At 49.8% G+C, this 68850-nt stretch overlaps 2 protein-coding genes across 5 annotated transcripts in view; both read left to right on the forward strand.

The window, feature by feature from the left end:
• Window positions 1–6690: 6690 nt before the first annotated feature.
• LOC139605088 (serine/threonine-protein kinase PAK 2-like) lies at window positions 6691–35443 on the forward strand. 4 transcript variants are annotated; one of them, XR_011684228.1, is made up of 8 exons: window positions 6691–9390; window positions 10152–10244; window positions 13103–13232; window positions 15834–16001; window positions 18025–18529; window positions 20159–20296; window positions 33929–33966; window positions 35316–35443. XR_011684228.1 is itself a non-coding variant. In XM_071456472.1 (5 exons), exons 3-5 carry the CDS (start codon window positions 18461–18463, stop codon window positions 21758–21760), a joined length of 300 nt encoding a protein of 99 aa, XP_071312573.1. In that variant the 5' UTR covers window positions 6733–9390; window positions 15834–16001; window positions 18025–18460; the 3' UTR covers window positions 21761–21895. The 4 variants fall into 4 exon arrangements, 1 of the variants encoding a protein (XP_071312573.1); XR_011684227.1 differs by lacking the exon at window positions 13103–13232 and having other exon boundaries at window positions 6706–9390; XR_011684226.1 differs by lacking the exons at window positions 10152–10244; window positions 13103–13232 and having other exon boundaries at window positions 6761–9390.
• Window positions 35444–64647: 29204 nt separating this feature from the next.
• The window catches only part of LOC139605090 (serine/threonine-protein kinase PAK 3-like), a 14012-nt gene continuing 9809 nt past the window's right edge, over window positions 64648–68850 (forward strand). Inside the window, exons 1-2 of the mRNA XM_071456477.1 lie at window positions 64648–64769; window positions 66369–66494. Of these exons, the coding sequence (XP_071312578.1) occupies window positions 66369–66494 (126 nt within the window). The 5' untranslated portion in view covers window positions 64648–64769. The remainder of the gene's footprint in view (window positions 64770–66368; window positions 66495–68850) is intronic.

Below are 68850 nucleotides of genomic sequence, written 5' to 3' on the forward strand. Positions count from 1 at the left end.
GTGGGGACCATCTTATTTTATTCTACTGAGGGTTTCATATTTCTTAAGTTTTTAAAGTAATTCAATTTCTACAAAGAAGAAAATCCTTTTCAGAATAGTGGAAAATTAAATTATTTGGTCTATGGGAGTAATTGTCTCTCAAAACATCTGAAGTTTTAGCAATTAAAATCATGACAAAAATGAACTTTTGTCCCCATGTCCCCATCCCCATCATTTTCCCAAATGCACCATGTTTCTAACATTGCCACTGAGCTGGGACACAGAAGAGATTGGAAAAGCTGCACTCTTTCAGGGAAAGATTTCCTGTGGAGATCTGGATCTGATTTTAGTGTTACCACAGAAGGTCATGTTCACAGTGATTTTTGGGCCAACAGAGATTTCTTGGTGGTCAATTAGAAGCATGCCTGCATTGGGTAAACACTTCTGTTAACATGTGCTGGCATCTGAGATTTTAAAATTCTAACATCATCATCTGATGTGTGTTGTGTTGTGTTATTATGCTCCCCCGGTTTAAGCTGGAATGTTCTGTTACCCCCTTTTTCTGTATAATGGTTCTGTCTGGAATTTCCCCTCTTTCCCAGTTAATTTTCCATCACCAGTTACCCTGGAAACCCGCACCCTTTCTGTCACCCCCAAATGCCCCCCTTTTATCCAGAATCTTCGGTGCTATACATGGAATTATTGGGCCAGGGACCGGGGTCCCACCTTTGAGCTCTCTCGGTTGGCTACCCGTCCTGTCACTCTAATAAAGCCCGTGCTCACCGTGGGCCCCCATTCGCTGCCTGTCTGAGCTCTCCCCCTCCCGTTTCTCCTATATAACACGTGTATTCCCTCCCCCCAGGGCCCTTCGGTATGGCAGCTTCCCCTGGGTGTTACTCCACTTTCTGGAATAAAACCTGGACTGGTCCCGGTCAGGGGACACTCTCCCATCCCTGTCTGTGGTCCCGTGCCTTTCTGTCCGCCTCTGGCAGAGCTGACCGCCGAGCCGGCACGCCCCTGTCAGCGGAGCGGCTCCCGCGCGCCGTGCCGAGAAACCGCGCACTCCTACCGCTCCTTCTGCTGGCTGGCGGGGACGGCGGCTCAGGCGGACCTTTAAAGTCATGGCCGCTACAGATTTGGCGCCTAACGTTGGGCAGGTTTGTGTTCTCTCGGCACTCACGGCGCCAGTAAGCGCCTCGCCAAAGAGGACCACGGGACCCGCGTACCGAGACAAACAGTCTCAATTGGCCATGAAATCCCCCTGGGGGTGAATTCGGCGGCGTTTTAGCACGCTGTACTCCCCAGGGACGGGACAGCAGCTCCGAAGCACCTCAGGAGTTGTCTCGGGACAGGACACCACTTCAGACTGTTTTTTTTTCGCCCTCGCTGGATTCCATGAGTCTTTTTCTCCCCCTTGTCCTTTTAACCCTTTTATTCCTCATTGGCCTGGGCGGGCAGAGGCAATTTTCCTCTTTCCTTGATTTCTTTTTCCTTTTCCTGAAGTGGTGGGTGGTTTGAGCTGCTCTTAACATCTCTGCAATGGGTGCAAAGCAGCCAGCAGCTCAAGAGAGAGCCTTTATCCAAGTTGGGGATATCCTTGCTGGGGGGGCGGGGGGGGGGGTTCATATTCCAAAAAAGGAGTAGAAAAAATTAATAAAGTGGCTGTTTTCTCAGTTTCCTGAAGTTTCCACTGACCAATTAGATAATTATCGTTTTTGGGATCTCATAACTAAGAAATTACACGACTCCAAGAAATGGAGAGACAAAACTGGCAAAAATCAGCTTTTGGTCCTCCCAAGTTAAAGAGTTGTTAAAATCAGGTTCTAAATTGAGAAAACAGTCCTGTTCTTCGAGTTTGCAACCCAGTTCTCCCTCTAACCCTGATCCTAGCCCTTTTCCCTCCCTTGCCTGTCCTAATACTGGGATTCTGAGAAGAGCAGCTCACTCCAGCAGGGCGCAGCGTGGTCATCTTTCCCCTGGCTCTTCTCAGAAATCCCAATCCCCCCGCCCTAGGAGTCCTGGCCAGACTCTTAGGGGATCTTTTCCTTCTCCCTTTCTCCTGGTTCCCAAATCCCCAGTTAAAACCTCTCAAGTTCATTTTCAGCTCCCCTCCCAAGATGGCTCCTGTGGAGCACAAAATGGAGGGGACCACATGGCTTTTCCCACCCTTTTTCCATCTTCTCCCCACAATCCTTTTCGGTCAAAAAAACCCCATTTTGTCTCTCCACACTCCTCCTAACTTCCCTCCCCCCACCGCCATCAGCACCTCCCCTTTCTCCTCCCCCCTCTACAAACCACGCCCACCAACTCCTCCCTTGGGGTGGCACCTTCGTCATCTGATGCCCCCGCCCAGTCCTCCAACAAGTCCTCCAGCCACTCCCCCTCCCCTCCCCCTTCCGGTTCCCAAGCTTTGGCATCTGGGGGGAGGGGGGAAGGGACCCAGGATCCGGAGCCGGTTTCCATCCCATCAGTGGCTCCGGTCTCATACCACCCTGAGGGGGCGGGGGGAACCCAATCCCAGTGAACTCCCTTTCCCTACCACCAAATTAAAGATCTCTGCAAGGCCCAAAAGGATTTCTCCCGGGAGAGTGAACACTCCCAGGGGATTCTAAGGGCCACTTTAGGAGGAATGGAAGTCGCTCCTTATGACCTCTGGAACCTTTTCTCGTGCCTCCTCAACCCCACTGAATATGTGATGTGGGAGGCGGCATAGAGATGGGAGGTGGTGGGGATCCTTCCCTCTTTGTGGGTGAACCCCCACACAGGGCTCGATCGTAATGGTGAAGGCATCTCGGTCGAACACCTGTGTGGGGAGAGAGTTTTTGCTGACAGGCCGTTCCAGGCCAGAATCATCCCGCCTGAAGTATTACGGGAGAGCTGGAGAGCAGCAGAGAGGGCTTTTTTAAGGTTGCCATCAGGGGTGCCCCAAATTTCCTATTCAAAGATCATGCAGCAAGCTGACGAGCCATTCATTCTTTTTGTTGAGCGTCTCTGGAAAGCCACTGAATTGCAGGTGCAGGGGAAGGAGACCAGGAAACAACTCCCAAAGGAAGTGGCCTCCACCAATGCCAATCCAGCCTGCAGGGATGCTATCTTGAGCCTGCCACTGGACCTTCCTCCAACCCTGCAGCGGATGCTGGAGATCTGCGCCCACAAAGTCTCCTTGGCTTCCAGGGACCTTGACCCAAGGGCCCAACCACCGCCCAGACGCGTCGCTGCTGCTGATACCTGGGATGCCACTACAGTTGACCCTGCTCCTGCTTCCCAGATGAGCCTGCCACCGCCATCCAGTACCCCTGGGCCGGTCCACAGGGGTACTTCCCCCTGCCATCTGTGTGGACAGTTAGGGCATTGGATGCCTGACTGCCCCCTGCGGAAGCAGTTTTATGAGTTTAAAAGGGGGCAGGGACTTCGGGGGAACCCCCTACCAAGAAACTACGAGCTGAACGCAGTTCCCCCTTGCGTGCAGAAATAAATAAGGCGGGTTCAACATCATTATGCAGGGAGGGGAAAAAGGGAAAACCACCTGCCACCTCAACCAAATGTGACTTTTTTTTACTGGACTTGTCATGCTTATCATGCCTCCGACCTATGCCCATTCTAACCACCTTTTCCAAAATTGAACCTTTCAGGCTGCAGCTGATGGAGCCACTCCATCTGAAGGACTCCGATTTTCATCTTGTGACTGTGTGCCTGGAGTGCCCAGATAACTGGGGACGGATCAGCTGTGGTTATGTAGTTGTCGGAGACACAAAATTCACACCATCAGAGGTAAACATTGTCCTGGGTCTCTTGACATCAGACCTGGGGCAATTCTCAGTGGGGCTGTACTGTGTCCGCCCTCCCCTCTTCCTGCCCAAGGGACAGATTATTGCTCAGGCCATTCCAGTGCCTGAGCTAACCTGGGTCCCAGGACTGCCCTTTACACCACCTCAAGACGAACATCCTACGGTGGCCTGGGCTCAGATCCTTGGGCGGGAGAAACCAAAAATTACTTGTCAACTCTTGAGGGGAGGAGACCAAATACCCCTTAAGGGTCTTTTGGACACAGGGGCAGATGATCATTCCTTCTCGGGAATGGCCGTCGCATTGGGAATTGCAGGACGTGGCTGGTCATGTCCGTGGTGTTGGGGGTCTTCAATTGGCCAAACAATCAAAGAGCACCGTGCAAATTAAGGGGCCGGATGGGCAATTGGCATCTATACACCCATTCGTTTTGGATTATATGGAACCCCTGTGGGGGAGGGACCTCCTTGCCCAGTGGGGAGCCTGAATTGACCTACCAGTGGCTCCTCAGGTTTTTCAATTAGCAGTCGCTGCTGAGCGCTCTACCTGGAAACTGAATTGGAAATCGGACAAACCAGTATGGGTAGCGCAGTGGCCGCTCAATGAGCTCGTCAAGGAGTAGTTACTTAAAGGCAACCTGGTGGAGACCATGTCAGAGTGGAACTCCCCAGTGTTTATCATCAAAAAGCCAAACAAAGATGCGTGGTGGCTCCTTCATGACCTCCGACAAATTAATAATATTATTGAAGATATGGGTCCCCTCCAACCCGGGATGCCATCCTCGACGATGCTCCCTCAAAATTGGAATCTGGCAATTATAGATATCAAAGATTGTTTTTTCCATATTCCACTTCACCCGGACGATGCCCCGGGTTTTGCCTTCACGGTTCCTGCCATCAACCGTAAGGCCCCAAGCAAGCGCTACCATTGGTGTATTCTTCCTCAGGGGATGAAGAACAGCCCTGTGATTTGCCAGTGGTATGTGGCTTCCTTGCTGTCCCCCATTCGTGCAGCCACCGAGGATGCAATAATATATCATTATATGGATGACATCCTCGTTTGTGCTCCGACCGACAACATACTCACACACGCACTTGACCTGATAATCAATGCATTGACTGCTGCAGGGTTTGAGCTTCACCAGGACAAGATTCAAAGGATGCCACTCTGGAAGTATCTGGGTTTGGAGATAAATAAGCGGACCATTGTTCCGCAAAAATTGGTTATTCGTACAAATATCAAGACCTTGGCAGATGCCCATCAGCTGTGTGGGTCTTTGAACTGGGTAAGGCCTTGGCTGGGTATTCCTACTGATGTCCTAGCCCCTCTTTTCAATTTATTGAAAGGGGGAGAGGAGCTTAGTTCTCCTAGGGCCCTTACTCCAGAGGCTCAGGTAGCACTGGAAAAAATCCAGCAATCCATTTCGACCAGGCAGGCCCACAGATACCAACCGGGTCTCCCGTTCAAATTTATCATTTTAGGGAAATTGCCACACCTCCATGGGGTGATTTTTCAATGGGACGATTCTATCAAAGGCAAGGACCGAGGCTCGGAGGACTGCCTCTTGATCACAGAGTGGGTTTTCCTCAGCCACCACAGGTCCAAAAGGATGACACGGCCATCAGAGCTGATGGCAGAATTGATCAGAAAAGCAAGATCGCGGATCAGGGAGTTGGCGGGGTGTGACTTTGAATGCATCCACATTCCAATTAAATTAGAGTCAGGCCAATTCAAAAGGAAAACCTTTGATGAACTGCTCGAGATTAATGAAATGTTGCAATTTGCACTGGACAGTTACACTGGCCAAATTGCAGTTGATTGGCCAGCCCACAAATTGTTTTATCAAGAATTCTCATTATCATTAAAAAGAATTCAGAGCCAAACCCCTTTGGAGGCACTGACTGTGTTTACCGACGCGTCTGGAGCATCCCACAAGTCAGTAATGACTTGGAAGGATCCTCAGACTCAGCGGTGGGAGGCTGATGTTGCCAAGGTGGAAGGTTCTCCACAAGTAGCTGAGTTGGATGCTGTTGTCAGGGCCTTCGAGAGGTTCTCTGAACCATTCAATCTTGTAACTGATTCAGCATGTCGCTGGTGTAATGTCCAGAGCTGAAGAAGCAGTTCTTCAAGAAGTGTCCAACATTCCCCTATTTAACTTGCTCTCAAAATTGGTAAAACTGATCTCCCACCGAGAGCAACCTTTCTTTGTGATGCATGTCAGGTCACACACTGATCTGCCGGGGTTCATTGCAGAGGGCAATCGAAGAGCTGATGCCCTGGCTGCTCCTGTTCAGATGGCCCCGCTCCCAGATCTGTTTGGTCAAGCTAAGATCAGCCACCAGCAGTTCCATCAGAATGCCCCTGGCCTGGTTCGTCAGTTCCAGCTCACACGCAAACAGGACAAGGAGATCGTGGCTACATGTCCACAGTGCCAGTCCCATCAGCTCCCATCACTCAGCTTTGGAGCTAACCCCCAAGGTCTTTCTAGCTGCGAGGTGTGGCAAATGGATGTTACACATATCCCTTCTTTCGGCCACTTGAGTTATGTACACGTTTCAGTGGACACTTTCTCCAGTGCAGTCTACGCCTCCGCCCACACAGGTGAGAAGGCAGCTGATGCCGAAAAACATCTTGTGCAGGCGTTTTCTGTCCTGGGCATCCCCAAGGTCATCAAAACCGACAACGGCCCAGCATACAAGTCCAGGGAACTGCGAAGTTTCCTGCAGCAATGGGGAACAGAGCACAAAACAGGCATCCCCTATTCCCCAACAGGCCAAGCCGTGGTGGAGAGGACCCACCAGAGCCTTAAGAGGGTTTTAGAGCAACAACATACGGCTGTGAAGGTGGAATCTCCCCATGTCTGTCTCGCAAAAGCACTTTTTACTATCAACTTTCTAAACTGTTCCTTTGAGAATTTAAATCCTCCAATAGCGTGACACTTTGGGCAACACAACCAGCTGCAGCTGAAAGCCAGGCCTCCAGTCCTAGTTAAGGACCCGGAGACCTGGAAAACAGAAGGGCCTTTCGACCTGGTTCCCTGGGGGAGGGGATACGCTTGCGTGTCCACTCCCTCGGGGCTTAAGTGGGTACCATCTAAGTGGGTCAGGCCCTTCCTTCCGAAAAAGGCACCAAAGGTTGGAGGCATGGCACAGGTTGAGGAGGCTTGTTGGAGGAGGAGGCAGAAACCCTTTTCCCTTGACTTTGATGTCCTCTAAGTTTCCCTCTGGGCAGAACCAAAATTTTAAGTTCACCTTTTCACCCTGTTTTCTTTGATGTTTCAGTGATACCCCATTCAAATGGCCTTCTCTCCATCTACCATCCTGCTGCTGGTGACAGCACTCGGGTCCCACTTTCCCTCTTCAGGCACCTGGATTGTCCCTCAGCCCAAAGCCAATATCTGGAAGACGCTCGTGAAAGTCCTCGGCCAAGATCACATCTGCCTCAACACCGCATCAGCAGAGGACCCGATGTCGTCCTGCCTTGTGGGGATCCCTCTCTCTCCTAACGATTTCCCATCTCCCCTTGCTACCTCCTTCGCTCCCCTGATAACCCAAAGAGTTGCCTATTCTCTCGGTTTTAATCCCACAGATGGCTGGAAAGACAGAATCCAAGGTTTGACACTTTTGGATTCCGAACCCTTAAAATTTGAATTGCTCGGCTCTGCCAGTGCCTCCCTCTGTATTCAGTTTATGTTCACCCCCAACCCTCTAGACAGATCATTTCAATCAGTTAGGCAGTTCAAAAAAGAATACATTGCCAATTTATGGTGTGGAATCGTTGCCCATATAGAGATGGCTTCCACCTTTGATTATAAACTTTTATCCCTACCCCGTGGTGTGTTTTTGGTTTACAGAGACTGAGCATGGGCAGGCATCCCCTCTTGCCTTATCGGAGGCCCTTGTACTTTCGGACAGCTGTCGCTGTTTACACCCAACAAAACCCAAATTAATAATTGGATTTTAAAAAATGTCACACTGAATTTGGCCCGTTCCAAAAGGGATCTTATAAATCTTGACCCAGAGTGTGACTCCGAAATTATTCATTGGTCTAAACCAAAAGGAGTTGCGGTCACTGTGTTTTTGCCCTGGGTATCCGCAGCCAAGGCTCTAGGTGAATTGGCCCACCTAGAGTGTTGGGTAGCCAAACAAGCCAATCTTACATCAGCCACATTATTGGACCTCCTATCAGAAGATGAAATTACAAGGAAGGCGACTTTGCAAAATAGAGCAGCCCTCGACTTTCTGCTCCTCCTTCACAACCACCACTGTGAGGAATTCGAGGGCCTCTGCTGCCTCAATTTATCATCAAGGGCCGAGGACGTGAGAAGTGCCATCAAAAAAATGCGAGGCATGGTAAACGACATAAAGAAGGAAACATCAGACTGGCTGGGGGACATCTTTTCAGGATGGGGCTTTTCAGCCTGGATGAGGTCAATTCTAAAAACTGTTCTGTTGGTTCTTTTTATTTTAGTTGTAGTTTTAGTTGTTTGTTCTATAATTTGGAGTCTGATGAAGAGACTGCTGGGTAGGATTGTTCCTACCCTCGAGGTAAACCAGGTGGTGGCTCTGGGACCATACAGCGAAGCAGAAGCTTTGGAATCGGATCGATCGGAGGCCTCCTCAGCCGTGGATGACAACCAATGGGCTTCTGCACCTTTCATCCTGAACTCAGACTGCCTTAGTCAGACTCAGTTCACCTATTTTAAGTTTTTTTTTTTTGTTTTTTTTTTTTTTTAAACGAAAAACGGGGAGATGTTGTGTTATTATGCTCCCCCGGTTTAAGCTGGAATGTTCCGTTACCCCCTTTTTCTGTATAATGGTTCTGTCTGGAATTTCCCCTCTTTCCCAGTTAATTTTCCATCACTGGTTACCCTGGAAACCCGCGCCCTTTCTGTCACCCCCAAATACCCCCCTTTTATCCAGAATCTTCGGTGCTATACATGGAATTATTGGGCCAGGGACCGGGGTCCCACCTTTGAGCTCTCTCGGTTGGCTACCCGTCCTGTCACTCTAATAAAGCCCGCGCTCACCGTGGGCCCCCATTCGCTGCCTGTCTGAGCTCTCCCCCTCCCGTTTCTCCTATATAACACGTGTATTCCCTCCCCCCAGGGCCCTTCGGTACGGCAGCTTCCCCTGGGTGTTACTCCGCTTTCTGGAATAAAACCTGGACTGGTCCCGGTCAGGGGACACTCTCCCATCCCTGTCTGTGGTCCCGTGCCTTTCTGTCCACCTCTGGCAGAGCTGACCGCCGAGCCGGCACGCCCCTGTCAGCGGAGCGGCTCCCGCGCGCCGTGCCAAGAAACCGCGCACTCCTACCGCTCCTTCTGCTGGCTGGCGGGGACGGCGGCTCAGGCGGACCTTTAAAGTCATGGCCGCTACAGATGTGGTCTCTCCTCCTCTATTGAACTCTCTACTGCAATACTTTATCTTTGAAAAAGTACCTCTTGATGTTTTTATTTATTCATGTACCTATTTATCTTTAGGACACAAATGCTGCCCTGAACAGCATTGCCAGGAAGTTGAAGGATATGGAGGCAGAGCACGATGGCTGCAGCAAGATCCTGAGGCTTCAGGCCAAGCATCTGGATTTCAAGAATACACGACAGGAGTATCTCATCAAAGAACTGTAAGTAAAGCTTTCTCCCTGCTGCTGGGAGCCTCAGCAAGCATTGGCAAAACTGAGCAGTTTAATTTTTGAAACCTCTGAGTTAGGCTATGAGTGCCTTGTGTTTGATGAACAAAATGCAGAGCATCACTTGGCAGGAAAGGTGGATTCATTAACTGAAGTGCTTAGAGTCAGCTTCAGTCTCACATACTTGCTACTTTGCTTTACCTGTCCAAAATGAATGACTTCACTTGTATCTGTGTAACTTTAGGTGTCTTAAATGACTTTTTTTTCTTGATCTTTGTTGCATCACTTGAAGGCAGGAGTCCTTTTGGAGTGTATTGTTCTTTTCAAATCAGTCATCAGTCTAAGTGAAAATATTTTTTTGACAGGAAACAGTGTAGTTAAAATTGCATGTGAATTTCTATTATAGCTGCTCTGTAGTTACTGCTATTGCTAGAAGCATTTTTTCAATTGAAATTCCATGTCCAGGCCTTTACATGGAGATAAGTATCTGTGAGTATAAAAAATGCAGCAAGAACATAATCCTACATCAATTTCTTTAACTAAACAAAAACTTTTATTTTAATATTCTGGATATGTAATTGTTTTCTTTTACTTATTTATTGATATGTGTTTTCACATATCAATAGTTCTAAAGTGCAAGTAGTTCAGATACCACAAATTGGTTTATGGAGACCCAATAAACTGAAGAAATTAAGTTGACTTTGCATGATGTTATCATCTTTCTGGACTTGAATATTTTCAAAATGTACTTTTAGGCAGAAACAGTGAAAATAAAGAAACTGGAAGAAGATGCTGCAGCAGCAAGATTAGCACATATACAATGTAAATCTGCTACAGAAATCATGCAGGTAAACTTTTAGTTAAATATGTGGTAGAAGTTTACAATGAAACAGAAGATGAAAGAAGATGTACCTTGTAAAGGTACAATCTTTGAAAAATGCCAGGACTTCCTTGCTCCAGTGAAAACACTGAGTAGATTTTTTGCAATGAGTGTCAAAATTGCAAAAGGTAATAGAAAAATATCTCCTATTCTCAGGGGACTATCAAGTTAATAGAATAAATATTAAAATAAAATGTCACATTCTTATGTTTGAGAGTTCAAAGTAGCATTGAAACAGTGAGGGGAAAGGAAATGTTTCACAATAGTTAAACTGTTAAAATGTTCTGTCCTGTATCTTTGGAATGGGTACTTAGATAATTTTGGAGATACAGTGCATACATCCAACTTCTCTAGGTGTGAGATATTAATGCATCCTGAGACTGCAGTTTCAAATTTCAGCTGAGTACATTTTGGCTTCAAAGCTATTATATCTGCAGTTACCAGAGAAGTTTGAATACATGAAAAAATGTAATATGTATACTTGAATATCAAATTCTTGTGTTATTAAACTGTATCACACAGGGTTTGATCCATTAAAGCAATTAGGGTTTATTTTAAAAAACAAGTATGAAAAACCTGTAAGATAATTGCTCAGTGATCTCATACTGACTAACAAAGCCTTCATATTGGACTTTTGAAAAACCAGACGAGAAAACAAGAAATAATATCATCTTTTTTTTTTCACCAATAAGCATTGACACTTTCTCAGTTATTTTCTTATGACCTTCTCTAAGTACAGTCCCTTAGATTTCTGAAGTGATAATTAAATAAGTAGTGATGATTCAGTTTTCTTGATTCCTTCTCTACTTCTACAACATACAAAGGAACTGGAGGGTAGCATTCCTTGAAGTTAGAGATTTATCTTTTATAGGTGAAGAACTGGTAAGGTTTCCTTCCTTGTTTATGTACATGAACAAGCTCCACATGCGCTTTGCTCTGAGTGCAAGTGTAGTGTTTACTGTTAATCCCACCTTTTTACGAGTCTACTTAAAAAAATAGAATTCCCCTGAAAAACTTCAGTAATACAAATAATTGAAAACAGGAAAATCCAAACTCCATGAAAGGACAGCAGAATGTGCTTTTGGTCAGCATATCTATTTCTCTCTGTTTTGAACTTTATGTATTAATACGTTTTTACATTGTTCAACGCTTTCCAATGCCGTATAGAATTAATAGAATGTATTCAGCTGTAAAAAGCAGAACAGAACAGCAAACAGCATTAAAGACCATGGTAGTCTTTCCTAACTTCCTTTAACTGCTTCCTTATCACTTGGTAGTTGAGAATTCAAGAACTTGAAGGCGCTTTGAATGAAGAGTAACGTGGCAGGAGAGAAGCTTTTTCAAAAGCTTCTCAGAAAGATTTCAGAGAGTCAGAAAATGCACATGAGAGAGGAAAAAAAGTGTAAGTTTCCTTTTAAAGCTGTTATAAAATGACAGTAGACACTTTGAGTACAACTTGTAGTTTACATTCCCTGCAATTTTCAGTCAGCAGAAAATCTGGTGCAATGTGCCAAACCAAACTAAAGGTTCAGAACCTGGCAGTCCATTAATAACAGGCCCATATCAGTAACCAAAGGTATTGTGAATGGTACAGATAATAACTGGCCTATTACAGATCATTTGCCAAATAAAAAATTTTGAAAATCATAGTTATGGTTAGGTCCAGCCTGCAGCAGTGGTTGGGGTGAGTGTAGGAAAACATAGCCAGCAGGTCTAGAAAAGATGGCTTTTCTATATACACTTATATTATTATGAAGACATTATTTTCCACTTATGTGACTCAGCTGGATCTCTAAGACTCCCGTTATCTATCATTTATAGTGGATAATCTTTATTTTCAACTTTTGAATGGCTGTCGAAAGCTTTAAATGGTCAAAAAATATTGAAATGTGTGAGAGCAGAGGAAATCTCTTGGGATGTTTCCTGGCCAGCACAGTCTGCTGTGCCTGTGGTAGCAGAACTTGGGTGAGCTCTCTTTCAGCCTAGAGCTATATGGCTCTATATACACAGGTGTTTATGTTGACTTACACAAGTAGTAGTGGAGAATGAAAGAAACTGTTTTTTCCTACAAGAAAGGAAGTTTGTGGCCTGAGCAACTCATACAAGATTCATGGTGATGGAGATGTTTTTAGTAAGATACTTAAAACTTGAGCTGGAAAAGCCTTTGTCATCCTCTGCAAACATCAATTTGAAGCAAGCTTTTGGTTTTCCTGACGCTGTGCCTAAATGCTCAGGCAATCTTTTTAAATTCTTCCTTGGATTCCTGTCTCTGCTTCTGTCTCCTTTATATACTATTGTTTGGCCTTGGAGTTTCCTCTTCAGCTGCCTGTTTCGTCATGCCGGGCTCTTGATATATCTGTTTTCCTGACTGACACAGTACAAGAACAGATTCAAATTCTGGGCAGTCTGCTTTAAAAGTCACTCCAGAGTAGAGTCAGGCATGTGGAAACCTTAAGAGCGAGAACTGTACTTGAAATCAGGATTGATGATGCAAGATGTGACATGGTCTCTCTGAAGACCATGAAGCTGTTGTGTTAATTAAAATATGAAGAATTCTGTTTCTTATATGTAACTTTGAGGTCATATCCAAATAATCTTATGAATTGCATGTCACGAGGCTTGGTAGCTGAAAATATTACCTCTTGAAAAATCTTTCTTAAAACGAATATAAATTTCTTCATTCAATTAAGAAAGGCAAGCAGTTTCAGCATCCATGTGATGTGCTAAAGTGGTATCTGGCAAATCCATTGATTATCCTTTAAAAGAGCACAGTGCATTTGCCAAAAGTAATTTTGGGTAAAGTATCTTTGTGTGGAAACTTTCCAGTTTACAGAGACAGCGTTTATCCTCCAGTGTGCAATGGAAAGACCAGGTTGAGGAAAGGAAGGAAACTGAAGAATCCCCTGGGACATTAGTGACTCCTCCTGGCAGCTTCAGCCTGCATGAAGGCTCAATAGTAAGGAAAAAAATGTGGCACACATTGTTTAGTTTAGGTGTTTTTTAAAACATACTGTCAAAATATGCACTGTGCTGAAGATTTGCTGCATTTGCTGTGCTGAGCTGTGGAAGAACTCTGCTATACTCTTACCCTTTTTGTTATTATGCTACCTTTTAAAAAATTTAATACATGAATAAATGTAACCAATGCCTTGGAGAAGCTAATTTGAAAATTGTTTTTTTAAGTATGGGTAGGATGTACTGGCATTCCTAATTAAGGCATTTTGTAGATATGGATCGTCATTTCATGTGAAGAATGTTCTGTCTTTCTACCCAACTTTTTTGTCACGTTTCATTAGCTACCATTGTAGAAATGTTTATTTCTCTTTCATACACTCTTTTAGTTTCAGTGCATGTATTTGACTGTAAAAATTGCTTGAAAATTATTTCAAGCTTTCAGATGGAAAAGCAGGGGGGGTTATTTTGTTGCTGTTTTGTTTTTTGCATGTTTTGCTGTGGCTTTGGCACATTGGATGTATTTTACTGGATTATTTTCTGAAAACTTTCTCCTCTTATATGACCACTTTGGGCCTTTCTACTGTCTTTACTCAGCTACACCTTGAATAACAATTTTCCCATCTTTTTGCATAGCAGTATGGACAAAGGAAAGTTCTTAGCATGTTTAGAAAATCTCTCCTTTCATTGTGTGGTTACATTTGCTCTCTTTCTACTCTTAGCAATATAAAACTTTTTTGCTGGTGGCTTGGAAACGTCTCCTCTTTCTCTGTCAGAGCTCTGAGCATGGAAGGTGCATGAGGTCTGTTCCCTGTGGAGAGGAGCAGAGACCTGCATCAGAGAGTCTTCAGATTTGTGGGTGTCTTTTGTTCACTTGATGGAGTTAGTCCACACTTTGTCTTAGTGCTGTCCACTGCCCAGGCAGATCTGTCATTCATAAACTGGAGGCAAATAAAATCAGGATCTTCTTTTTTCTTTCTGGGAGAATAACAGCTTCTTCCATGCAAGCATTAATGTATTAAAAGTCATTTGCTGGCCTACTTAGCCTGAAAAAGTCATTTCATCAGGCACAAAAGGAATATATATAGAGAAAAGCAACTGTCTGCCTTAACTGTGGGCATTAATGATTGCTATTTCTAACTACAAAACACAATTGCAAGCTCAAAATATTCTGCTAGAAACTTAAAGTGCTTGCTAGTTGTTGCTGTGGTAGGAGGTTTCCTTTTTATTCTTATTCCGTAGTAAAATATATGTTATACATGACAAGAATTCAGGACAAGATTCCATTCATGATCAAGATTTCTGATAATGGAAACAGTATTTAATGCTAGACTCAAAATTAATGTTATGTTACTGAAAGGTTAAAAAAAAAGATTGTCTCACTATCATATTCATAGAGCTGGTTGTTTTAATTGTTTTACTCAAAGGATTTCAAACCACAAGACTGTCCTGAGCAGGTGATAAAATATTCATTTTTGGAAGAGTTGTATTACTGGTTGCCTTATGAGATCAGGTATTTATTGCCTTGGATGGCTTTGCATATTTCCCAAAGCTGTTTCTATTTGTTTGGGAAGCAGAAGTGCCTGTATGTGATCCTGTTTACTCCAGTTAAATAGCTCTGATTTTGCTGCCCAAAATGAAAAAGCAGAAGGCTGTAGCAGAAACTAAGTATAGGTAACATTTAATATATTGCTGTTGGTCTTTGCTATACCCATGCCTAAATTATGTAAAAATGTCAGTGCATTTTACTTCCCTTCATTTTCCCTTCCTGCTTTCCTGACCTGTACAGTATTTTTTCATATTTTATACCACTTCTACACTCCCTATGTTCTTTCCATTCTGGTCTGATAATCTTATCTTGATCTCTGACTGTACTGATACAGTCTTCATGGCATTTGAGAAACATTAAGATAACATTTCTGTTATCTTAATCAAAGTTTCTAAGGCACTTGTATGTACTAAAAGTATGAAGAATTGAATTTCTACTGCATGCTGTTGTTGCTAACATTTATTTATAACCTGAATCACTTTATTATACCACTGATTAAAATCACTGTAAATAAATGAGGCACAGCTTGTGGAGTTTGATGGAGCTGTAGGACTATTTTGGCCAGATATTTAATCATATATAATACATACAAAACAAAATTTTAAAATAATTTAAGTGTGTTGTGCTGCCAACATGCCAACTGCCTTGCCAGACAGTTTTCTGTGCGCTGTGCAGGTGTTGGGGCACAGTTTGAATGCACCTCAAGGTATTAACATGGGTGAATGAATTGCATCCACTAAGAGCATGGAAATTTTTATCTGTGCCAGGTCATGGTTGTGGCCCCCACAGGACTGGGATTTACTCACATACTTTATATACATACTGTGTCTAATTAGATAAATTTTGTGAAATCTATTTTCTTACTCTGCTGTAATATTATGCAATATTTTGGCTGCAATTATGAGAAATGAACTGAGGAATTTTGTAAAGCTGTGAGAATGAGCCTTGAGGGCTCATTTTCAGCTGCGTGCAGCACTGCTACCACACATAGGATGCATCTCTTTTGATTTGAACATTGCCCAGCTACAGCAATTAATTTTTTTCTTTGTGTTCCAGAGGGAGATGTCCATCCTCCTGAACACATACCAGACCCTGGCAAATGCCCAGGTGCTTTCCAGACCGACAAACGTCTCCCTGGAAGAGTTACCTTGGACAGAGCTTTGTGCCCTCTTGCATGAGAATGTTGAAGCCCTGGTCTGAAACTTCAGCAAGGCTAACCAGAGGGTGAGTGTCCCCAGGCATCAGCTGCCTCTGCTGAGCTCAGTGACATTTGTTCACATTGCAGTCTGGTTAAAAAGGACTGATATTCATCCCCCCCAAAGTATTTGGACACTAACAAATAAACACCATTTATTTTGGCTTGTCCGCAGCTCAGTTTGATGCTGTTGCTGTGGGCCTTTAGATGTGACTGGAGTGTGCATCAAGTCTCTCAGCTCCACCTTCTGTGCAGGACATTCTGAAAGGAATATCTGATACTAGCAACAGGGACCTAATTAAAAGATAATAAATTCATCTTACTGATGAAGAATTCACAGAATGTAGTCATTTACAGTCATAAAGCAAGTCTTTATTTTACCATAATCCATAGGCAAAATAGGCTTTCTCCAGGAATACCATTTTTAAATTATGTGTTTATGGTTCAGATCTACTATTTGAAAGAATGCCAGTGTGGGTTTTTTTGTTTAATTGTAACTTTTGGATTATGACATTTTTTGAAATACCTATTATAAAACATGTCAGCATTTGTGTGAAGGAGGAGCTGTACTTTTCTGCATGATAATAATGCAAGTGAGCTTACATGACCTCTCCTCCCAGAAAACCTTGTGTTTTTAGGAAAAAAAAGCCACTTTTTAGGTAAGTCAGCTGGCTCCAGAGACTAAGATAAGAGTGGCTAAGCCACTCTTTAGGGTTTCACTTTGTTTTCTGGTTTATTTCTCTTTTGAAGTAGAAGAGGAAAGGGAAGGAAAGAGAAGGGAAGGGGTGAATATTGCTGGCAGCGTTTGTGGGGCTTGTATCTTTTTGTGCCTGCTTTTTAATTAAGCATTTTTATTGAGACTGATCATGAGGTCTGTAGGGCTCTTCTCATGTACTTAGCATCTGTTCTGGGATTTTAGACTGGGTTGTTTTTTTTCTACAGTTCAGTTTTCCTACAGTTCAGTGTGATCTATCTGGAAGTGTCTTGCTAATATTTTCTAGCAACAAGTGCAAGTGTGTGCATTTGGAGATCATTGTTGGCTCGGTTCATTCCTCCATTTAGTTTGCATGGGATGTGTGGTGTTAAACCACAAGAGTGAATCCTTTCATGCTTGTTGAAAACACATAATAAACTTAGGAGCTATTTATAAAGAAAACATTCTCTATGTTAGAATTCCCTGAAATTGTTTTAAAATTTAATAATAAATTTAATAAACCAAACCAAAACCAAAAAACCCCCACCAAAACCCAAAAAAACCCAACCAAAACAAAAAATTAAATGCCATTTTAAATTATTGTTTGCAATCATCACAAGATTTCAACAGAGTTAAGCGTCTCTGCTTTACTGATACTACAGTGAGAAGTGGTTTTAAAATGTAAAACTGTCACTGCTTGTTAAACGAGTTATTTGCAATCCAAAATGTTATTCCACAAAAACTATTTACTGTCTTTATCATCACATTCCTTCACACCTGTTTCAGTTAAAAGCATTGTAAATAAAGGAAACAGATGTCCCTTTTTATTTCTGAGTTACTGCAACTTACTTCACAGAATAATGCTGTATTTGATGCAGATTTCAGGGCTGGAAGTCTTTGCATGGTGAAAACTTAAATTTGTCTACTTTCATATTCCAACCTTCCTTACATTTTTCCTTTCACTTACACTGGTTTTCTACTTGGTAGAGCAGTGTTCTCTCTGAAATTGGAGGATGTTACTACTAAGTCAACCCCTACAACTGTACTGTGGGCAGACAAGTGGTGTTGGACCTTCTGTGAGCTGTCACAGTATTGGTGAATTGTTGTCAGAAATCAGGAGTACATTTGCAGTTGATGATCGTGGAAATTTCCCTCCTCCCATTGCTTTGGTTTCATATATCTGATTCTGTAATTGTTTACTAGAAGAGATACTTTTATCACTGTCATTACTAACATTGTTTATTCCTTTAATGAATCATTTGAATGGCAAAACTAAGAGTTTTCTTTTTGCTCTTGTCTAGGTAAAAACCATCTAGTTAATATTTCTTCCACTTTTGTTTGGTTTGTTTCTGTTGCAGGAATGTGAAGAAAGGAAGCAGAAAAGCAGGCAAAAATTGTGTGGCCTTGAACAAATGTGTGCACAACTGACCCAGGAAAACAATTCCTTGAAAAATTCATTATTAGATGCTTTCAAGGCACGCTCATCCCTGCTGGCAGCCTGTGCGCAGCTGTCAGGGGCCCTGTGCTCTCTCTACGGCCGACTGTGCACCACATCTTGCCAAAGAGACATTCTCCAGGAACAGGTGAACCAGCACCAACTCCTGAACCACAAGATCGTCAGCCTCCTTTATGCTCTCCCTGCTGTCATGGAAAGAAACCAGGACGACGGCAGGCTGAGGCAGAGAAGAGCCAAGAACCTGGTTTATGTGTTCCGAAGAGCCGTGATCGCAGTTCTGGCTGCTGACAGGCTGAGGGCTCTGGCCCGATATTCTTGTACCTTTTTCGTCTGGACAGATGGATGCAGAGGAAGCTCTGGAATTCAAGTTTGTCTGGGAGAATCCAGAGGCAGGCATCCTGTGCCACGTAAGTGAAATGTTCTTAAAATGTTATGTCAAATTACATGCTTAGGGAATAACAAAGAGCAATATTATTATTATTGCTAGGGCATAAAGACATATTTAATGACATTCTGACAAATATTATTTATGGATTTGTGTTTTTTGTGTTTCTTCATGAAAGTATTTCACTCTAAGAGCAAATGCCTACTCTTATGTTAAGCATTGCAAGTACAATTGCAATTATGCACATGAACTCAACAGTATCTGATATCCTTGATATTTGTGTTACGGATTTCAGAACTAGGCGCTGCAGCATCTTCTCTGTGGTAAATATCTTGCAATGTTCCTAAATGATTAACTGTCACCTTTTTTTTTTTTGAAAAAGTATTTCCTCTTCTTTTTCTAATAATTTTTAATACCTATTTCCTACTAAAATTCCTAGAATTTTCCACAAAAATTGCTTTCTGATTCAGGTAAAATATCAGATGCCTGGGCTGGGATCCAACGTGGGCAGTTGACACCAGTGCTGTGTTTCTTTACTACAGGAGCAGGGCTGTCCCTGGCCTGCACAGTTCTAATGATAGTGAGGACTCCAGCTCCCCACCATGGCCAGTGGCTAAGCATAGCTGCAGAGGGACAGGATAAAACCCCCTTTGTGACCTCTGGTGGTGTGGGAAAAGGAAAGAAAGCTGCCATAATTATTCATACTCAAGGGGAATGTGTTTGTTGTTTTAGGCTTGGAAATTTTCCTCTAGGTTGAAGAGGATAATAATAAAGCCTCTTTGGTCACCATCTATTTCAGTGCCACCAGCACAGAGCTGTTAGTATTGTGATGGGCACTATTATGGAGACCAGGCTGCAGCCTGGGGTCATGGAGATCCTGCCAAACCTCCCATTTCTTACCCGACACTTTCTGCGATGGGCACACCTTTAATGCATTGACTTGAGTATCCAAATGAGCAGAGGGTGACCATAGGCACGGCAGTTCTTCTGATTTGACCATGAAAAGGTTTCCTTTTGTCACATAAAGAAGCTGAAACTTGCAGCTGAGAGACAGAGCTGCAGGTGGCTCCTGTGCACCCAAGCAGGCATTTTCACCTCAATATATTTGTGCATGCATCTTAATGTGTATGTATTGAATATGAGATTGCAAAAATGTTTGTTTCCTTACCTGAGGAATAGCTGGTGGATTTCCTTTCTTTCCTTCCAATTCCCACTGTTTTCAAGAACAAAGCAAAAACATTGATTAGTTTTGTTTTATGGCAGCTGTGCTTAAGGGACCAACAAGCACTGAAGAGATATTTTTCACGTACTAATCCTTGGGAAACAGTAGAGTTAGTATAGCAAAGTCCCTCTTCCAAAAAGCTTCTCAAGTTGGTGTGAATCCTCAGAGAAGCAAATGTGCTTTTGCTGATGTAGTTCCCACTGCCTAGGTCAGTCAATGAAATCAGCTGCCAAGGCCAGATCTGTGGGATGTTGGAAAAGCTGTGGCTGCATCGGAATTTGGGGTTTTGGTTGGTAAAGGAAAGTCATCTCTGGGTCTCTGCCAGGGCAGAAACTGCCACTGCAGAGTGGAGCTTAATCGATGGGATCTGGGAGAGCAGTTACAGATGGGAAAGAAGCAGGTGGAGCCTCGTGTCTCCTTTTTCCCCAGGTTAAACTCCTGATAGCCAGGGGAGAGAGACCACAGCTGCGGCAGCCCAACCGATTCTCGCCTTGCCTGCGTGACTTCCTGAGCTGCTGCCTGCAGACAGACGAGGAGCAGCGCTGGTCTGCCAAGGAGCTCCTGCAGGTAAAATGTGAAGGGGCTGCAGGTGAAACAGGCTCTGAGGGATGGGCTCCTCCTCCACTCAAGTCCAAGGCATCAGATGAGCCCCCTTCCTCCTCACCTCCACTCTTGCTTCTCTTCAAATGAAAATCGTGAGGAATCCCAGACTGGGCTGGGCTGGCAGGGCCCTGTAAAGGTCCTGTGGTGCAAGTGTCCTGCAATGAGCAGGGACATCTTTACAGAGATCAGGTTGCTCAGAGCCCTTTGCCACCGGAGCCGGAATGGTTGCAGGGATGGGGCAGCTACAAGCTCTTAGGGCAAGCTGTGCCAGGGTTGCACCATGCTCTGAGTAAGCAAGTTCTTCCTTAGGCCTACTCTGACTTGATCCCCATTTTGTTTAAAAATATTCACCCACATCCTATTGTAACTGGCCCTGTTAAAAAAGATGTCCCTCACTTTCTTCAGAGCCACTCTGAAGTCTTGGAAAGTGGCAATAAAGCCTCCCTGGGGCCTATTCTTCACAAAACTGAATAACTCCTCCTCTCTCCGCATTTCCTGAGAGGAGAGCTGCTCTGTCCTCTGACTGTTTCTGTCGCCCTCTTTTGTAATTTGGTGGAGTGTTCAGTTTTATCTAATGGCAAAAGAATGGAAGTAGAGCAATGCAGGGTACAGAGACATGAAATGGTGGTGGAGGAACCCAAGGAAGCCAGTCCCAGCTGAGCAGTCAGAGATTTGGCTGTGGGCAGGAGGGGCTGTGGGGGGCTCACTGGGAGCCTCGGAGGGGCCCTGCTTTGTGCCCCCCAGCCCACCCTTAGAGGTTTCTGGCACCCAAACAGGGACAGCTGGGAGGGACTTGTCCCAGCCCCATCTGCTGCCTGGCATGCTCAAGCAGACGGGAACTGTGCCAGGGTTACTGCCAGGTTGTGTGGCAGAGGGGGAACTGCAGGGCCCAGTGCCACTGGGCTGGCCCTGCTGGGAAGGAGGGTGCCATCCAGCACACGAGGGGCAGGGCATGGAAAGGTAGATACTGCTTTCTGTCCCTGTGGGAATCAGCACAGTGCCTGTCTTGCAAAGACAGGGACCTATGTGAGTCATTGGAGTTTCCTGAAAAGAAGAAACCCCAGGGACAGAAAGCACCATTTCTAGAGCACTGGCAGGAGAAAGATCCCAACAAGATGAAGAAACCAGAAAAAACAGATGAATGGCATTCTGGGCCAGGTTTGTCTGGGATGGCAAGGTCCTGCACATGACTGCTGGGTAGAAGATGATCCCATCGCTCCTCTTTCTGTGTCTTTCTAGGAACTAGAGGAATCCTGATTGAGTCTGTAAAGCACTGAGCTTGGAAAGTCATGGTTCACTGTTCTTTGTGGTTTTTTTTTTTTTTCCTGTGTACAGCATCCATTTGTAACATCAGCCAAGCCAGCGTCCACCCTGGTACCACTCATCAACTCAGTAATGAAGAAGAAGAAGAAGGAGACAAGAATGTAAAAATCAAGATGTTATCTTCCTAACTAACTTAGAGTAGGATCATAGAGTAGGACTCTAGAGTAGGATTGTTGAGTAGTTTTGTAGTACAGGTTTATAGAGTAGTATTGTTATTAAATAAAGTTTCTGAAACAATAACTCATTTGGAAGATTCACCTCCTTCTGACCCCTTCAGAAAGTTCAGCATTTTCTTCTAAATTGCCAGTGTTTTTTAATTGGTGCTAAGACATGCTTATGGCTTCTTTGGTATGGTTTGCAAGTGGTGAAGGTTCTTCTTCATTCATCCTCTCCAGACCACACTGCCTTTGAAATATGGCCCACTAGCACATTTTGGCACATCTGTGACACTTCTAGGTGAGGCAGAAAGAGCAATGGCATTTGAAGGCAAAACCAAAGGAAGAATGGGGCAGCCCAAACATCATCCTGTGCAGATGCAGGCGTTCAGCTGTGACTGGAGAGCATTGGGGCTCCTGCCACTTGGATTTGGATCCCTAAATGTAATCTCTTTGGCTGGAGGAGAGCCTTACTCAAGTGAGAAAGCAGAAAGATCAGAGAGGGTGCTCAGCAAGGTCTCCTGTGGTGCAGAGCTGTCAGCACCTGTGAGGTGAGAGCGGGCCCGGCCTTGCCCGGGCTGGAGCCCCAGCAGAGCCCCGGCAGAGGCGGGAGCAGGCTGAGCCCCGGCAGAGGCAGGCTGGAAGGAGGCCCTTGGAGCTGCCAGAGGCAGCAGCCGGGCCCTGGGTGCCTGTTCCTGGGAGCAGGCGAATCCTGCGCTCTCAGAGCCCAGGTGGCAGCTGGCTGCTGCCGAGGGGAAGCGCAGCCGTGCTGGGCACAGCCCGGCCTGGAGGCATTGGCCGTCTGGAGTGTGCCCAGGAGCAGAGAAAGGCCAAGGGCAGCCGAGGGCCGCTGGGCTGGCTGAGGATTCCTCCTCTTCTGCCGGCTGCCCTGCAACTCCTGGCCAAGGTCAGCAGTGTGTGCAGCACTCTGGGCACCGGGGCAGGGAGCCGGGCTGCTCGGCAGGCTGGAGCACAGGGCAGCCTCCTTCAGGCCCGGCACTTCTGCCAGGGGAAGCGAGGCCAGCGTGAGGCAGGGACAGCTTGGCAGGGCACGTCTGCAGGAGCCAGCGCCTCACGCAGCTCTGGCAGGAAGCGCCTGCAATCCTGCAGTTCTGCACTCAGCCAGAGCAAAGGTGTGAGATGCAGAGTGTTTGGCAGAAATATTCAGGCCCACCAGGCCAGCCTGCTTTGTGTTTTCTGGCACACAGCAAGCGCTGTGCAAAGCAGCTCTGAGCTGCTGGGAGAGAGGGAGTCAGGGATGTGCCTGAGGTGAGTCAAGGGCTTAGCTGAAAATGTAATTAGGATAATTGGAAAGTGCAGATGAGTCGAGGGGCAAGCTGGGAATAGAACTGGGATAGTAGGAGATTGCATATATTAGTTAAGATTTTAAAATGATGTAAGAATCTAAGTTAGTAATATAGCTAGCAGAAATCACGCACCTTAGGTAAAGAGTACCAAATCTATTAGGAACGTAAAGCTAGCAGTGGCAGGGATAGAGGAAGCAATTGTGAAGGAGCAGAGACCATAGAAATACCTTGACTTAAGAATAATTGAACAGTTAGGAGAGGCTTGGACCATGACCGGCAGATCAAAAGTTTTTGCCAACTGGCCATGGAGAAGAGTTCACCATGAGGAAGACGGCTTTCTTCCTCCCATACGACCACTCCCTCATTTCAAAATCCCACCTACCCTGTTAAGGGAGTACAATTGTGCAGCTGTAATAGATATTCAGCTGATAAAAATACGAAGCAGGCAGGTAATAATTATGTATTGTTCATCTTTAGAAACCTAATGTAAAACCTTTTCTGTAGAAATAGAGAGCAGGAGTCTGCAACGCTGTGCATGTGTCTTTGGAAACTTGTTCACATGTGTCCAGCGCTGCAATAAATACCCTTCTTTTCTACTATAATTAGCTGAAGAGTCATCTGTCCATGCTTCAAGGGTTATGCTGGAGTAATGAACTGATTTGGAAGGGAGCAGAAGAGTTTCAGCAGGCAATTTCTGGAAGAGATGGAAGCCTCTTGTGACTGAAGGAAAGCCATTTGGAATGGAGTAGTGATCCAAAGTCCATACAATACTGCCCCAAAGGATTAGACCCTTCTCTCTTCAAGACCTTCTAACTGATCATACCTAAGTTCTGCTTCTACTGAATATCAGCCAGAGCTCACACCTGTGTTGCAGGGCTGTTCTTCCTCTCACTACTAATGGCTTAGCTGTCTCTAGCTGACATATTGCTTACCCAAGGTTAATCTCTTCCATATCCCTTATAAAAGGACTTTATCTTAGATCCCCAAATTTTGCATGCATGCCTGCACGCAAAAAAACCCCTACAATACAAACCTTCATGGCATATAAGCAGATTCCATTTATCAAACCCGCAATAACTACATTAAAAAGTGGCTGTATGAGCCTTTCTTCAGAATTTTCTCAATCATGGCTCCTTAGTATCTTTTGGGAGATAACTATGCTGCCCCTAACAAGTCCAGATTACTTAGCAAGCGGTAATTAGTCATGCATCCAGCTTTCCAGCAGTTGTGTAGCATTTTATCCAGATAACTGGTGCCTGGACATTGCAAACAGCTATAGTAGAGGTGGCCTTTGAGTCCTAGCAAAATAGAGGTATTGTACTTGAATATCTGTAGAGAGGCTTTGCCCCGGGAGGTCCTGGTTGCCCTTGATGGGCTGCAGCTGTGATGTGTTTAATTGGGCTGCAGCTGTGACTAATGAAGATAACTGGGATAAAGGGGGCGGGTTAGCCAGTCAGAGAGAGTCTTGAAGGAGCCCTGAACTGAGAAAGAACAATATGCAGAAGAAGGAGTCTGTGCTGTGAAGATCTGCAGCCATAAGAACGCACTGAGGAGGTATGGGACTCTAGAAATAGCACAACACCACCAGCTTGTGATTTATATCTGCCCACTTCTTTTCCATCTTCTGAAAAACTAAGAGCAAGTTGAGCCAAGAGCAATAGTATCCTTGTGAGTGCATCTGAACACATTTGACAGTGACACCTCATCCTATTGCCTATATTCTCCCACGGAAGATTCCTTGCTCTTTTTTCTCTGCCACCAATGGGGATCTGCAGTCCCTGCCCGGCACTGCTCCTTGTGGCTTGTCAAGGCAGAGGCGATGCTCTGGTGCACCTGGCGCAGGTGAGCCTCGGGCCCGGGCAGGGACCGATGCTCCGAGCTGCCGCGGATACGGCGGCGAAGGCGAGCGGTGCCGCGGCCTCGCTGGGAAGCCGAGGCAGGGCTGTGCTCTCAGCGCCGCCGGGGCTGCCGAGCAGCGCTTTCCACGCTCCGGAGCCAGCCCCGCAGCCGCGCTCTCCCGAACCGCACTGACCCGCGCCCATTCTCGGCCCGGCTGCAGGACTCCCCGAGCCGGCCATCTCCCCCCTCTTTGCAAGGCTCAGCCCGTCCCCGGCTTCTGCCCTCTCTCCAAACCCCTCACCTGGGCTCTCCTCCCTGTGCCCCGGACTCTCGCCCTTCTGCCAGGGCTCTATCCTCGCTCCCGGCATCTCCTTCTCTTGGGTTCTCCCCGCTCCCAGCCTGTCTCCCCTCTCCCTGGCTCACCCCTTCCCGGGGATCTCCCCGGCTCCCGCGCTCTCTCTCTGCTCCCGGGCGCTCCCCGCTCCCGGAGTCTCTCCTCTCCCGAGCTCTACCCCGTCTCCCTGGGTCCTCCCCTCTCTCCCGAGAGCTCCCCCTTCTCTCGGACTCTCCCGCCTCTCTCGGCATCTCCCCCTTCTCCGCGGTGGCTTCTCCCTCTTGCAGGATTCCTCTCCTCTCCCAGAGTTCTGCCGTCCTCCCAGCATCTCTCTGCTCTCCCGCTCACTCCTCCCTCTGCCAGGTCTCTCTCCCCTCTGCCGGGATGTCCGCCCGTTCCCGGAGCGCCCCATCCCCCGGCCCCTCGCCGCCTCGGCCGGGCCGCCCCGGGGCCGCGCTCGGAGCGCAGCGGGGCCGGGCCGGGGCCGCGTCAGCTCCGCCCCGCGGGAGGAGCCGCGACAGCGCCCGGCAGCGGCCCCGCGCAGGCGGAGCGGCCCCGGCCGCGCCCGGGGCTGTGCTTGGGGAGGGGCTGCGGCATGTGGGGGCTCCTCCGGCCTCGCTCCGGACACGAGGAGCTCCGACCTGTGCTCGCTTTCTACCTTCAAGGCTGCCGGATGCCTTGCACTGAAGCTGGAGTGCCCGGGCTATTCCGGTCGCTTCTGGTCCTCAGCTGAGTATTGCTGGCCGGGGGTCTCTGTACAAATCACGAACGGGATGGGACTGCTGAGGAACGTGCCTCGAGCTGTTTGTTTTCCAGGATCAGTCTCATTACATGGTTATGACTATGGGAAGATGCCAGCACCTCACATCCCTGGCAGCAGGCAATGGACTTAATAGTACAACTTACTTGAAAAGTCTTTTGACCAATCACACAAAGCAAAAGCATATTGACAGTACTTCTATCCAACCACTATAAGCACACGTACCTTTTGTTAAAACACTGCTTGCTTATTTCAAATACTATATACCTGCTTGTAAGCCTTAAAACACAATGCACAGAGCTCCATTATTAAGCTTAGAACTTCCTCATATCTTGCTAGAGATACTTTTCTGTAGCTTAGGGAGTCATTCTAACCAAGCGTTAATACACTGGTGCGTCGGTATTAATCAAGTTCGAATAAGCAGCCCAGCTCAGCTCCACGGAGCAGCCTCTGGACTGACTGACAGAAGCTCACAGGCAATGGGAGCTCTCCTCAGATGCAGACATTGTATTGGTTCAGAGTCTGGGGGCACAGAGATAGACCAATGAGATGTCTTGATCTGAGAGTTTTGAATGGGCTAAATGGGCTATGGGTGCCCGAGGCAATAAACGAAGCTGTTTGCTGATGACCAAAGGGAGTTCTGTTGTGTGTTACATCTCAGACATACGAACATCCCGGATTCTACAGTAACATACACAAACCATTGTTCTATTTGTCCTTACTTTTCTACTTATATAACTTTTTTGCTGACAAATCTTATGCCTACTGCTTAGCTCTTACTGCAGTGTTTCTGTCTCTGAGGTCTGCCTTTTGCAGCTTTCCCAAAACCCTCTGATTTGAAGGATTTCCACAATTCCCCCTGTAGGTACAACTAAAAAGAAACCTTTGTAACCATGTCATTTATTAACTACCTTGTGTTTCATAACCTTATTACAATATACCTCCTTATTACTTGCTTAAAGCATCCTTTTTGCTCGCATTAAGCCTTGCTATATTCCAACACAGCAATTGTAATGCTGTGAAAGTCCAGTCAGTTCAAAGGGCATAAGTCGTGTCTGATAGCAATTACAAGTCATTGTCCAAAATGTCTCGCCTGTTCAAAGGTCTTAATTCAAAACCTTCCTCCATGTCTATACCTTCATCTGCCATCTGTGTGAGATTTTGAGAACTCTCTGTGAATCCATTTCCTACCTCTCTCTCTTGCGTGATAAAAACTTCTTTGATAGTTTTGTCGCACATTTTGTGGCACACACCAACATATGCAAGGTATTACTACTAGTATCACTGCCAAAACACCCAATACATAGAGACCTATTCTACAAAGTTCCCTTAGCCAAGGTGCAAAGCTCCATCCTTGAAACAAATCATCCAACCATGACCCACTATCTTCTATAATTTGAGCTGTCAAATCTTTCAGCTTTTGTATGCTTTTGTGGATGGATTCAGAGTGATCAGACAGGTTCATGCAACACAGTCCTTCAAATTCCTCACAACCATGCCCATGTGCCAGTAAAAGAAAATCAATTGCTGCTCTGTTCTGTAAGGTTGCATGTCTGACAACACTAACATCAGTCATCATGTCACTATTTGCAATGGAAGTAGCACTGTCTTCTTTCTTCAGCCAACACCCCAATTGGTATAATGGTTTCAATGCCTCACCTGAGGCAAGTTGATGTGGAAATAAAGTTGATGTAACTCATTTTACAGGGCCCTAGGGTCTGAAATTGCTATTACAGTTTTCTTTATAATGATGGGCAAATCTTTTTTCTCTATGTATTCTCTTGATGGCTTTTTTAGCAATAGGTGCTATCACAGTGAGTTGTCTGATGCTACATGGGCCACCTTTAATTTTTGAGGGAATGCCCTGCCAGGCTCTATCTCCACAAATGATCCAATATTGTGTTGCTAATTGGCGTGGGGACTCATCTAGGTCAGCTACTCATCAGTAGTTTCACCCTTAGGAGGCACTGGGGTAGTACAATTGCACCACAAACTTGCGTATCTGTCCGCAGGATGATGGGGAGTAACATTTAACTGTGGATCTCCCTGGTACTGAAACTCAGCACAAAATTCCATTAGAAATGAACCAAGAATTCCAATTCTTGAGGTTAGAAGGTGCTTTAAGAAGATCAGGGGCCCAATGATGCCAGCTGGTTATGGGATTGGTCTCGTTGGCAGCCTCACACCAATATTTGTCATGGTTGGGTATTGGCCACTCCTTGGCTGGCACTGGCACACCGACCAAACAGTTGAAAAGGGTTTATCAGGGATCAAGTTAGTCAAACATATGGTGTCTGAGCATGCTGACTTGGCTAAAGCAAGGCCAACATTCATTTTTAGTTGATCTACAGGCATATATGTATGCAAAAGCAAGCAAGCAAAACCAACAAGCACCGGTATATCATTTGATCAAACTCCACGTTCCTGATCAGCTGCTTTTTGGCAAAAGCTTCCCCATCTATTTCAGTTCTCAAACAAATCTTTTAGCCCTTGTTCAGGGACTGGCCAACTATAGGGCACTAAACTGTCCCTCTAACCTTCAATTTTTACAAATTCTTTTGAACACAATGGACACCATGCTTTTGCTAAAAGAGCTCTATGGTACAAACCATTTTCACAGTCCAAAACTCAACAATCAAACTCAAGATTTGTAGCTTTCACAGGTTGAAGAGGGAACGTCTGGCATGAACCGTAGTTTCTCCGTGCGGCTCACGTCTGCATGCTCATTTCCCTGCTGGTGGAATTGTCGGTGTGCTCTTGTGCATGAGACGGTTTCACGTCCTTTGCAGGGACCCACTTAGGTCCAGCACCTGTGCAAATACAAGCATACCCTTTGCTCTAAGGGATTAGTGCAAATGGTCCTTCAGTTTGTCCTAACTCAAGGTTTCTGATGAAAACTGAAGGATTTTCTTTCAATTTTGCCTGTGTGCTGTTTGAAAAGTGCCTAAAAATTGGAAGATTAGGTCCTGCAAAGGAGCTATTCAAAATATAAAGACATCTAAAGCTTTGCTCAACCTCATCAGAGGTCAGTCTTGGGTCACTCCCCCTTTTGTTGATCTAGAATGGGTTTTAGAGTGTGGTGCATCCTTTCAACAATTGGCTGACCTGTGCGGGAATAGGGAATTCCAAAAGTGTGGCAAACGCTCCAGTCCATCAAAAATGTGGCCAATTTTTGAACTATGTATGTGGGGCCATTTGTTGGTTTTTGCCTCGTGGGGGATCAGTTTGGAGAGCTGTGGATCCCAGTGACACTGACAAGGACAAAAGCAAAACCGAGAGGCGGTCTTTCTTCTCAGGACCAAAGTCCCACAGCTTTAATGGAGAACAACTCCAGGAGAGAAAGGGAGTGTCCAGGAGAGGAAAGAGGATGTCCAGGAGAGGAAAGAGAGTGTTCACCTCGTGGCAGGAGATTTTAGACCCTCGGGGAGAGGGGGCGGTAGAAAGGAACTACCATAGTTCAACATAATAAATCACCACACTGTAGTTTTCTGCATAAATTGCTGCACCTGTTGCAAACAAAATCCTAAAATCTCCCCAAACACAACCATACAGTCCCAAATGACCACAATGTGGGAGAAAAACCACTCAACCCCCCTGTATACCCTAGCACCAGGTGTCACAGGGAACACCAACCCCTGCAATTAGAAAGTCCACAGACACAAGCTCACCGGGAAAGGAGTATCTCTTTATGAGGGGACAGAGTGCTCACTTTTCTCAACACAACACACACCATGCACCACATGAGCATCCACCCACATCATCTTCCTCAAACATTCACACACTGGAAACAAAACCACAATTACAACACACCGGAAAAATTGCAGCAATAAAACAGGATTTGCTCAATTCACCCCCAGAATTGTTAGCAGGTCCTTATTGACACAGCAAATCCTTTCTGCCAGCAGCCAGACCCAAACCCAAACTGTACAGGCGTATGTTGCGTGCAGGACATCTCTGTGTGACTTGTGAACAGCCCTTCCCCTGCGTATGCCTTATGGGTTACTTTAAGCAGAGTTAAACATTCCCTTTCTCCACAGTCCCAGCAGTCTTGTCTGTCCCCCATGAGGAACAGCGAGAGCGGAGGTGCCTCCCGGAAAGGAATGTCCTGGCAGCGCCCAGAGACGTCCACAGCCCGGTTGTTCTCGCTGGAGCAGAGAAGCGTTCCTGCCATGGTCACCAAATGAAGAGTGGAATAGAACTCACCACAGTTAAAGTTAGAAGGTGGTATGTTTATTACAGCACCAGGCACACAAGGAGTTGTCTCCTAAACACATGTGTGAAGAATCACCACCTCTCTACTTATCTAAAACAGTCTTACATATTCAGATAATTCCCAAAAACCCTAATACATATTCATTAGGTAACTCCGCCTACCCCCCTTTGTATTAAAATATATTATAATTGAGTCCAAAGTTCCTTCACATTCCTGCAGTCTTTCACTTCACATGGGTTGGTGGGTTTAAAGTAGGGAATGGTCTCCTTCTGATGAAGGCCAAGACGTCTTCCTCAATATGACCTCTTTACTTAGGACCTGTTGGCAGGCTTTCGCACCCCTTGGCTATAGCTGAAGTTTCGGGGCCCAGGTGCAGGCTACAGTCCTCTTCTTTGTCACAGAGATATCCGCATCCCATCCTGCTTCTTTAAACATAGTAAAGACAGGCAAGTGATATATTACCCTAGCCTGAACTACTTTACCTCCTAAAAATAAACTATCCCTTATTATTTCTACTGTTCTTGCTATACTCTTTCCCCCTAACTACATCTTGCTAAAATTTTAACTCTTCCAGTTCTTTTAAGTCCTTGATTCATTGGCCTCATCTCACACGCCAGCCATGTGTGAGCCAATGCTGTAAACTGGGAAATTCCACTCCTGAGCAGGAGACATAAGGCCTGGTTCTGAGCTGGAGAGGTGAGAAGGATGAGATGCACACCATTTTGATCCAGGGGATGTCCTGAAAGTGCACTGCCTACCTGCCCCTGATGCCGAGCACCACGCTCCATCTCCTTCTACTGCTCAGCAGAGTTTTAGGAATCCAGGGGTTGGTATGTATTATTTGCTACTGCAACTAATAGAATGAATTTGCTTTGCAAGCCCAGTTTTGTCCTGGGTTATTTTGTGCATGAGTCTCCTCCTGAACCTGTGACTAAGACCAGCAGAGACCTACAGGACACTCCTATTCTTATGTCAGTAGATTCTAAGAAGTGATTTAAGTATCAATAAGTCAATAAATATCAATCAGTAAATCAAATAATTTGGGGCAATATTTAACCTGTGAGTTTCAGCAAAGTATTGAATATGTCTTAGATCCATGGATACAAATGAGTAAGTGAGATTGCTGGGTGTGCATGTATTAGGGAAGTGATTCCCCACACACCCAGCACTGAAATCAAGTATTGCCTCTCTTCTAACCCTGAGCTGGCAGCAGGGATCAGGCGCTGCTTGGAAACGTTCATTTTGGCGACTTCAGTTGAGCAGGTAAGAATGATCAAAATGAAATCTTTTCCAGCTGTTTCCCTTTGGTTTACCTGTTTGAGGGTTAAAATTCTGTGCTGCAGGTGTCCTGGGTGTGTGCAGAGCAGTGCAGCCCCAGAAACCCCTTGGTTTGCCCACAAGTTGTCATGCCTTGTTCCCAGGTGTGCCCAGCTGTGGCAGGAGAAGGAGCCCGCAGCGCAGTGGGCACCGTGCCCTGCCCAGCCGGGGCTCTCTGGCACAGAGCAGCAGCAGCGCCAGCACCGTTCAACTGCTCCTGCCTTGGCTTCTCCTGGGACACAGGAGCCTCTGGAAATCAGCACCGCCAGTCGCGTTCCCAGCTTGGAGCAGCTGCTGCTGCTGGGCAGATGCTGCCAGTTCGACTGCTTCCAAAGGGGAAGAAAGGCAGAGATGTACATGCACCGGAGCCCTGGGCATGTCCAATAAAGGTGCAAATATGTGGGGAGATTTGTTAGGAAGGATTTCAGCTGTGATGCCAACAGTGGCTTCTGCCTGGTTCTGTGTGTTCTAGATGAGTAATGTAATGGTTGGCTCTGACAATTAAGAAGTAGATGTTATGTGGATGTTCAAATGTGTAGGGATGATATTCTAATATATCCTCCCATAGTCCTCTTTCCCCTACCCCTTGTAATAGTCTTGGTAGTCAGGGCATTTGGGGAGGGCTGGCTTGTGACCAGCAGGCGGGGTGTAACAACACCTGACCTCCAGTCCAGATGCAAGAAAGTAATCTCCACCAATGGACAGCAGAGTAAGAGTTGACTGACAAAACTTTTGGAGGGGCTGAGGGTATAAAAGGCAGAGCATCCTTTTTGTAGATGAGCACATGGCTGCTAGTCACAGAGACTCCCAGTGCTGCAATTTTTCCTTATTCAGTCCTTTGTTAATGTTTAATAAACCTTTAAAATGTTAAAAGTGAGAGTCATTTCTCACATGTACATTGCTTTGGGCCATTTTCTTGGTCTGGTTTCCTTTGCTTGGGTTCCATCTGAGTGCTCAGTTGGGGTACAGGCTGTAGGTGCTTGGGGCACTCTTGGAGTTCCTCTTGGATCCCCTGAACAACAGGCTTTGGCCCATGAGGGGAATTTGTGCTGCTTTGTGACAGAGGAGAACTTCCCAGGCTGTTTTGTATTTGCTGTAGGGAAGATTGGTTATTGCTTTGCATAAATTCACAGACCTCCATAGAGTGTTTGCTTTGTGATGTCAGGGCATGGTTGCCACATTGTCGTAGTGACATCAGAAGATTGCCTTGGTGCACGGAAGGCCTGAGTGTCAGAGCAGTCCTAGTGCTTGCTCACATCAGAACTTTCCTGGTTGGGGAATTTGTCAGTGGGTAGCTGCCCACTGACAAGAACCTTATTTTTTTCTAGTGTTTACTAAACTTGCACAAATGAAATGATTCACCACCTTGCCACAGCAGCTTTTGCTGCTTATGGCGTTTCCTTTTCTCTTTATTATATGACACACTTTGCACGTAAGTAGAGGTTTCTCTTCTGCTTAGGTTGGGGTGTAACCTAACCTGGCTTTTGTATGTCTTCCTGCTCTTTCTTAGTGACTGAGTTTCTGATTTTGAAACAGAAAGAGCATTAGGATGCCACTGCTTTGGTCAAGCTCCTGTCAAGGTGTTCAGCTAAAAAGGGGGTGTCTGTAGCCACAGGGGCAGCATTTGCAAGGCAATCTGCAGGGCTTCTGTTCCCTCCACGGGAGAGTCTGTGGCAGCAGAGTCTGTCATTTCCTCAGTTTGCTGGGACAAGCAAGACACCTTTGAAAATGTAGCCTGGCAGACCTTCAGGGAATGCCTTCTAAAAACTCTGCAGTTGTTCCCAGAATTCAGAGAAAGCTTCTTTCTTTCTAAGTTTTCTCATGAAAGGATTTGACTGTCTAACTTGACCTTTTACTGAGTGCTAAAACAGTGATCTTCCCTTTGCAATGAAATGCAAACTCCAAAGCAGTGAGTGTCTGCTCCTGAACCCCGGAGCTGCTGTTGTGCTGTTTTACAAAGAACTGCCACAGCTCAGGGGATTTTGGGAAGCTTTTCTGGACAACTGTTTCCAGCAAATTAATGAGAATTGGTGCATGCAACTGATTTTAAAAAAAAAGTACTTGAAGGAAAGCATTGCAGAAACTCTTTTATGTGTTTGGAAGAACAGGAGCATAGAGAGTTACAGAGCAATTTGCATTTTCTTGATCATGTTTGTATTCATTTACTGGCTAAACAGGCCAAAGTGTAGGCACAAGCAAGAATATTGTCCTGATCCCTTGCTGGCTGTGTGAATGAAATGTGTTGTGAAAGGGGAAATCATCTCTGTTTGGGTTGACTTGTTCTGTGGGATTCAGTAGCCCAGGCAGTTTTCTCACAGCATCTGGTTCATTTTCCCTTCCCACTACAGGTCACCTGAAGCATGTCTTCAGCAGTGCTGATCCTGAGGTGAGTGAGAAAGAAACAATTCATGTTCCGGGTGTTTAAGGATTGTAGAGGAAGATGTGAGCTTGGCCAGTAGCAGTAGACTGTAGAGGGCCAGTTAGGAAGGCTGAAAAAAAATTCATTTTCATGCCTGCAAAAAAAATACCAAAGGCAAAAGTAGTTATTTTGAAATTTCCATCTTAGAGCTTTGAAGAACTAAAAATCCAGTTTTGCAGAGAGAACGTTGCTTGGTGAGGGAAGATAGGGAAAATTTAACAAAGAGCAATTTCATTGAATTAGACCATGTTAATTTAAACAAACTGAAATGGAATTCTATTCCCATCAAACATTATGATATCTACTTGGAATATGAGGTGGTAGAAAAGGAAGGCCACCTTGCAATGGTGCCTGCTGTATCTGAAGTGAAATGGGCACCATAGGGGCGGGGGAGCTGCGTGGGCCAAAAGGAGCCAGAGGTGCTGGCGGCCTTGAGCCACTGAAGATGAGGCAGCGCGTGGCCAGGTGGTCAAGAAGGCCCAGGGCATGGTGGCCTGTGTCAGCAGCAGTGGGGCAGCAGGAGCAGGGCAGTGAGCGTGGCCCTGTGCTGGGCAGCGCTGGGGCCACAGCTGCAGTGCTGGGTGCACTTGTGGGCCCCTGGGCAGCAGAAAGTCCTTGAGGGGCTGCAGCGCGTGCACAGAAGGACTGGGGAGCTGGGCAAGGGGGTGCAGCGCAAGGCCAGTGAAGAGGTGCTGAAGGAGCTTTAGCCTGGACAATGGGAGGCTCTTGAGGGACCTTCAGGCAGACTTCCATCAATCCCTGCATGACAGTGCTCAGCACAAGGGCTGTTTCTCCACCAAACATCCCCTCACTGCATGCAAGAGCTTTAGGCGCTGCAGTGGGTGACACTTGCATCTTGTGCTTTGTTGGCTCCTTGATTTGCTAGCACGAGAAGGCCTGTTCATTCTCCTGTTTTTCCAGCAAGCAAAGATGCTTCTGCACAATGTTTCCTGCCCTTCTCCTGCCCTGGATGGGATTGTGATCCAGTTTTGAGTTTTCCGTGTCTGCAGCAGCAGTAGCAAAGGCCTTGCTGTCGCTTTCCACGTTTTCCATTTCAGTGCTTTCAAGCTCTAAAAGCTCCGTTTTCCGAGACAACCTTGCTTGCTGATAGCAGCCAGGGAGGAAAATCAACTTCATATCCATCTAGAGTTCTCTTGAGATGGCCCATTTTAATTTGGTGGCTGTGATTTAGAACGCCTAGGTCGCTATCAAATATTATGATTTGTCCTTAGAAAATGTGGTGGGTAGATCTGAAAAGAAATGAGGTTCTGCATCATAGGTACCAGCCTGTCCCTCATGCTCCTCTCTTGCCACAGATGACAGAAGCAAGAGCTGTCTCTCCCCTGGCTCCCACTGCTCCTGGAGAAGAAGCCAAAGAGGAGCAAACTGAGGGTCATGAGCGCCAGCCTCCATCAGTGGTGACACCGGAAAACTCAGATCTTGTAAGTGCCAGTTGCGTGCAGTGCTGTCTTTAGTGCAAGGCAGAGCTGCCAGGTTTGGAGCAGCCAGCACTTTGCTGTTGCAGGCTGAGGATGCTGGGGGCTGGAGTCCTGCCAGGAGCTGGGGATTTCCTGCAGGCAGCAAGCACAGAACTTGGCCTTTGAGCCGTCACGTTGAGGCAGCAAAGGGCTGGTGCCTGTGGGAGAGTATCTGGCCGCTTGGCTCAGGGAAGCTCTATCTCTTGGCTTCTGCAGTGCTATGTGTTTCTTTTCCCTTTTTGGAAAGGTGTGTTTGGCTTGTGAAAGCAGTCTGCACTTTCCTTGCGTAGTTCTTCACTTGTACAGTGTCTTTTGGGCCAGCTGTCTTTTGGCTCTTGATAAGCTACAAGGGGAGGATTGTGTGGTCCATGCAGCTGTGGGGGGCCATTCTTGTCCCACGTGGCCAAAGAAACAAAGTGCGGAGTTGCAAAGCCTTCTTGTGAGGCCAAAAGCAGAAGCGGCCAGTTTCTGTTGGTGCATATTTTGGTGTAGTCTGCAGCTTTGGCAAGTGCCTTGGAGCCTGGAGTGGGAGGGAAGCTGCAAGTCCTTGACCGCTGTCTTGTGTTGCTCAGAACAGGAAGGCCATCTTGCAATGGTGCCTGCTGTATCTGAAGTGAAATGGGCAGCATAGGGGCGGGGGAGCTGCGTGGGCCAAAAGGAGCCAGAGGTGCTGGCGGCCTTGAGCCACTGAAGATGAGGCAGCGCGTGGCCAGGTGGTCAAGAAGGCCCAGGGCATGGTGGCCTGTGTCAGCAGCAGTGGGGCAGCAGGAGCAGGGCAGTGAGCGTGGCCCTGTGCTGGGCAGCGCTGGGGCCACAGCTGCAGTGCTGGGTGCACTTGTGGGCCCCTGGGCAGCAGAAAGTCCTTGAGGGGCTGCAGCGTGTGCACAGAAGGACTGGGGAGCTGGGCAAGGGGGTGCAGCACAAGGCCAGTGAAGAGGTGCTGAAGGAGCTTTAGCCTGGACAATGGGAGGCTCTTGAGGGACCTTCAGGCAGACTTCCATCAATCCCTGCATGACAGTGCTCAGCACAAGGGCTGTTTCTCCACCAAACATCCCCTCACTGCATGCAAGAGCTTTAGGCGCTGCAGTGGGTGACACTTGCATCTTGTGCTTTGTTGGCTCCTTGATTTGCTAGCACGAGAAGGCCTGTTCATTCTCCTGTTTTTCCAGCAAGCAAAGATGCTTCTGCACAATGTTTCCTGCCCTTCTCCTGCCCTGGATGGGATTGTGATCCAGTTTGAGTTTTCCGTGTCTGCAGCAGCAGTAGCAAAGGCCTTGCTGTCGCTTTCCACGTTTTCCATTTCAGTGCTTTCAAGCTCTAAAAGCTCCGTTTTCCGAGACAACCTTGCTTGCTGATAGCAGCCAGGGAGGAAAATCAACTTCATATCCATCTAGAGTTCTCTTGAGATGGCCCATTTTAATTTGGTGGCTGTGATTTAGAACGCCTAGGTCGCTATCAAATATTATGATTTGTCCTTAGAAAATGTGGTGGGTAGATCTGAAAAGAAATGAGGTTCTGCATCATAGGTACCAGCCTGTCCCTCATGCTCCTCTCTTGCCACAGATGACAGAAGCAAGAGCTGTCTCTCCCCTGGCTCCCACTGCTCCTGGAGAAGAAGCCAAAGAGGAGCAAACTGAGGGTCATGAGCGCCAGCCTCCATCAGTGGTGACACCGGAAAACTCAGATCTTGTAAGTGCCAGTTGCGTGCAGTGCTGTCTTTAGTGCAAGGCAGAGCTGCCAGGTTTGGAGCAGCCAGCACTTTGCTGTTGCAGGCTGAGGATGCTGGGGGCTGGAGTCCTGCCAGGAGCTGGGGATTTCCTGCAGGCAGCAAGCACAGAACTTGGCCTTTGAGCCGTCACGTTGAGGCAGCAAAGGGCTGGTGCCTGTGGGAGAGTATCTGGCCGCTTGGCTCAGGGAAGCTCTATCTCTTGGCTTCTGCAGTGCTATGTGTTTCTTTTCCCTTTTTGGAAAGGTGTGTTTGGCTTGTGAAAGCAGTCTGCACTTTCCTTGCGTAGTTCTTCACTTGTACAGTGTCTTTTGGGCCAGCTGTCTTTTGGCTCTTGATAAGCTACAAGGGGAGGATTGTGTGGTCCATGCAGCTGTGGGGGGCCATTCTTGTCCCACGTGGCCAAAGAAACAAAGTGCGGAGTTGCAAAGCCTTCTTGTGAGGCCAAAAGCAGAAGCGGCCAGTTTCTGTTGGTGCATATTTTGGTGTAGTCTGCAGCTTTGGCAAGTGCCTTGGAGCCTGGAGTGGGAGGGAAGCTGCAAGTCCTTGACCGCTGTCTTGTGTTGCTCAGAACAGGAAGGCCACCTTGCAATGGTGCCTGCTGTATCTGAAGTGAAATGGGCAGCATAGGGGCGGGGGAGCTGCGTGGGCCAAAAGGAGCCAGAGGTGCTGGCGGCCTTGAGCCACTGAAGATGAGGCAGCGCGTGGCCAGGTGGTCAAGAAGGCCCAGGGCATGGTGGCCTGTGTCAGCAGCAGTGGGGCAGCAGGAGCAGGGCAGTGAGCGTGGCCCTGTGCTGGGCAGCGCTGGGGCCACAGCTGCAGTGCTGGGTGCACTTGTGGGCCCCTGGGCAGCAGAAAGTCCTTGAGGGGCTGCAGCGTGTGCACAGAAGGACTGGGGAGCTGGGCAAGGGGGTGCAGCGCAAGGCCAGTGAAGAGGTGCTGAAGGAGCTTTAGCCTGGACAATGGGAGGCTCTTGAGGGACCTTCAGGCAGACTTCCATCAATCCCTGCATGACAGTGCTCAGCACAAGGGCTGTTTCTCCACCAAACATCCCCTCACTGCATGCAAGAGCTTTAGGCGCTGCAGTGGGTGACACTTGCATCTTGTGCTTTGTTGGCTCCTTGATTTGCTAGCACGAGAAGGCCTGTTCATTCTCCTGTTTTTCCAGCAAGCAAAGATGCTTCTGCACAATGTTTCCTGCCCTTCTCCTGCCCTGGATGGGATTGTGATCCAGTTTGAGTTTTCCGTGTCTGCAGCAGCAGTAGCAAAGGCCTTGCTGTCGCTTTCCACGTTTTCCATTTCAGTGCTTTCAAGCTCTAAAAGCTCCGTTTTCCGAGACAACCTTGCTTGCTGATAGCAGCCAGGGAGGAAAATCAACTTCATATCCATCTAGAGTTCTCTTGAGATGGCCCATTTTAATTTGGTGGCTGTGATTTAGAACGCCTAGGTCGCTATCAAATATTATGATTTGTCCTTAGAAAATGTGGTGGGTAGATCTGAAAAGAAATGAGGTTCTGCATCATAGGTACCAGCCTGTCCCTCATGCTCCTCTCTTGCCACAGATGACAGAAGCAAGAGCTGTCTCTCCCCTGGCTCCCACTGCTCCTGGAGAAGAAGCCAAAGAGGAGCAAACTGAGGGTCATGAGCGCCAGCCTCCATCAGTGGTGACACCGGAAAACTCAGATCTTGTAAGTGCCAGTTGCGTGCAGTGCTGTCTTTAGTGCAAGGCAGAGCTGCCAGGTTTGGAGCAGCCAGCACTTTGCTGTTGCAGGCTGAGGATGCTGGGGGCTGGAGTCCTGCCAGGAGCTGGGGATTTCCTGCAGGCAGCAAGCACAGAACTTGGCCTTTGAGCCGTCACGTTGAGGCAGCAAAGGGCTGGTGCCTGTGGGAGAGTATCTGGCCGCTTGGCTCAGGGAAGCTCTATCTCTTGGCTTCTGCAGTGCTATGTGTTTCTTTTCCCTTTTTGGAAAGGTGTGTTTGGCTTGTGAAAGCAGTCTGCACTTTCCTTGCGTAGTTCTTCACTTGTACAGTGTCTTTTGGGCCAGCTGTCTTTTGGCTCTTGATAAGCTACAAGGAGAGGATTGTGTGGTCCATGCAGCTGTGGGGGGCCATTCTTGTCCCACGTGGCCAAAGAAACAAAGTGCGGAGTTGCAAAGCCTTCTTGTGAGGCCAAAAGCAGAAGCGGCCAGTTTCTGTTGGTGCATATTTTGGTGTAGTCTGCAGCTTTGGCAAGTGCCTTGGAGCCTGGAGTGGGAGGGAAGCTGCAAGTCCTTGACCGCTGTCTTGTGTTGCTCAGAACAGGAAGGCCACCTTGCAATGGTGCCTGCTGTATCTGAAGTGAAATGGGCACCATAGGGGCGGGGGAGCTGCGTGGGCCAAAAGGAGCCAGAGGTGCTGGCGGCCTTGAGCCACTGAAGATGAGGCAGCGCGTGGCCAGGTGGTCAAGAAGGCCCAGGGCATGGTGGCCTGTGTCAGCAGCAGTGGGGCAGCAGGAGCAGGGCAGTGAGCGTGGCCCTGTGCTGGGCAGCGCTGGGGCCACAGCTGCAGTGCTGGGTGCACTTGTGGGCCCCTGGGCAGCAGAAAGTCCTTGAGGGGCTGCAGCGCGTGCACAGAAGGACTGGGGAGCTGGGCAAGGGGGTGCAGCACAAGGCCAGTGAAGAGGTGCTGAAGGAGCTTTAGCCTGGACAATGGGAGGCTCTTGAGGGACCTTCAGGCAGACTTCCATCAATCCCTGCATGACAGTGCTCAGCACAAGGGCTGTTTCTCCACCAAACATCCCCTCACTGCATGCAAGAGCTTTAGGCGCTGCAGTGGGTGACACTTGCATCTTGTGCTTTGTTGGCTCCTTGATTTGCTAGCACGAGAAGGCCTGTTCATTCTCCTGTTTTTCCAGCAAGCAAAGATGCTTCTGCACAATGTTTCCTGCCCTTCTCCTGCCCTGGATGGGATTGTGATCCAGTTTGAGTTTTCCGTGTCTGCAGCAGCAGTAGCAAAGGCCTTGCTGTCGCTTTCCACGTTTTCCATTTCAGTGCTTTCAAGCTCTAAAAGCTCCGTTTTCCGAGACAACCTTGCTTGCTGATAGCAGCCAGGGAGGAAAATCAACTTCATATCCATCTAGAGTTCTCTTGAGATGGCCCATTTTAATTTGGTGGCTGTGATTTAGAACGCCTAGGTCGCTATCAAATATTATGATTTGTCCTTAGAAAATGTGGTGGGTAGATCTGAAAAGAAATGAGGTTCTGCATCATAGGTACCAGCCTGTCCCTCATGCTCCTCTCTTGCCACAGATGACAGAAGCAAGAGCTGTCTCTCCCCTGGCTCCCACTGCTCCTGGAGAAGAAGCCAAAGAGGAGCAAACTGAGGGTCATGAGCGCCAGCCTCCATCAGTGGTGACACCGGAAAACTCAGATCTTGTAAGTGCCAGTTGCGTGCAGTGCTGTCTTTAGTGCAAGGCAGAGCTGCCAGGTTTGGAGCAGCCAGCACTTTGCTGTTGCAGGCTGAGGATGCTGGGGGCTGGAGTCCTGCCAGGAGCTGGGGATTTCCTGCAGGCAGCAAGCACAGAACTTGGCCTTTGAGCCGTCATGTTGAGGCAGCAAAGGGCTGGTGCCTGTGGGAGAGTATCTGGCCGCTTGGCTCAGGGAAGCTCTATCTCTTGGCTTCTGCAGTGCTATGTGTTTCTTTTCCCTTTTTGGAAAGGTGTGTTTGGCTTGTGAAAGCAGTCTGCACTTTCCTTGCGTAGTTCTTCACTTGTACAGTGTCTTTTGGGCCAGCTGTCTTTTGGCTCTTGATAAGCTACAAGGAGAGGATTGTGTGGTCCATGCAGCTGTGGGGGGCCATTCTTGTCCCACGTGGCCAAAGAAACAAAGTGCGGAGTTGCAAAGCCTTCTTGTGAGGCCAAAAGCAGAAGCGGCCAGTTTCTGTTGGTGCATATTTTGGTGTAGTCTGCAGCTTTGGCAAGTGCCTTGGAGCCTGGAGTGGGAGGGAAGCTGCAAGTCCTTGACCGCTGTCTTGTGTTGCTCAGAACAGGAAGGCCACCTTGCAATGGTGCCTGCTGTATCTGAAGTGAAATGGGCACCATAGGGGCGGGGGAGCTGCGTGGGCCAAAAGGAGCCAGAGGTGCTGGCGGCCTTGAGCCACTGAAGATGAGGCAGCGCGTGGCCAGGTGGTCAAGAAGGCCCAGGGCATGGTGGCCTGTGTCAGCAGCAGTGGGGCAGCAGGAGCAGGGCAGTGAGCGTGGCCCTGTGCTGGGCAGCGCTGGGGCCACAGCTGCAGTGCTGGGTGCACTTGTGGGCCCCTGGGCAGCAGAAAGTCCTTGAGGGGCTGCAGCGCGTGCACAGAAGGACTGGGGAGCTGGGCAAGGGGGTGCAGCACAAGGCCAGTGAAGAGGTGCTGAAGGAGCTTTAGCCTGGACAATGGGAGGCTCTTGAGGGACCTTCAGGCAGACTTCCATCAATCCCTGCATGACAGTGCTCAGCACAAGGGCTGTTTCTCCACCAAACATCCCCTCACTGCATGCAAGAGCTTTAGGCGCTGCAGTGGGTGACACTTGCATCTTGTGCTTTGTTGGCTCCTTGATTTGCTAGCACGAGAAGGCCTGTTCATTCTCCTGTTTTTCCAGCAAGCAAAGATGCTTCTGCACAATGTTTCCTGCCCTTCTCCTGCCCTGGATGGGATTGTGATCCAGTTTGAGTTTTCCGTGTCTGCAGCAGCAGTAGCAAAGGCCTTGCTGTCGCTTTCCACGTTTTCCATTTCAGTGCTTTCAAGCTCTAAAAGCTCCGTTTTCCGAGACAACCTTGCTTGCTGATAGCAGCCAGGGAGGAAAATCAACTTCATATCCATCTAGAGTTCTCTTGAGATGGCCCATTTTAATTTGGTGGCTGTGATTTAGAACGCCTAGGTCGCTATCAAATATTATGATTTGTCCTTAGAAAATGTGGTGGGTAGATCTGAAAAGAAATGAGGTTCTGCATCATAGGTACCGGCCTGTCCCTCATGCTCCTCTCTTGCCACAGATGACAGAAGCAAGAGCTGTCTCTCCCCTGGCTCCCACTGCTCCTGGAGAAGAAGCCAAAGAGGAGCAAACTGAGGGTCATGAGCGCCAGCCTCCATCAGTGGTGACACCGGAAAACTCAGATCTTGTAAGTGCCAGTTGCGTGCAGTGCTGTCTTTAGTGCAAGGCAGAGCTGCCAGGTTTGGAGCAGCCAGCACTTTGCTGTTGCAGGCTGAGGATGCTGGGGGCTGGAGTCCTGCCAGGAGCTGGGGATTTCCTGCAGGCAGCAAGCACAGAACTTGGCCTTTGAGCCGTCATGTTGAGGCAGCAAAGGGCTGGTGCCTGTGGGAGAGTATCTGGCCGCTTGGCTCAGGGAAGCTCTATCTCTTGGCTTCTGCAGTGCTATGTGTTTCTTTTCCCTTTTTGGAAAGGTGTGTTTGGCTTGTGAAAGCAGTCTGCACTTTCCTTGCGTAGTTCTTCACTTGTACAGTGTCTTTTGGGCCAGCTGTCTTTTGGCTCTTGATAAGCTACAAGGAGAGGATTGTGTGGTCCATGCAGCTGTGGGGGGCCATTCTTGTCCCACGTGGCCAAAGAAACAAAGTGCGGAGTTGCAAAGCCTTCTTGTGAGGCCAAAAGCAGAAGCGGCCAGTTTCTGTTGGTGCATATTTTGGTGTAGTCTGCAGCTTTGGCAAGTGCCTTGGAGCCTGGAGTGGGAGGGAAGCTGCAAGTCCTTGACCGCTGTCTTGTGTTGCTCAGAACAGGAAGGCCACCTTGCAATGGTGCCTGCTGTATCTGAAGTGAAATGGGCACCATAGGGGCGGGGGAGCTGCGTGGGCCAAAAGGAGCCAGAGGTGCTGGCGGCCTTGAGCCACTGAAGATGAGGCAGCGCGTGGCCAGGTGGTCAAGAAGGCCCAGGGCATGGTGGCCTGTGTCAGCAGCAGTGGGGCAGCAGGAGCAGGGCAGTGAGCGTGGCCCTGTGCTGGGCAGCGCTGGGGCCACAGCTGCAGTGCTGGGTGCACTTGTGGGCCCCTGGGCAGCAGAAAGTCCTTGAGGGGCTGCAGCGCGTGCACAGAAGGACTGGGGAGCTGGGCAAGGGGGTGCAGCACAAGGCCAGTGAAGAGGTGCTGAAGGAGCTTTAGCCTGGACAATGGGAGGCTCTTGAGGGACCTTCAGGCAGACTTCCATCAATCCCTGCATGACAGTGCTCAGCACAAGGGCTGTTTCTCCACCAAACATCCCCTCACTGCATGCAAGAGCTTTAGGCGCTGCAGTGGGTGACACTTGCATCTTGTGCTTTGTTGGCTCCTTGATTTGCTAGCACGAGAAGGCCTGTTCATTCTCCTGTTTTTCCAGCAAGCAAAGATGCTTCTGCACAATGTTTCCTGCCCTTCTCCTGCCCTGGATGGGATTGTGATCCAGTTTGAGTTTTCCGTGTCTGCAGCAGCAGTAGCAAAGGCCTTGCTGTCGCTTTCCACGTTTTCCATTTCAGTGCTTTCAAGCTCTAAAAGCTCCGTTTTCCGAGACAACCTTGCTTGCTGATAGCAGCCAGGGAGGAAAATCAACTTCATATCCATCTAGAGTTCTCTTGAGATGGCCCATTTTAATTTGGTGGCTGTGATTTAGAACGCCTAGGTCGCTATCAAATATTATGATTTGTCCTTAGAAAATGTGGTGGGTAGATCTGAAAAGAAATGAGGTTCTGCATCATAGGTACCAGCCTGTCCCTCATGCTCCTCTCTTGCCACAGATGACAGAAGCAAGAGCTGTCTCTCCCCTGGCTCCCACTGCTCCTGGAGAAGAAGCCAAAGAGGAGCAAACTGAGGGTCATGAGCGCCAGCCTCCATCAGTGGTGACACCGGAAAACTCAGATCTTGTAAGTGCCAGTTGCGTGCAGTGCTGTCTTTAGTGCAAGGCAGAGCTGCCAGGTTTGGAGCAGCCAGCACTTTGCTGTTGCAGGCTGAGGATGCTGGGGGCTGGAGTCCTGCCAGGAGCTGGGGATTTCCTGCAGGCAGCAAGCACAGAACTTGGCCTTTGAGCCGTCACGTTGAGGCAGCAAAGGGCTGGTGCCTGTGGGAGAGTATCTGGCCGCTTGGCTCAGGGAAGCTCTATCTCTTGGCTTCTGCAGTGCTATGTGTTTCTTTTCCCTTTTTGGAAAGGTGTGTTTGGCTTGTGAAAGCAGTCTGCACTTTCCTTGCGTAGTTCTTCACTTGTACAGTGTCTTTTGGGCCAGCTGTCTTTTGGCTCTTGATAAGCTACAAGGGGAGGATTGTGTGGTCCATGCAGCTGTGGGGGGCCATTCTTGTCCCACGTGGCCAAAGAAACAAAGTGCGGAGTTGCAAAGCCTTCTTGTGAGGCCAAAAGCAGAAGCGGCCAGTTTCTGTTGGTGCATATTTTGGTGTAGTCTGCAGCTTTGGCAAGTGCCTTGGAGCCTGGAGTGGGAGGGAAGCTGCAAGTCCTTGACCGCTGTCTTGTGTTGCTCAGAACAGGAAGGCCACCTTGCAATGGTGCCTGCTGTATCTGAAGTGAAATGGGCAGCATAGGGGCGGGGGAGCTGCGTGGGCCAAAAGGAGCCAGAGGTGCTGGCGGCCTTGAGCCACTGAAGATGAGGCAGCGCGTGGCCAGGTGGTCAAGAAGGCCCAGGGCATGGTGGCCTGTGTCAGCAGCAGTGGGGCAGCAGGAGCAGGGCAGTGAGCGTGGCCCTGTGCTGGGCAGCGCTGGGGCCACAGCTGCAGTGCTGGGTGCACTTGTGGGCCCCTGGGCAGCAGAAAGTCCTTGAGGGGCTGCAGCGTGTGCACAGAAGGACTGGGGAGCTGGGCAAGGGGGTGCAGCGCAAGGCCAGTGAAGAGGTGCTGAAGGAGCTTTAGCCTGGACAATGGGAGGCTCTTGAGGGACCTTCAGGCAGACTTCCATCAATCCCTGCATGACAGTGCTCAGCACAAGGGCTGTTTCTCCACCAAACATCCCCTCACTGCATGCAAGAGCTTTAGGCGCTGCAGTGGGTGACACTTGCATCTTGTGCTTTGTTGGCTCCTTGATTTGCTAGCACGAGAAGGCCTGTTCATTCTCCTGTTTTTCCAGCAAGCAAAGATGCTTCTGCACAATGTTTCCTGCCCTTCTCCTGCCCTGGATGGGATTGTGATCCAGTTTGAGTTTTCCGTGTCTGCAGCAGCAGTAGCAAAGGCCTTGCTGTCGCTTTCCACGTTTTCCATTTCAGTGCTTTCAAGCTCTAAAAGCTCCGTTTTCCGAGACAACCTTGCTTGCTGATAGCAGCCAGGGAGGAAAATCAACTTCATATCCATCTAGAGTTCTCTTGAGATGGCCCATTTTAATTTGGTGGCTGTGATTTAGAACGCCTAGGTCGCTATCAAATATTATGATTTGTCCTTAGAAAATGTGGTGGGTAGATCTGAAAAGAAATGAGGTTCTGCATCATAGGTACCAGCCTGTCCCTCATGCTCCTCTCTTGCCACAGATGACAGAAGCAAGAGCTGTCTCTCCCCTGGCTCCCACTGCTCCTGGAGAAGAAGCCAAAGAGGAGCAAACTGAGGGTCATGAGCGCCAGCCTCCATCAGTGGTGACACCGGAAAACTCAGATCTTGTAAGTGCCAGTTGCGTGCAGTGCTGTCTTTAGTGCAAGGCAGAGCTGCCAGGTTTGGAGCAGCCAGCACTTTGCTGTTGCAGGCTGAGGATGCTGGGGGCTGGAGTCCTGCCAGGAGCTGGGGATTTCCTGCAGGCAGCAAGCACAGAACTTGGCCTTTGAGCCGTCACGTTGAGGCAGCAAAGGGCTGGTGCCTGTGGGAGAGTATCTGGCCGCTTGGCTCAGGGAAGCTCTATCTCTTGGCTTCTGCAGTGCTATGTGTTTCTTTTCCCTTTTTGGAAAGGTGTGTTTGGCTTGTGAAAGCAGTCTGCACTTTCCTTGCGTAGTTCTTCACTTGTACAGTGTCTTTTGGGCCAGCTGTCTTTTGGCTCTTGATAAGCTACAAGGGGAGGATTGTGTGGTCCATGCAGCTGTGGGGGGCCATTCTTGTCCCACGTGGCCAAAGAAACAAAGTGCGGAGTTGCAAAGCCTTCTTGTGAGGCCAAAAGCAGAAGCGGCCAGTTTCTGTTGGTGCATATTTTGGTGTAGTCTGCAGCTTTGGCAAGTGCCTTGGAGCCTGGAGTGGGAGGGAAGCTGCAAGTCCTTGACCGCTGTCTTGTGTTGCTCAGAACAGGAAGGCCACCTTGCAATGGTGCCTGCTGTATCTGAAGTGAAATGGGCAGCATAGGGGCGGGGGAGCTGCGTGGGCCAAAAGGAGCCAGAGGTGCTGGCGGCCTTGAGCCACTGAAGATGAGGCAGCGCGTGGCCAGGTGGTCAAGAAGGCCCAGGGCATGGTGGCCTGTGTCAGCAGCAGTGGGGCAGCAGGAGCAGGGCAGTGAGCGTGGCCCTGTGCTGGGCAGCGCTGGGGCCACAGCTGCAGTGCTGGGTGCACTTGTGGGCCCCTGGGCAGCAGAAAGTCCTTGAGGGGCTGCAGCGTGTGCACAGAAGGACTGGGGAGCTGGGCAAGGGGGTGCAGCGCAAGGCCAGTGAAGAGGTGCTGAAGGAGCTTTAGCCTGGACAATGGGAGGCTCTTGAGGGACCTTCAGGCAGACTTCCATCAATCCCTGCATGACAGTGCTCAGCACAAGGGCTGTTTCTCCACCAAACATCCCCTCACTGCATGCAAGAGCTTTAGGCGCTGCAGTGGGTGACACTTGCATCTTGTGCTTTGTTGGCTCCTTGATTTGCTAGCACGAGAAGGCCTGTTCATTCTCCTGTTTTTCCAGCAAGCAAAGATGCTTCTGCACAATGTTTCCTGCCCTTCTCCTGCCCTGGATGGGATTGTGATCCAGTTTTGAGTTTTCCGTGTCTGCAGCAGCAGTAGCAAAGGCCTTGCTGTCGCTTTCCACGTTTTCCATTTCAGTGCTTTCAAGCTCTAAAAGCTCCGTTTTCCGAGACAACCTTGCTTGCTGATAGCAGCCAGGGAGGAAAATCAACTTCATATCCATCTAGAGTTCTCTTGAGATGGCCCATTTTAATTTGGTGGCTGTGATTTAGAACGCCTAGGTCGCTATCAAATATTATGATTTGTCCTTAGAAAATGTGGTGGGTAGATCTGAAAAGAAATGAGGTTCTGCATCATAGGTACCGGCCTGTCCCTCATGCTCCTCTCTTGCCACAGATGACAGAAGCAAGAGCTGTCTCTCCCCTGGCTCCCACTGCTCCTGGAGAAGAAGCCAAAGAGGAGCAAACTGAGGGTCATGAGCGCCAGCCTCCATCAGTGGTGACACCGGAAAACTCAGATCTTGTAAGTGCCAGTTGCGTGCAGTGCTGTCTTTAGTGCAAGGCAGAGCTGCCAGGTTTGGAGCAGCCAGCACTTTGCTGTTGCAGGCTGAGGATGCTGGGGGCTGGAGTCCTGCCAGGAGCTGGGGATTTCCTGCAGGCAGCAAGCACAGAACTTGGCCTTTGAGCCGTCATGTTGAGGCAGCAAAGGGCTGGTGCCTGTGGGAGAGTATCTGGCCGCTTGGCTCAGGGAAGCTCTATCTCTTGGCTTCTGCAGTGCTATGTGTTTCTTTTCCCTTTTTGGAAAGGTGTGTTTGGCTTGTGAAAGCAGTCTGCACTTTCCTTGCGTAGTTCTTCACTTGTACAGTGTCTTTTGGGCCAGCTGTCTTTTGGCTCTTGATAAGCTACAAGGAGAGGATTGTGTGGTCCATGCAGCTGTGGGGGGCCATTCTTGTCCCACGTGGCCAAAGAAACAAAGTGCGGAGTTGCAAAGCCTTCTTGTGAGGCCAAAAGCAGAAGCGGCCAGTTTCTGTTGGTGCATATTTTGGTGTAGTCTGCAGCTTTGGCAAGTGCCTTGGAGCCTGGAGTGGGAGGGAAGCTGCAAGTCCTTGACCGCTGTCTTGTGTTGCTCAGAACAGGAAGGCCACCTTGCAATGGTGCCTGCTGTATCTGAAGTGAAATGGGCAGCATAGGGGCGGGGGAGCTGCGTGGGCCAAAAGGAGCCAGAGGTGCTGGCGGCCTTGAGCCACTGAAGATGAGGCAGCGCGTGGCCAGGTGGTCAAGAAGGCCCAGGGCATGGTGGCCTGTGTCAGCAGCAGTGGGGCAGCAGGAGCAGGGCAGTGAGCGTGGCCCTGTGCTGGGCAGCGCTGGGGCCACAGCTGCAGTGCTGGGTGCACTTGTGGGCCCCTGGGCAGCAGAAAGACCTTGAGGGGCTGCAGCGTGTGCACAGAAGGACTGGGGAGCTGGGCAAGGGGGTGCAGCGCAAGGCCAGTGAAGAGGTGCTGAAGGAGCTTTAGCCTGGACAATGGGAGGCTCTTGAGGGACCTTCAGGCAGACTTCCATCAATCCCTGCATGACAGTGCTCAGCACAAGGGCTGTTTCTCCACCAAACATCCCCTCACTGCATGCAAGAGCTTTAGGCGCTGCAGTGGGTGACACTTGCATCTTGTGCTTTGTTGGCTCCTTGATTTGCTAGCACGAGAAGGCCTGTTCATTCTCCTGTTTTTCCAGCAAGCAAAGATGCTTCTGCACAATGTTTCCTGCCCTTCTCCTGCCCTGGATGGGATTGTGATCCAGTTTGAGTTTTCCGTGTCTGCAGCAGCAGTAGCAAAGGCCTTGCTGTCGCTTTCCACGTTTTCCATTTCAGTGCTTTCAAGCTCTAAAAGCTCCGTTTTCCGAGACAACCTTGCTTGCTGATAGCAGCCAGGGAGGAAAATCAACTTCATATCCATCTAGAGTTCTCTTGAGATGGCCCATTTTAATTTGGTGGCTGTGATTTAGAACGCCTAGGTCGCTATCAAATATTATGATTTGTCCTTAGAAAATGTGGTGGGTAGATCTGAAAAGAAATGAGGTTCTGCATCATAGGTACCAGCCTGTCCCTCATGCTCCTCTCTTGCCACAGATGACAGAAGCAAGAGCTGTCTCTCCCCTGGCTCCCACTGCTCCTGGAGAAGAAGCCAAAGAGGAGCAAACTGAGGGTCATGAGCGCCAGCCTCCATCAGTGGTGACACCGGAAAACTCAGATCTTGTAAGTGCCAGTTGCGTGCAGTGCTGTCTTTAGTGCAAGGCAGAGCTGCCAGGTTTGGAGCAGCCAGCACTTTGCTGTTGCAGGCTGAGGATGCTGGGGGCTGGAGTCCTGCCAGGAGCTGGGGATTTCCTGCAGGCAGCAAGCACAGAACTTGGCCTTTGAGCCGTCACGTTGAGGCAGCAAAGGGCTGGTGCCTGTGGGAGAGTATCTGGCCGCTTGGCTCAGGGAAGCTCTATCTCTTGGCTTCTGCAGTGCTATGTGTTTCTTTTCCCTTTTTGGAAAGGTGTGTTTGGCTTGTGAAAGCAGTCTGCACTTTCCTTGCGTAGTTCTTCACTTGTACAGTGTCTTTTGGGCCAGCTGTCTTTTGGCTCTTGATAAGCTACAAGGGGAGGATTGTGTGGTCCATGCAGCTGTGGGGGGCCATTCTTGTCCCACGTGGCCAAAGAAACAAAGTGCGGAGTTGCAAAGCCTTCTTGTGAGGCCAAAAGCAGAAGCGGCCAGTTTCTGTTGGTGCATATTTTGGTGTAGTCTGCAGCTTTGGCAAGTGCCTTGGAGCCTGGAGTGGGAGGGAAGCTGCAAGTCCTTGACCGCTGTCTTGTGTTGCTCAGAACAGGAAGGCCACCTTGCAATGGTGCCTGCTGTATCTGAAGTGAAATGGGCAGCATAGGGGCGGGGGAGCTGCGTGGGCCAAAAGGAGCCAGAGGTGCTGGCGGCCTTGAGCCACTGAAGATGAGGCAGCGCGTGGCCAGGTGGTCAAGAAGGCCCAGGGCATGGTGGCCTGTGTCAGCAGCAGTGGGGCAGCAGGAGCAGGGCAGTGAGCGTGGCCCTGTGCTGGGCAGCGCTGGGGCCACAGCTGCAGTGCTGGGTGCACTTGTGGGCCCCTGGGCAGCAGAAAGTCCTTGAGGGGCTGCAGCGTGTGCACAGAAGGACTGGGGAGCTGGGCAAGGGGGTGCAGCACAAGGCCAGTGAAGAGGTGCTGAAGGAGCTTTAGCCTGGACAATGGGAGGCTCTTGAGGGACCTTCAGGCAGACTTCCATCAATCCCTGCATGACAGTGCTCAGCACAAGGGCTGTTTCTCCACCAAACATCCCCTCACTGCATGCAAGAGCTTTAGGCGCTGCAGTGGGTGACACTTGCATCTTGTGCTTTGTTGGCTCCTTGATTTGCTAGCACGAGAAGGCCTGTTCATTCTCCTGTTTTTCCAGCAAGCAAAGATGCTTCTGCACAATGTTTCCTGCCCTTCTCCTGCCCTGGATGGGATTGTGATCCAGTTTGAGTTTTCCGTGTCTGCAGCAGCAGTAGCAAAGGCCTTGCTGTCGCTTTCCACGTTTTCCATTTCAGTGCTTTCAAGCTCTAAAAGCTCCGTTTTCCGAGACAACCTTGCTTGCTGATAGCAGCCAGGGAGGAAAATCAACTTCATATCCATCTAGAGTTCTCTTGAGATGGCCCATTTTAATTTGGTGGCTGTGATTTAGAACGCCTAGGTCGCTATCAAATATTATGATTTGTCCTTAGAAAATGTGGTGGGTAGATCTGAAAAGAAATGAGGTTCTGCATCATAGGTACCAGCCTGTCCCTCATGCTCCTCTCTTGCCACAGATGACAGAAGCAAGAGCTGTCTCTCCCCTGGCTCCCACTGCTCCTGGAGAAGAAGCCAAAGAGGAGCAAACTGAGGGTCATGAGCGCCAGCCTCCATCAGTGGTGACACCGGAAAACTCAGATCTTGTAAGTGCCAGTTGCGTGCAGTGCTGTCTTTAGTGCAAGGCAGAGCTGCCAGGTTTGGAGCAGCCAGCACTTTGCTGTTGCAGGCTGAGGATGCTGGGGGCTGGAGTCCTGCCAGGAGCTGGGGATTTCCTGCAGGCAGCAAGCACAGAACTTGGCCTTTGAGCCGTCACGTTGAGGCAGCAAAGGGCTGGTGCCTGTGGGAGAGTATCTGGCCGCTTGGCTCAGGGAAGCTCTATCTCTTGGCTTCTGCAGTGCTATGTGTTTCTTTTCCCTTTTTGGAAAGGTGTGTTTGGCTTGTGAAAGCAGTCTGCACTTTCCTTGCGTAGTTCTTCACTTGTACAGTGTCTTTTGGGCCAGCTGTCTTTTGGCTCTTGATAAGCTACAAGGGGAGGATTGTGTGGTCCATGCAGCTGTGGGGGGCCATTCTTGTCCCACGTGGCCAAAGAAACAAAGTGCGGAGTTGCAAAGCCTTCTTGTGAGGCCAAAAGCAGAAGCGGCCAGTTTCTGTTGGTGCATATTTTGGTGTAGTCTGCAGCTTTGGCAAGTGCCTTGGAGCCTGGAGTGGGAGGGAAGCTGCAAGTCCTTGACCGCTGTCTTGTGTTGCTCAGAACAGGAAGGCCACCTTGCAATGGTGCCTGCTGTATCTGAAGTGAAATGGGCACCATAGGGGCGGGGGAGCTGTGTGGGCCAAAAGGAGCCAGAGGTGCTGGTGGCCTTGAGCCACTGAAGATGAGGCAGCGCGTGGCCAGGTGGTCAAGAAGGCCCAGGGCATGGTGGCCTGTGTCAGCAGCAGTGGGGCAGCAGGAGCAGGGCAGTGAGCGTGGCCCTGTGCTGGGCAGCGCTGGGGCCACAGCTGCAGTGCTGGGTGCACTTGTGGGCCCCTGGGCAGCAGAAAGTCCTTGAGGGGCTGCAGCGTGTGCACAGAAGGACTGGGGAGCTGGGCAAGGGGGTGCAGCACAAGGCCAGTGAAGAGGTGCTGAAGGAGCTTTAGCCTGGACAATGGGAGGCTCTTGAGGGACCTTCAGGCAGACTTCCATCAATCCCTGCATGACAGTGCTCAGCACAAGGGCTGTTTCTCCACCAAACATCCCCTCACTGCATGCAAGAGCTTTAGGCGCTGCAGTGGGTGACACTTGCATCTTGTGCTTTGTTGGCTCCTTGATTTGCTAGCACGAGAAGGCCTGTTCATTCTCCTGTTTTTCCAGCAAGCAAAGATGCTTCTGCACAATGTTTCCTGCCCTTCTCCTGCCCTGGATGGGATTGTGATCCAGTTTGAGTTTTCCGTGTCTGCAGCAGCAGTAGCAAAGGCCTTGCTGTCGCTTTCCACGTTTTCCATTTCAGTGCTTTCAAGCTCTAAAAGCTCCGTTTTCCGAGACAACCTTGCTTGCTGATAGCAGCCAGGGAGGAAAATCAACTTCATATCCATCTAGAGTTCTCTTGAGATGGCCCATTTTAATTTGGTGGCTGTGATTTAGAACGCCTAGGTCGCTATCAAATATTATGATTTGTCCTTAGAAAATGTGGTGGGTAGATCTGAAAAGAAATGAGGTTCTGCATCATAGGTACCAGCCTGTCCCTCATGCTCCTCTCTTGCCACAGATGACAGAAGCAAGAGCTGTCTCTCCCCTGGCTCCCACTGCTCCTGGAGAAGAAGCCAAAGAGGAGCAAACTGAGGGTCATGAGCGCCAGCCTCCATCAGTGGTGACACCGGAAAACTCAGATCTTGTAAGTGCCAGTTGCGTGCAGTGCTGTCTTTAGTGCAAGGCAGAGCTGCCAGGTTTGGAGCAGCCAGCACTTTGCTGTTGCAGGCTGAGGATGCTGGGGGCTGGAGTCCTGCCAGGAGCTGGGGATTTCCTGCAGGCAGCAAGCACAGAACTTGGCCTTTGAGCCGTCACGTTGAGGCAGCAAAGGGCTGGTGCCTGTGGGAGAGTATCTGGCCGCTTGGCTCAGGGAAGCTCTATCTCTTGGCTTCTGCAGTGCTATGTGTTTCTTTTCCCTTTTTGGAAAGGTGTGTTTGGCTTGTGAAAGCAGTCTGCACTTTCCTTGCGTAGTTCTTCACTTGTACAGTGTCTTTTGGGCCAGCTGTCTTTTGGCTCTTGATAAGCTACAAGGGGAGGATTGTGTGGTCCATGCAGCTGTGGGGGGCCATTCTTGTCCCACGTGGCCAAAGAAACAAAGTGCGGAGTTGCAAAGCCTTCTTGTGAGGCCAAAAGCAGAAGCGGCCAGTTTCTGTTGGTGCATATTTTGGTGTAGTCTGCAGCTTTGGCAAGTGCCTTGGAGCCTGGAGTGGGAGGGAAGCTGCAAGTCCTTGACCGCTGTCTTGTGTTGCTCAGAACAGGAAGGCCATCTTGCAATGGTGCCTGCTGTATCTGAAGTGAAATGGGCAGCATAGGGGCGGGGGAGCTGCGTGGGCCAAAAGGAGCCAGAGGTGCTGGCGGCCTTGAGCCACTGAAGATGAGGCAGCGCGTGGCCAGGTGGTCAAGAAGGCCCAGGGCATGGTGGCCTGTGTCAGCAGCAGTGGGGCAGCAGGAGCAGGGCAGTGAGCGTGGCCCTGTGCTGGGCAGCGCTGGGGCCACAGCTGCAGTGCTGGGTGCACTTGTGGGCCCCTGGGCAGCAGAAAGTCCTTGAGGGGCTGCAGCGCGTGCACAGAAGGACTGGGGAGCTGGGCAAGGGGGTGCAGCACAAGGCCAGTGAAGAGGTGCTGAAGGAGCTTTAGCCTGGACAATGGGAGGCTCTTGAGGGACCTTCAGGCAGACTTCCATCAATCCCTGCATGACAGTGCTCAGCACAAGGGCTGTTTCTCCACCAAACATCCCCTCACTGCATGCAAGAGCTTTAGGCGCTGCAGTGGGTGACACTTGCATCTTGTGCTTTGTTGGCTCCTTGATTTGCTAGCACGAGAAGGCCTGTTCATTCTCCTGTTTTTCCAGCAAGCAAAGATGCTTCTGCACAATGTTTCCTGCCCTTCTCCTGCCCTGGATGGGATTGTGATCCAGTTTGAGTTTTCCGTGTCTGCAGCAGCAGTAGCAAAGGCCTTGCTGTCGCTTTCCACGTTTTCCATTTCAGTGCTTTCAAGCTCTAAAAGCTCCGTTTTCCGAGACAACCTTGCTTGCTGATAGCAGCCAGGGAGGAAAATCAACTTCATATCCATCTAGAGTTCTCTTGAGATGGCCCATTTTAATTTGGTGGCTGTGATTTAGAACGCCTAGGTCGCTATCAAATATTATGATTTGTCCTTAGAAAATGTGGTGGGTAGATCTGAAAAGAAATGAGGTTCTGCATCATAGGTACCAGCCTGTCCCTCATGCTCCTCTCTTGCCACAGATGACAGAAGCAAGAGCTGTCTCTCCCCTGGCTCCCACTGCTCCTGGAGAAGAAGCCAAAGAGGAGCAAACTGAGGGTCATGAGCGCCAGCCTCCATCAGTGGTGACACCGGAAAACTCAGATCTTGTAAGTGCCAGTTGCGTGCAGTGCTGTCTTTAGTGCAAGGCAGAGCTGCCAGGTTTGGAGCAGCCAGCACTTTGCTGTTGCAGGCTGAGGATGCTGGGGGCTGGAGTCCTGCCAGGAGCTGGGGATTTCCTGCAGGCAGCAAGCACAGAACTTGGCCTTTGAGCCGTCACGTTGAGGCAGCAAAGGGCTGGTGCCTGTGGGAGAGTATCTGGCCGCTTGGCTCAGGGAAGCTCTATCTCTTGGCTTCTGCAGTGCTATGTGTTTCTTTTCCCTTTTTGGAAAGGTGTGTTTGGCTTGTGAAAGCAGTCTGCACTTTCCTTGCGTAGTTCTTCACTTGTACAGTGTCTTTTGGGCCAGCTGTCTTTTGGCTCTTGATAAGCTACAAGGAGAGGATTGTGTGGTCCATGCAGCTGTGGGGGGCCATTCTTGTCCCACGTGGCCAAAGAAACAAAGTGCGGAGTTGCAAAGCCTTCTTGTGAGGCCAAAAGCAGAAGCGGCCAGTTTCTGTTGGTGCATATTTTGGTGTAGTCTGCAGCTTTGGCAAGTGCCTTGGAGCCTGGAGTGGGAGGGAAGCTGCAAGTCCTTGACCGCTGTCTTGTGTTGCTCAGAACAGGAAGGCCACCTTGCAATGGTGCCTGCTGTATCTGAAGTGAAATGGGCAGCATAGGGGCGGGGGAGCTGCGTGGGCCAAAAGGAGCCAGAGGTGCTGGCGGCCTTGAGCCACTGAAGATGAGGCAGCGCGTGGCCAGGTGGTCAAGAAGGCCCAGGGCATGGTGGCCTGTGTCAGCAGCAGTGGGGCAGCAGGAGCAGGGCAGTGAGCGTGGCCCTGTGCTGGGCAGCGCTGGGGCCACAGCTGCAGTGCTGGGTGCACTTGTGGGCCCCTGGGCAGCAGAAAGTCCTTGAGGGGCTGCAGCGTGTGCACAGAAGGACTGGGGAGCTGGGCAAGGGGGTGCAGCACAAGGCCAGTGAAGAGGTGCTGAAGGAGCTTTAGCCTGGACAATGGGAGGCTCTTGAGGGACCTTCAGGCAGACTTCCATCAATCCCTGCATGACAGTGCTCAGCACAAGGGCTGTTTCTCCACCAAACATCCCCTCACTGCATGCAAGAGCTTTAGGCGCTGCAGTGGGTGACACTTGCATCTTGTGCTTTGTTGGCTCCTTGATTTGCTAGCACGAGAAGGCCTGTTCATTCTCCTGTTTTTCCAGCAAGCAAAGATGCTTCTGCACAATGTTTCCTGCCCTTCTCCTGCCCTGGATGGGATTGTGATCCAGTTTTGAGTTTTCCGTGTCTGCAGCAGCAGTAGCAAAGGCCTTGCTGTCGCTTTCCACGTTTTCCATTTCAGTGCTTTCAAGCTCTAAAAGCTCCGTTTTCCGAGACAACCTTGCTTGCTGATAGCAGCCAGGGAGGAAAATCAACTTCATATCCATCTAGAGTTCTCTTGAGATGGCCCATTTTAATTTGGTGGCTGTGATTTAGAACGCCTAGGTCGCTATCAAATATTATGATTTGTCCTTAGAAAATGTGGTGGGTAGATCTGAAAAGAAATGAGGTTCTGCATCATAGGTACCAGCCTGTCCCTCATGCTCCTCTCTTGCCACAGATGACAGAAGCAAGAGCTGTCTCTCCCCTGGCTCCCACTGCTCCTGGAGAAGAAGCCAAAGAGGAGCAAACTGAGGGTCATGAGCGCCAGCCTCCATCAGTGGTGACACCGGAAAACTCAGATCTTGTAAGTGCCAGTTGCGTGCAGTGCTGTCTTTAGTGCAAGGCAGAGCTGCCAGGTTTGGAGCAGCCAGCACTTTGCTGTTGCAGGCTGAGGATGCTGGGGGCTGGAGTCCTGCCAGGAGCTGGGGATTTCCTGCAGGCAGCAAGCACAGAACTTGGCCTTTGAGCCGTCACGTTGAGGCAGCAAAGGGCTGGTGCCTGTGGGAGAGTATCTGGCCGCTTGGCTCAGGGAAGCTCTATCTCTTGGCTTCTGCAGTGCTATGTGTTTCTTTTCCCTTTTTGGAAAGGTGTGTTTGGCTTGTGAAAGCAGTCTGCACTTTCCTTGCGTAGTTCTTCACTTGTACAGTGTCTTTTGGGCCAGCTGTCTTTTGGCTCTTGATAAGCTACAAGGGGAGGATTGTGTGGTCCATGCAGCTGTGGGGGGCCATTCTTGTCCCACGTGGCCAAAGAAACAAAGTGCGGAGTTGCAAAGCCTTCTTGTGAGGCCAAAAGCAGAAGCGGCCAGTTTCTGTTGGTGCATATTTTGGTGTAGTCTGCAGCTTTGGCAAGTGCCTTGGAGCCTGGAGTGGGAGGGAAGCTGCAAGTCCTTGACCGCTGTCTTGTGTTGCTCAGAACAGGAAGGCCATCTTGCAATGGTGCCTGCTGTATCTGAAGTGAAATGGGCAGCATAGGGGCGGGGGAGCTGCGTGGGCCAAAAGGAGCCAGAGGTGCTGGCGGCCTTGAGCCACTGAAGATGAGGCAGCGCGTGGCCAGGTGGTCAAGAAGGCCCAGGGCATGGTGGCCTGTGTCAGCAGCAGTGGGGCAGCAGGAGCAGGGCAGTGAGCGTGGCCCTGTGCTGGGCAGCGCTGGGGCCACAGCTGCAGTGCTGGGTGCACTTGTGGGCCCCTGGGCAGCAGAAAGTCCTTGAGGGGCTGCAGCGCGTGCACAGAAGGACTGGGGAGCTGGGCAAGGGGGTGCAGCGCAAGGCCAGTGAAGAGGTGCTGAAGGAGCTTTAGCCTGGACAATGGGAGGCTCTTGAGGGACCTTCAGGCAGACTTCCATCAATCCCTGCATGACAGTGCTCAGCACAAGGGCTGTTTCTCCACCAAACATCCCCTCACTGCATGCAAGAGCTTTAGGCGCTGCAGTGGGTGACACTTGCATCTTGTGCTTTGTTGGCTCCTTGATTTGCTAGCACGAGAAGGCCTGTTCATTCTCCTGTTTTTCCAGCAAGCAAAGATGCTTCTGCACAATGTTTCCTGCCCTTCTCCTGCCCTGGATGGGATTGTGATCCAGTTTGAGTTTTCCGTGTCTGCAGCAGCAGTAGCAAAGGCCTTGCTGTCGCTTTCCACGTTTTCCATTTCAGTGCTTTCAAGCTCTAAAAGCTCCGTTTTCCGAGACAACCTTGCTTGCTGATAGCAGCCAGGGAGGAAAATCAACTTCATATCCATCTAGAGTTCTCTTGAGATGGCCCATTTTAATTTGGTGGCTGTGATTTAGAACGCCTAGGTCGCTATCAAATATTATGATTTGTCCTTAGAAAATGTGGTGGGTAGATCTGAAAAGAAATGAGGTTCTGCATCATAGGTACCAGCCTGTCCCTCATGCTCCTCTCTTGCCACAGATGACAGAAGCAAGAGCTGTCTCTCCCCTGGCTCCCACTGCTCCTGGAGAAGAAGCCAAAGAGGAGCAAACTGAGGGTCATGAGCGCCAGCCTCCATCAGTGGTGACACCGGAAAACTCAGATCTTGTAAGTGCCAGTTGCGTGCAGTGCTGTCTTTAGTGCAAGGCAGAGCTGCCAGGTTTGGAGCAGCCAGCACTTTGCTGTTGCAGGCTGAGGATGCTGGGGGCTGGAGTCCTGCCAGGAGCTGGGGATTTCCTGCAGGCAGCAAGCACAGAACTTGGCCTTTGAGCCGTCATGTTGAGGCAGCAAAGGGCTGGTGCCTGTGGGAGAGTATCTGGCCGCTTGGCTCAGGGAAGCTCTATCTCTTGGCTTCTGCAGTGCTATGTGTTTCTTTTCCCTTTTTGGAAAGGTGTGTTTGGCTTGTGAAAGCAGTCTGCACTTTCCTTGCGTAGTTCTTCACTTGTACAGTGTCTTTTGGGCCAGCTGTCTTTTGGCTCTTGATAAGCTACAAGGAGAGGATTGTGTGGTCCATGCAGCTGTGGGGGGCCATTCTTGTCCCACGTGGCCAAAGAAACAAAGTGCGGAGTTGCAAAGCCTTCTTGTGAGGCCAAAAGCAGAAGCGGCCAGTTTCTGTTGGTGCATATTTTGGTGTAGTCTGCAGCTTTGGCAAGTGCCTTGGAGCCTGGAGTGGGAGGGAAGCTGCAAGTCCTTGACCGCTGTCTTGTGTTGCTCAGAACAGGAAGGCCACCTTGCAATGGTGCCTGCTGTATCTGAAGTGAAATGGGCAGCATAGGGGCGGGGGAGCTGCGTGGGCCAAAAGGAGCCAGAGGTGCTGGCGGCCTTGAGCCACTGAAGATGAGGCAGCGCGTGGCCAGGTGGTCAAGAAGGCCCAGGGCATGGTGGCCTGTGTCAGCAGCAGTGGGGCAGCAGGAGCAGGGCAGTGAGCGTGGCCCTGTGCTGGGCAGCGCTGGGGCCACAGCTGCAGTGCTGGGTGCACTTGTGGGCCCCTGGGCAGCAGAAAGTCCTTGAGGGGCTGCAGCGTGTGCACAGAAGGACTGGGGAGCTGGGCAAGGGGGTGCAGCACAAGGCCAGTGAAGAGGTGCTGAAGGAGCTTTAGCCTGGACAATGGGAGGCTCTTGAGGGACCTTCAGGCAGACTTCCATCAATCCCTGCATGACAGTGCTCAGCACAAGGGCTGTTTCTCCACCAAACATCCCCTCACTGCATGCAAGAGCTTTAGGCGCTGCAGTGGGTGACACTTGCATCTTGTGCTTTGTTGGCTCCTTGATTTGCTAGCACGAGAAGGCCTGTTCATTCTCCTGTTTTTCCAGCAAGCAAAGATGCTTCTGCACAATGTTTCCTGCCCTTCTCCTGCCCTGGATGGGATTGTGATCCAGTTTGAGTTTTCCGTGTCTGCAGCAGCAGTAGCAAAGGCCTTGCTGTCGCTTTCCACGTTTTCCATTTCAGTGCTTTCAAGCTCTAAAAGCTCCGTTTTCCGAGACAACCTTGCTTGCTGATAGCAGCCAGGGAGGAAAATCAACTTCATATCCATCTAGAGTTCTCTTGAGATGGCCCATTTTAATTTGGTGGCTGTGATTTAGAACGCCTAGGTCGCTATCAAATATTATGATTTGTCCTTAGAAAATGTGGTGGGTAGATCTGAAAAGAAATGAGGTTCTGCATCATAGGTACCAGCCTGTCCCTCATGCTCCTCTCTTGCCACAGATGACAGAAGCAAGAGCTGTCTCTCCCCTGGCTCCCACTGCTCCTGGAGAAGAAGCCAAAGAGGAGCAAACTGAGGGTCATGAGCGCCAGCCTCCATCAGTGGTGACACCGGAAAACTCAGATCTTGTAAGTGCCAGTTGCGTGCAGTGCTGTCTTTAGTGCAAGGCAGAGCTGCCAGGTTTGGAGCAGCCAGCACTTTGCTGTTGCAGGCTGAGGATGCTGGGGGCTGGAGTCCTGCCAGGAGCTGGGGATTTCCTGCAGGCAGCAAGCACAGAACTTGGCCTTTGAGCCGTCACGTTGAGGCAGCAAAGGGCTGGTGCCTGTGGGAGAGTATCTGGCCGCTTGGCTCAGGGAAGCTCTATCTCTTGGCTTCTGCAGTGCTATGTGTTTCTTTTCCCTTTTTGGAAAGGTGTGTTTGGCTTGTGAAAGCAGTCTGCACTTTCCTTGCGTAGTTCTTCACTTGTACAGTGTCTTTTGGGCCAGCTGTCTTTTGGCTCTTGATAAGCTACAAGGAGAGGATTGTGTGGTCCATGCAGCTGTGGGGGGCCATTCTTGTCCCACGTGGCCAAAGAAACAAAGTGCGGAGTTGCAAAGCCTTCTTGTGAGGCCAAAAGCAGAAGCGGCCAGTTTCTGTTGGTGCATATTTTGGTGTAGTCTGCAGCTTTGGCAAGTGCCTTGGAGCCTGGAGTGGGAGGGAAGCTGCAAGTCCTTGACCGCTGTCTTGTGTTGCTCAGAACAGGAAGGCCACCTTGCAATGGTGCCTGCTGTATCTGAAGTGAAATGGGCACCATAGGGGCGGGGGAGCTGCGTGGGCCAAAAGGAGCCAGAGGTGCTGGCGGCCTTGAGCCACTGAAGATGAGGCAGCGCGTGGCCAGGTGGTCAAGAAGGCCCAGGGCATGGTGGCCTGTGTCAGCAGCAGTGGGGCAGCAGGAGCAGGGCAGTGAGCGTGGCCCTGTGCTGGGCAGCGCTGGGGCCACAGCTGCAGTGCTGGGTGCACTTGTGGGCCCCTGGGCAGCAGAAAGTCCTTGAGGGGCTGCAGCGTGTGCACAGAAGGACTGGGGAGCTGGGCAAGGGGGTGCAGCACAAGGCCAGTGAAGAGGTGCTGAAGGAGCTTTAGCCTGGACAATGGGAGGCTCTTGAGGGACCTTCAGGCAGACTTCCATCAATCCCTGCATGACAGTGCTCAGCACAAGGGCTGTTTCTCCACCAAACATCCCCTCACTGCATGCAAGAGCTTTAGGCGCTGCAGTGGGTGACACTTGCATCTTGTGCTTTGTTGGCTCCTTGATTTGCTAGCACGAGAAGGCCTGTTCATTCTCCTGTTTTTCCAGCAAGCAAAGATGCTTCTGCACAATGTTTCCTGCCCTTCTCCTGCCCTGGATGGGATTGTGATCCAGTTTTGAGTTTTCCGTGTCTGCAGCAGCAGTAGCAAAGGCCTTGCTGTCGCTTTCCACGTTTTCCATTTCAGTGCTTTCAAGCTCTAAAAGCTCCGTTTTCCGAGACAACCTTGCTTGCTGATAGCAGCCAGGGAGGAAAATCAACTTCATATCCATCTAGAGTTCTCTTGAGATGGCCCATTTTAATTTGGTGGCTGTGATTTAGAACGCCTAGGTCGCTATCAAATATTATGATTTGTCCTTAGAAAATGTGGTGGGTAGATCTGAAAAGAAATGAGGTTCTGCATCATAGGTACCAGCCTGTCCCTCATGCTCCTCTCTTGCCACAGATGACAGAAGCAAGAGCTGTCTCTCCCCTGGCTCCCACTGCTCCTGGAGAAGAAGCCAAAGAGGAGCAAACTGAGGGTCATGAGCGCCAGCCTCCATCAGTGGTGACACCGGAAAACTCAGATCTTGTAAGTGCCAGTTGCGTGCAGTGCTGTCTTTAGTGCAAGGCAGAGCTGCCAGGTTTGGAGCAGCCAGCACTTTGCTGTTGCAGGCTGAGGATGCTGGGGGCTGGAGTCCTGCCAGGAGCTGGGGATTTCCTGCAGGCAGCAAGCACAGAACTTGGCCTTTGAGCCGTCACGTTGAGGCAGCAAAGGGCTGGTGCCTGTGGGAGAGTATCTGGCCGCTTGGCTCAGGGAAGCTCTATCTCTTGGCTTCTGCAGTGCTATGTGTTTCTTTTCCCTTTTTGGAAAGGTGTGTTTGGCTTGTGAAAGCAGTCTGCACTTTCCTTGCGTAGTTCTTCACTTGTACAGTGTCTTTTGGGCCAGCTGTCTTTTGGCTCTTGATAAGCTACAAGGAGAGGATTGTGTGGTCCATGCAGCTGTGGGGGGCCATTCTTGTCCCACGTGGCCAAAGAAACAAAGTGCGGAGTTGCAAAGCCTTCTTGTGAGGCCAAAAGCAGAAGCGGCCAGTTTCTGTTGGTGCATATTTTGGTGTAGTCTGCAGCTTTGGCAAGTGCCTTGGAGCCTGGAGTGGGAGGGAAGCTGCAAGTCCTTGACCGCTGTCTTGTGTTGCTCAGAACAGGAAGGCCACCTTGCAATGGTGCCTGCTGTATCTGAAGTGAAATGGGCAGCATAGGGGCGGGGGAGCTGCGTGGGCCAAAAGGAGCCAGAGGTGCTGGCGGCCTTGAGCCACTGAAGATGAGGCAGCGCGTGGCCAGGTGGTCAAGAAGGCCCAGGGCATGGTGGCCTGTGTCAGCAGCAGTGGGGCAGCAGGAGCAGGGCAGTGAGCGTGGCCCTGTGCTGGGCAGCGCTGGGGCCACAGCTGCAGTGCTGGGTGCACTTGTGGGCCCCTGGGCAGCAGAAAGTCCTTGAGGGGCTGCAGCGTGTGCACAGAAGGACTGGGGAGCTGGGCAAGGGGGTGCAGCACAAGGCCAGTGAAGAGGTGCTGAAGGAGCTTTAGCCTGGACAATGGGAGGCTCTTGAGGGACCTTCAGGCAGACTTCCATCAATCCCTGCATGACAGTGCTCAGCACAAGGGCTGTTTCTCCACCAAACATCCCCTCACTGCATGCAAGAGCTTTAGGCGCTGCAGTGGGTGACACTTGCATCTTGTGCTTTGTTGGCTCCTTGATTTGCTAGCACGAGAAGGCCTGTTCATTCTCCTGTTTTTCCAGCAAGCAAAGATGCTTCTGCACAATGTTTCCTGCCCTTCTCCTGCCCTGGATGGGATTGTGATCCAGTTTGAGTTTTCCGTGTCTGCAGCAGCAGTAGCAAAGGCCTTGCTGTCGCTTTCCACGTTTTCCATTTCAGTGCTTTCAAGCTCTAAAAGCTCCGTTTTCCGAGACAACCTTGCTTGCTGATAGCAGCCAGGGAGGAAAATCAACTTCATATCCATCTAGAGTTCTCTTGAGATGGCCCATTTTAATTTGGTGGCTGTGATTTAGAACGCCTAGGTCGCTATCAAATATTATGATTTGTCCTTAGAAAATGTGGTGGGTAGATCTGAAAAGAAATGAGGTTCTGCATCATAGGTACCAGCCTGTCCCTCATGCTCCTCTCTTGCCACAGATGACAGAAGCAAGAGCTGTCTCTCCCCTGGCTCCCACTGCTCCTGGAGAAGAAGCCAAAGAGGAGCAAACTGAGGGTCATGAGCGCCAGCCTCCATCAGTGGTGACACCGGAAAACTCAGATCTTGTAAGTGCCAGTTGCGTGCAGTGCTGTCTTTAGTGCAAGGCAGAGCTGCCAGGTTTGGAGCAGCCAGCACTTTGCTGTTGCAGGCTGAGGATGCTGGGGGCTGGAGTCCTGCCAGGAGCTGGGGATTTCCTGCAGGCAGCAAGCACAGAACTTGGCCTTTGAGCCGTCACGTTGAGGCAGCAAAGGGCTGGTGCCTGTGGGAGAGTATCTGGCCGCTTGGCTCAGGGAAGCTCTATCTCTTGGCTTCTGCAGTGCTATGTGTTTCTTTTCCCTTTTTGGAAAGGTGTGTTTGGCTTGTGAAAGCAGTCTGCACTTTCCTTGCGTAGTTCTTCACTTGTACAGTGTCTTTTGGGCCAGCTGTCTTTTGGCTCTTGATAAGCTACAAGGGGAGGATTGTGTGGTCCATGCAGCTGTGGGGGGCCATTCTTGTCCCACGTGGCCAAAGAAACAAAGTGCGGAGTTGCAAAGCCTTCTTGTGAGGCCAAAAGCAGAAGCGGCCAGTTTCTGTTGGTGCATATTTTGGTGTAGTCTGCAGCTTTGGCAAGTGCCTTGGAGCCTGGAGTGGGAGGGAAGCTGCAAGTCCTTGACCGCTGTCTTGTGTTGCTCAGAACAGGAAGGCCATCTTGCAATGGTGCCTGCTGTATCTGAAGTGAAATGGGCAGCATAGGGGCGGGGGAGCTGCGTGGGCCAAAAGGAGCCAGAGGTGCTGGCGGCCTTGAGCCACTGAAGATGAGGCAGCGCGTGGCCAGGTGGTCAAGAAGGCCCAGGGCATGGTGGCCTGTGTCAGCAGCAGTGGGGCAGCAGGAGCAGGGCAGTGAGCGTGGCCCTGTGCTGGGCAGCGCTGGGGCCACAGCTGCAGTGCTGGGTGCACTTGTGGGCCCCTGGGCAGCAGAAAGTCCTTGAGGGGCTGCAGCGTGTGCACAGAAGGACTGGGGAGCTGGGCAAGGGGGTGCAGCACAAGGCCAGTGAAGAGGTGCTGAAGGAGCTTTAGCCTGGACAATGGGAGGCTCTTGAGGGACCTTCAGGCAGACTTCCATCAATCCCTGCATGACAGTGCTCAGCACAAGGGCTGTTTCTCCACCAAACATCCCCTCACTGCATGCAAGAGCTTTAGGCGCTGCAGTGGGTGACACTTGCATCTTGTGCTTTGTTGGCTCCTTGATTTGCTAGCACGAGAAGGCCTGTTCATTCTCCTGTTTTTCCAGCAAGCAAAGATGCTTCTGCACAATGTTTCCTGCCCTTCTCCTGCCCTGGATGGGATTGTGATCCAGTTTGAGTTTTCCGTGTCTGCAGCAGCAGTAGCAAAGGCCTTGCTGTCGCTTTCCACGTTTTCCATTTCAGTGCTTTCAAGCTCTAAAAGCTCCGTTTTCCGAGACAACCTTGCTTGCTGATAGCAGCCAGGGAGGAAAATCAACTTCATATCCATCTAGAGTTCTCTTGAGATGGCCCATTTTAATTTGGTGGCTGTGATTTAGAACGCCTAGGTCGCTATCAAATATTATGATTTGTCCTTAGAAAATGTGGTGGGTAGATCTGAAAAGAAATGAGGTTCTGCATCATAGGTACCAGCCTGTCCCTCATGCTCCTCTCTTGCCACAGATGACAGAAGCAAGAGCTGTCTCTCCCCTGGCTCCCACTGCTCCTGGAGAAGAAGCCAAAGAGGAGCAAACTGAGGGTCATGAGCGCCAGCCTCCATCAGTGGTGACACCGGAAAACTCAGATCTTGTAAGTGCCAGTTGCGTGCAGTGCTGTCTTTAGTGCAAGGCAGAGCTGCCAGGTTTGGAGCAGCCAGCACTTTGCTGTTGCAGGCTGAGGATGCTGGGGGCTGGAGTCCTGCCAGGAGCTGGGGATTTCCTGCAGGCAGCAAGCACAGAACTTGGCCTTTGAGCCGTCACGTTGAGGCAGCAAAGGGCTGGTGCCTGTGGGAGAGTATCTGGCCGCTTGGCTCAGGGAAGCTCTATCTCTTGGCTTCTGCAGTGCTATGTGTTTCTTTTCCCTTTTTGGAAAGGTGTGTTTGGCTTGTGAAAGCAGTCTGCACTTTCCTTGCGTAGTTCTTCACTTGTACAGTGTCTTTTGGGCCAGCTGTCTTTTGGCTCTTGATAAGCTACAAGGAGAGGATTGTGTGGTCCATGCAGCTGTGGGGGGCCATTCTTGTCCCACGTGGCCAAAGAAACAAAGTGCGGAGTTGCAAAGCCTTCTTGTGAGGCCAAAAGCAGAAGCGGCCAGTTTCTGTTGGTGCATATTTTGGTGTAGTCTGCAGCTTTGGCAAGTGCCTTGGAGCCTGGAGTGGGAGGGAAGCTGCAAGTCCTTGACCGCTGTCTTGTGTTGCTCAGAACAGGAAGGCCACCTTGCAATGGTGCCTGCTGTATCTGAAGTGAAATGGGCACCATAGGGGCGGGGGAGCTGCGTGGGCCAAAAGGAGCCAGAGGTGCTGGCGGCCTTGAGCCACTGAAGATGAGGCAGCGCGTGGCCAGGTGGTCAAGAAGGCCCAGGGCATGGTGGCCTGTGTCAGCAGCAGTGGGGCAGCAGGAGCAGGGCAGTGAGCGTGGCCCTGTGCTGGGCAGCGCTGGGGCCACAGCTGCAGTGCTGGGTGCACTTGTGGGCCCCTGGGCAGCAGAAAGTCCTTGAGGGGCTGCAGCGCGTGCACAGAAGGACAGGGGAGCTGGGCAAGGGGGTGCAGCACAAGGCCAGTGAAGAGGTGCTGAAGGAGCTTTAGCCTGGACAATGGGAGGCTCTTGAGGGACCTTCAGGCAGACTTCCATCAATCCCTGCATGACAGTGCTCAGCACAAGGGCTGTTTCTCCACCAAACATCCCCTCACTGCATGCAAGAGCTTTAGGCGCTGCAGTGGGTGACACTTGCATCTTGTGCTTTGTTGGCTCCTTGATTTGCTAGCACGAGAAGGCCTGTTCATTCTCCTGTTTTTCCAGCAAGCAAAGATGCTTCTGCACAATGTTTCCTGCCCTTCTCCTGCCCTGGATGGGATTGTGATCCAGTTTGAGTTTTCCGTGTCTGCAGCAGCAGTAGCAAAGGCCTTGCTGTCGCTTTCCACGTTTTCCATTTCAGTGCTTTCAAGCTCTAAAAGCTCCGTTTTCCGAGACAACCTTGCTTGCTGATAGCAGCCAGGGAGGAAAATCAACTTCATATCCATCTAGAGTTCTCTTGAGATGGCCCATTTTAATTTGGTGGCTGTGATTTAGAACGCCTAGGTCGCTATCAAATATTATGATTTGTCCTTAGAAAATGTGGTGGGTAGATCTGAAAAGAAATGAGGTTCTGCATCATAGGTACCGGCCTGTCCCTCATGCTCCTCTCTTGCCACAGATGACAGAAGCAAGAGCTGTCTCTCCCCTGGCTCCCACTGCTCCTGGAGAAGAAGCCAAAGAGGAGCAAACTGAGGGTCATGAGCGCCAGCCTCCATCAGTGGTGACACCGGAAAACTCAGATCTTGTAAGTGCCAGTTGCGTGCAGTGCTGTCTTTAGTGCAAGGCAGAGCTGCCAGGTTTGGAGCAGCCAGCACTTTGCTGTTGCAGGCTGAGGATGCTGGGGGCTGGAGTCCTGCCAGGAGCTGGGGATTTCCTGCAGGCAGCAAGCACAGAACTTGGCCTTTGAGCCGTCACGTTGAGGCAGCAAAGGGCTGGTGCCTGTGGGAGAGTATCTGGCCGCTTGGCTCAGGGAAGCTCTATCTCTTGGCTTCTGCAGTGCTATGTGTTTCTTTTCCCTTTTTGGAAAGGTGTGTTTGGCTTGTGAAAGCAGTCTGCACTTTCCTTGCGTAGTTCTTCACTTGTACAGTGTCTTTTGGGCCAGCTGTCTTTTGGCTCTTGATAAGCTACAAGGGGAGGATTGTGTGGTCCATGCAGCTGTGGGGGGCCATTCTTGTCCCACGTGGCCAAAGAAACAAAGTGCGGAGTTGCAAAGCCTTCTTGTGAGGCCAAAAGCAGAAGCGGCCAGTTTCTGTTGGTGCATATTTTGGTGTAGTCTGCAGCTTTGGCAAGTGCCTTGGAGCCTGGAGTGGGAGGGAAGCTGCAAGTCCTTGACCGCTGTCTTGTGTTGCTCAGAACAGGAAGGCCACCTTGCAATGGTGCCTGCTGTATCTGAAGTGAAATGGGCAGCATAGGGGCGGGGGAGCTGCGTGGGCCAAAAGGAGCCAGAGGTGCTGGCGGCCTTGAGCCACTGAAGATGAGGCAGCGCGTGGCCAGGTGGTCAAGAAGGCCCAGGGCATGGTGGCCTGTGTCAGCAGCAGTGGGGCAGCAGGAGCAGGGCAGTGAGCGTGGCCCTGTGCTGGGCAGCGCTGGGGCCACAGCTGCAGTGCTGGGTGCACTTGTGGGCCCCTGGGCAGCAGAAAGTCCTTGAGGGGCTGCAGCGTGTGCACAGAAGGACTGGGGAGCTGGGCAAGGGGGTGCAGCACAAGGCCAGTGAAGAGGTGCTGAAGGAGCTTTAGCCTGGACAATGGGAGGCTCTTGAGGGACCTTCAGGCAGACTTCCATCAATCCCTGCATGACAGTGCTCAGCACAAGGGCTGTTTCTCCACCAAACATCCCCTCACTGCATGCAAGAGCTTTAGGCACTGCAGTGGGTGACACTTGCATCTTGTGGTTTATTGGTTTTCTGTGAGGAGTAGATGTGATGATTTTCTATTGTTTCAGTAATTCTGGTTGCTATTCCTCTCTCTTTCCTTTCCTTTTCTAGATGTCGGCGAAATTGTGCTATATATCTATTTTTTAAGGTGGAAATTCTGGAAGATGCAGTTTTTTTTTGCCTGGGAACACATCGGTTGGGGCTGGGTCCCTGTACAGGAGGAATTCTTCTGGTTTCAGCCCAGCCAGTTGGGCCTTGATTTGGCCTTCAGATTAACATTGCCCTGGCCTTCTTGTAGTCCACTGAATCAGGGTGTGTTGTGTGTGGGAATTGAGCAGGAAATCAATGCCCTTGCATTCCAGCTGGTCCTCTGAGATCAGGCAGGCTTATAATGGCTGGGCTGCATTTCTGATTCCTGCCACTTTAGCACCATCAGCGTGGTCTAGTCCAAGAAAAGAAGTTGCTCGATCACAGATGCACAAAGAGGGCAGTTCCCAGTGCAGTGCTTTGGATCTGATCACTTTCCATAAGGACCTACACACTCCAGATTCCCCAAGAGTGTGGTTTATTGAAGCAACAGGAGATCACGTTCAGGATCGCTCATGATCGGGGCACTGGCTACTGAGTGTTGATGTATGCAGCAACAGAAAGCAACAGTAGAGATTGTAGAGAGTGAGATGCATCTGTCTGTCCGTCTATCTATCTATCTATCTATCTATCTATCTATCTATCTATCTATGCTATGTAAAATTTACATATTGAATCTTCCTGGCTCTAGTCCAAAGCAGTTGGAGAAGCAAAATTCCACATGCTAAAGCATCACATTCAGGAGAGGACTAGAGAACACATTTCATTGACTGATTCTGAGCACAGAGAGATGTTTCCCCTCCAGATATGGTGGTTTTTTCCCCTCAGAGCCGTTTGCCTCCTCCAGTCTCTTCTTCCCTAAAGCCCCTAGTTAAATCTTTTAATTTTCTGCCTGTCCTAGAGAGGTGGAAGAATTACAGGTTTTAGGGGGTGAAGAGAACTCCAGAAGTGTCTCTCACAAGGAGTGAGCTCACCCAGGAAGCCACCTGCAGAGCTAGGATGGAGCTGTGGGACAGGGCAGGGTGTCAGTCACTACTGAAAGACAAACAGGACATGGCAGAAGCAGAGGGAGGCCCTCAGCAGACCCCTGAGAAATGCTACACCTTCCCAACCTCAGCTGCCTGAGAGGCTGTTGGAGCTT

This window comes from Agelaius tricolor, unplaced genomic scaffold (assembly GCF_023055355.1).
Source record: "Agelaius tricolor isolate 1412-34295 unplaced genomic scaffold, bAgeTri1.0.p SCAF_59, whole genome shotgun sequence".
NCBI classification, from domain to species: Eukaryota; Metazoa; Chordata; class Aves; order Passeriformes; family Icteridae; genus Agelaius; species Agelaius tricolor.

Bases quoted from the DNA above. Each gene is read 5' to 3' on its own strand.
- LOC139605088 (XM_071456472.1), top strand. From the start codon at position 18,461: ATGGATGCAGAGGAAGCTCTGGAATTCAAGTTTGTCTGGGAGAATCCA. The intron at 18,530-20,158 runs GTAAGTGAAATG...CTTTTTCCCCAG, and splicing joins AGGCAGGCATCCTGTGCCAC to GTTAAACTCCTGATAGCCAG. The intron at 20,297-21,667 runs GTAAAATGTGAA...TCCTGTGTACAG, and splicing joins CTGCCAAGGAGCTCCTGCAG to CATCCATTTGTAACATCAGC.